This window comes from Sphaerodactylus townsendi, linkage group LG05 (genome assembly GCF_021028975.2).
Source record: "Sphaerodactylus townsendi isolate TG3544 linkage group LG05, MPM_Stown_v2.3, whole genome shotgun sequence".
Taxonomy (NCBI): domain Eukaryota; kingdom Metazoa; phylum Chordata; class Lepidosauria; order Squamata; family Sphaerodactylidae; genus Sphaerodactylus; species Sphaerodactylus townsendi.
In genome coordinates this window covers 135,048,786-135,119,605 of record NC_059429.1, presented here as the reverse complement: position 1 = coordinate 135,119,605, position 70,820 = coordinate 135,048,786, and the positions used below count along the sequence as shown (strand labels likewise).

Here is a 70,820-nt window from a genome sequence, read left to right as displayed (position 1 = left end):
CCACCCCCCCCCCCCCCCACCCCCCCCCCCCCCCACCCCCCCCCCCCCCCACCCCCCCCCCCCCCCACCCCCCCCCCCCCCCACCCCCCCCCCCCCCCACCCCCCCCCCCCCCCACCCCCCCCCCCCCCCACCCCCCCCCCCCCCCACCCCCCCCCCCCCCCACCCCCCCCCCCCCCCACCCCCCCCCCCCCCCACCCCCCCCCCCCCCCACCCCCCCCCCCCCCCACCCCCCCCCCCCCCCACCCCCCCCCCCCCCCACCCCCCCCCCCCCCCACCCCCCCCCCCCCCCACCCCCCCCCCCCCCCACCCCCCCCCCCCCCCACCCCCCCCCCCCCCCACCCCCCCCCCCCCCCACCCCCCCCCCCCCCCACCCCCCCCCCCCCCCACCCCCCCCCCCCCCCACCCCCCCCCCCCCCCACCCCCCCCCCCCCCCACCCCCCCCCCCCCCCACCCCCCCCCCCCCCCACCCCCCCCCCCCCCCACCCCCCCCCCCCCCCACCCCCCCCCCCCCCCACCCCCCCCCCCCCCCACCCCCCCCCCCCCCCACCCCCCCCCCCCCCCACCCCCCCCCCCCCCCACCCCCCCCCCCCCCCACCCCCCCCCCCCCCCACCCCCCCCCCCCCCCACCCCCCCCCCCCCCCACCCCCCCCCCCCCCCACCCCCCCCCCCCCCCACCCCCCCCCCCCCCCACCCCCCCCCCCCCCCACCCCCCCCCCCCCCCACCCCCCCCCCCCCCCACCCCCCCCCCCCCCCACCCCCCCCCCCCCCCACCCCCCCCCCCCCCCACCCCCCCCCCCCCCCACCCCCCCCCCCCCCCACCCCCCCCCCCCCCCACCCCCCCCCCCCCCCACCCCCCCCCCCCCCCACCCCCCCCCCCCCCCACCCCCCCCCCCCCCCACCCCCCCCCCCCCCCACCCCCCCCCCCCCCCACCCCCCCCCCCCCCCACCCCCCCCCCCCCCCACCCCCCCCCCCCCCCACCCCCCCCCCCCCCCACCCCCCCCCCCCCCCACCCCCCCCCCCCCCCACCCCCCCCCCCCCCCACCCCCCCCCCCCCCCACCCCCCCCCCCCCCCACCCCCCCCCCCCCCCACCCCCCCCCCCCCCCACCCCCCCCCCCCCCCACCCCCCCCCCCCCCCACCCCCCCCCCCCCCCACCCCCCCCCCCCCCCACCCCCCCCCCCCCCCACCCCCCCCCCCCCCCACCCCCCCCCCCCCCCACCCCCCCCCCCCCCCACCCCCCCCCCCCCCCACCCCCCCCCCCCCCCACCCCCCCCCCCCCCCACCCCCCCCCCCCCCCACCCCCCCCCCCCCCCACCCCCCCCCCCCCCCACCCCCCCCCCCCCCCACCCCCCCCCCCCCCCACCCCCCCCCCCCCCCACCCCCCCCCCCCCCCACCCCCCCCCCCCCCCACCCCCCCCCCCCCCCACCCCCCCCCCCCCCCACCCCCCCCCCCCCCCACCCCCCCCCCCCCCCACCCCCCCCCCCCCCCACCCCCCCCCCCCCCCACCCCCCCCCCCCCCCACCCCCCCCCCCCCCCACCCCCCCCCCCCCCCACCCCCCCCCCCCCCCACCCCCCCCCCCCCCCACCCCCCCCCCCCCCCACCCCCCCCCCCCCCCACCCCCCCCCCCCCCCACCCCCCCCCCCCCCCACCCCCCCCCCCCCCCACCCCCCCCCCCCCCCACCCCCCCCCCCCCCCACCCCCCCCCCCCCCCACCCCCCCCCCCCCCCACCCCCCCCCCCCCCCACCCCCCCCCCCCCCCACCCCCCCCCCCCCCCACCCCCCCCCCCCCCCACCCCCCCCCCCCCCCACCCCCCCCCCCCCCCACCCCCCCCCCCCCCCACCCCCCCCCCCCCCCACCCCCCCCCCCCCCCACCCCCCCCCCCCCCCACCCCCCCCCCCCCCCACCCCCCCCCCCCCCCACCCCCCCCCCCCCCCACCCCCCCCCCCCCCCACCCCCCCCCCCCCCCACCCCCCCCCCCCCCCACCCCCCCCCCCCCCCACCCCCCCCCCCCCCCACCCCCCCCCCCCCCCACCCCCCCCCCCCCCCACCCCCCCCCCCCCCCACCCCCCCCCCCCCCCACCCCCCCCCCCCCCCACCCCCCCCCCCCCCCACCCCCCCCCCCCCCCACCCCCCCCCCCCCCCACCCCCCCCCCCCCCCACCCCCCCCCCCCCCCACCCCCCCCCCCCCCCACCCCCCCCCCCCCCCACCCCCCCCCCCCCCCACCCCCCCCCCCCCCCACCCCCCCCCCCCCCCACCCCCCCCCCCCCCCACCCCCCCCCCCCCCCACCCCCCCCCCCCCCCACCCCCCCCCCCCCCCACCCCCCCCCCCCCCCACCCCCCCCCCCCCCCACCCCCCCCCCCCCCCACCCCCCCCCCCCCCCACCCCCCCCCCCCCCCACCCCCCCCCCCCCCCACCCCCCCCCCCCCCCACCCCCCCCCCCCCCCACCCCCCCCCCCCCCCACCCCCCCCCCCCCCCACCCCCCCCCCCCCCCACCCCCCCCCCCCCCCACCCCCCCCCCCCCCCACCCCCCCCCCCCCCCACCCCCCCCCCCCCCCACCCCCCCCCCCCCCCACCCCCCCCCCCCCCCACCCCCCCCCCCCCCCACCCCCCCCCCCCCCCACCCCCCCCCCCCCCCACCCCCCCCCCCCCCCACCCCCCCCCCCCCCCACCCCCCCCCCCCCCCACCCCCCCCCCCCCCCACCCCCCCCCCCCCCCACCCCCCCCCCCCCCCACCCCCCCCCCCCCCCACCCCCCCCCCCCCCCACCCCCCCCCCCCCCCACCCCCCCCCCCCCCCACCCCCCCCCCCCCCCACCCCCCCCCCCCCCCACCCCCCCCCCCCCCCACCCCCCCCCCCCCCCACCCCCCCCCCCCCCCACCCCCCCCCCCCCCCACCCCCCCCCCCCCCCACCCCCCCCCCCCCCCACCCCCCCCCCCCCCCACCCCCCCCCCCCCCCACCCCCCCCCCCCCCCACCCCCCCCCCCCCCCACCCCCCCCCCCCCCCACCCCCCCCCCCCCCCACCCCCCCCCCCCCCCACCCCCCCCCCCCCCCACCCCCCCCCCCCCCCACCCCCCCCCCCCCCCACCCCCCCCCCCCCCCACCCCCCCCCCCCCCCACCCCCCCCCCCCCCCACCCCCCCCCCCCCCCACCCCCCCCCCCCCCCACCCCCCCCCCCCCCCACCCCCCCCCCCCCCCACCCCCCCCCCCCCCCACCCCCCCCCCCCCCCACCCCCCCCCCCCCCCACCCCCCCCCCCCCCCACCCCCCCCCCCCCCCACCCCCCCCCCCCCCCACCCCCCCCCCCCCCCACCCCCCCCCCCCCCCACCCCCCCCCCCCCCCACCCCCCCCCCCCCCCACCCCCCCCCCCCCCCACCCCCCCCCCCCCCCACCCCCCCCCCCCCCCACCCCCCCCCCCCCCCACCCCCCCCCCCCCCCACCCCCCCCCCCCCCCACCCCCCCCCCCCCCCACCCCCCCCCCCCCCCACCCCCCCCCCCCCCCACCCCCCCCCCCCCCCACCCCCCCCCCCCCCCACCCCCCCCCCCCCCCACCCCCCCCCCCCCCCACCCCCCCCCCCCCCCACCCCCCCCCCCCCCCACCCCCCCCCCCCCCCACCCCCCCCCCCCCCCACCCCCCCCCCCCCCCACCCCCCCCCCCCCCCACCCCCCCCCCCCCCCACCCCCCCCCCCCCCCACCCCCCCCCCCCCCCACCCCCCCCCCCCCCCACCCCCCCCCCCCCCCACCCCCCCCCCCCCCCACCCCCCCCCCCCCCCACCCCCCCCCCCCCCCACCCCCCCCCCCCCCCACCCCCCCCCCCCCCCACCCCCCCCCCCCCCCACCCCCCCCCCCCCCCACCCCCCCCCCCCCCCACCCCCCCCCCCCCCCACCCCCCCCCCCCCCCACCCCCCCCCCCCCCCACCCCCCCCCCCCCCCACCCCCCCCCCCCCCCACCCCCCCCCCCCCCCACCCCCCCCCCCCCCCACCCCCCCCCCCCCCCACCCCCCCCCCCCCCCACCCCCCCCCCCCCCCACCCCCCCCCCCCCCCACCCCCCCCCCCCCCCACCCCCCCCCCCCCCCACCCCCCCCCCCCCCCACCCCCCCCCCCCCCCACCCCCCCCCCCCCCCACCCCCCCCCCCCCCCACCCCCCCCCCCCCCCACCCCCCCCCCCCCCCACCCCCCCCCCCCCCCACCCCCCCCCCCCCCCACCCCCCCCCCCCCCCACCCCCCCCCCCCCCCACCCCCCCCCCCCCCCACCCCCCCCCCCCCCCACCCCCCCCCCCCCCCACCCCCCCCCCCCCCCACCCCCCCCCCCCCCCACCCCCCCCCCCCCCCACCCCCCCCCCCCCCCACCCCCCCCCCCCCCCACCCCCCCCCCCCCCCACCCCCCCCCCCCCCCACCCCCCCCCCCCCCCACCCCCCCCCCCCCCCACCCCCCCCCCCCCCCACCCCCCCCCCCCCCCACCCCCCCCCCCCCCCACCCCCCCCCCCCCCCACCCCCCCCCCCCCCCACCCCCCCCCCCCCCCACCCCCCCCCCCCCCCACCCCCCCCCCCCCCCACCCCCCCCCCCCCCCACCCCCCCCCCCCCCCACCCCCCCCCCCCCCCACCCCCCCCCCCCCCCACCCCCCCCCCCCCCCACCCCCCCCCCCCCCCACCCCCCCCCCCCCCCACCCCCCCCCCCCCCCACCCCCCCCCCCCCCCACCCCCCCCCCCCCCCACCCCCCCCCCCCCCCACCCCCCCCCCCCCCCACCCCCCCCCCCCCCCACCCCCCCCCCCCCCCACCCCCCCCCCCCCCCACCCCCCCCCCCCCCCACCCCCCCCCCCCCCCACCCCCCCCCCCCCCCACCCCCCCCCCCCCCCACCCCCCCCCCCCCCCACCCCCCCCCCCCCCCACCCCCCCCCCCCCCCACCCCCCCCCCCCCCCACCCCCCCCCCCCCCCACCCCCCCCCCCCCCCACCCCCCCCCCCCCCCACCCCCCCCCCCCCCCACCCCCCCCCCCCCCCACCCCCCCCCCCCCCCACCCCCCCCCCCCCCCACCCCCCCCCCCCCCCACCCCCCCCCCCCCCCACCCCCCCCCCCCCCCACCCCCCCCCCCCCCCACCCCCCCCCCCCCCCACCCCCCCCCCCCCCCACCCCCCCCCCCCCCCACCCCCCCCCCCCCCCACCCCCCCCCCCCCCCACCCCCCCCCCCCCCCACCCCCCCCCCCCCCCACCCCCCCCCCCCCCCACCCCCCCCCCCCCCCACCCCCCCCCCCCCCCACCCCCCCCCCCCCCCACCCCCCCCCCCCCCCACCCCCCCCCCCCCCCACCCCCCCCCCCCCCCACCCCCCCCCCCCCCCACCCCCCCCCCCCCCCACCCCCCCCCCCCCCCACCCCCCCCCCCCCCCACCCCCCCCCCCCCCCACCCCCCCCCCCCCCCACCCCCCCCCCCCCCCACCCCCCCCCCCCCCCACCCCCCCCCCCCCCCACCCCCCCCCCCCCCCACCCCCCCCCCCCCCCACCCCCCCCCCCCCCCACCCCCCCCCCCCCCCACCCCCCCCCCCCCCCACCCCCCCCCCCCCCCACCCCCCCCCCCCCCCACCCCCCCCCCCCCCCACCCCCCCCCCCCCCCACCCCCCCCCCCCCCCACCCCCCCCCCCCCCCACCCCCCCCCCCCCCCACCCCCCCCCCCCCCCACCCCCCCCCCCCCCCACCCCCCCCCCCCCCCACCCCCCCCCCCCCCCACCCCCCCCCCCCCCCACCCCCCCCCCCCCCCACCCCCCCCCCCCCCCACCCCCCCCCCCCCCCACCCCCCCCCCCCCCCACCCCCCCCCCCCCCCACCCCCCCCCCCCCCCACCCCCCCCCCCCCCCACCCCCCCCCCCCCCCACCCCCCCCCCCCCCCACCCCCCCCCCCCCCCACCCCCCCCCCCCCCCACCCCCCCCCCCCCCCACCCCCCCCCCCCCCCACCCCCCCCCCCCCCCACCCCCCCCCCCCCCCACCCCCCCCCCCCCCCACCCCCCCCCCCCCCCACCCCCCCCCCCCCCCACCCCCCCCCCCCCCCACCCCCCCCCCCCCCCACCCCCCCCCCCCCCCACCCCCCCCCCCCCCCACCCCCCCCCCCCCCCACCCCCCCCCCCCCCCACCCCCCCCCCCCCCCACCCCCCCCCCCCCCCACCCCCCCCCCCCCCCACCCCCCCCCCCCCCCACCCCCCCCCCCCCCCACCCCCCCCCCCCCCCACCCCCCCCCCCCCCCACCCCCCCCCCCCCCCACCCCCCCCCCCCCCCACCCCCCCCCCCCCCCACCCCCCCCCCCCCCCACCCCCCCCCCCCCCCACCCCCCCCCCCCCCCACCCCCCCCCCCCCCCACCCCCCCCCCCCCCCACCCCCCCCCCCCCCCACCCCCCCCCCCCCCCACCCCCCCCCCCCCCCACCCCCCCCCCCCCCCACCCCCCCCCCCCCCCACCCCCCCCCCCCCCCACCCCCCCCCCCCCCCACCCCCCCCCCCCCCCACCCCCCCCCCCCCCCACCCCCCCCCCCCCCCACCCCCCCCCCCCCCCACCCCCCCCCCCCCCCACCCCCCCCCCCCCCCACCCCCCCCCCCCCCCACCCCCCCCCCCCCCCACCCCCCCCCCCCCCCACCCCCCCCCCCCCCCACCCCCCCCCCCCCCCACCCCCCCCCCCCCCCACCCCCCCCCCCCCCCACCCCCCCCCCCCCCCACCCCCCCCCCCCCCCACCCCCCCCCCCCCCCACCCCCCCCCCCCCCCACCCCCCCCCCCCCCCACCCCCCCCCCCCCCCACCCCCCCCCCCCCCCACCCCCCCCCCCCCCCACCCCCCCCCCCCCCCACCCCCCCCCCCCCCCACCCCCCCCCCCCCCCACCCCCCCCCCCCCCCACCCCCCCCCCCCCCCACCCCCCCCCCCCCCCACCCCCCCCCCCCCCCACCCCCCCCCCCCCCCACCCCCCCCCCCCCCCACCCCCCCCCCCCCCCACCCCCCCCCCCCCCCACCCCCCCCCCCCCCCACCCCCCCCCCCCCCCACCCCCCCCCCCCCCCACCCCCCCCCCCCCCCACCCCCCCCCCCCCCCACCCCCCCCCCCCCCCACCCCCCCCCCCCCCCACCCCCCCCCCCCCCCACCCCCCCCCCCCCCCACCCCCCCCCCCCCCCACCCCCCCCCCCCCCCACCCCCCCCCCCCCCCACCCCCCCCCCCCCCCACCCCCCCCCCCCCCCACCCCCCCCCCCCCCCACCCCCCCCCCCCCCCACCCCCCCCCCCCCCCACCCCCCCCCCCCCCCACCCCCCCCCCCCCCCACCCCCCCCCCCCCCCACCCCCCCCCCCCCCCACCCCCCCCCCCCCCCACCCCCCCCCCCCCCCACCCCCCCCCCCCCCCACCCCCCCCCCCCCCCACCCCCCCCCCCCCCCACCCCCCCCCCCCCCCACCCCCCCCCCCCCCCACCCCCCCCCCCCCCCACCCCCCCCCCCCCCCACCCCCCCCCCCCCCCACCCCCCCCCCCCCCCACCCCCCCCCCCCCCCACCCCCCCCCCCCCCCACCCCCCCCCCCCCCCACCCCCCCCCCCCCCCACCCCCCCCCCCCCCCACCCCCCCCCCCCCCCACCCCCCCCCCCCCCCACCCCCCCCCCCCCCCACCCCCCCCCCCCCCCACCCCCCCCCCCCCCCACCCCCCCCCCCCCCCACCCCCCCCCCCCCCCACCCCCCCCCCCCCCCACCCCCCCCCCCCCCCACCCCCCCCCCCCCCCACCCCCCCCCCCCCCCACCCCCCCCCCCCCCCACCCCCCCCCCCCCCCACCCCCCCCCCCCCCCACCCCCCCCCCCCCCCACCCCCCCCCCCCCCCACCCCCCCCCCCCCCCACCCCCCCCCCCCCCCACCCCCCCCCCCCCCCACCCCCCCCCCCCCCCACCCCCCCCCCCCCCCACCCCCCCCCCCCCCCACCCCCCCCCCCCCCCACCCCCCCCCCCCCCCACCCCCCCCCCCCCCCACCCCCCCCCCCCCCCACCCCCCCCCCCCCCCACCCCCCCCCCCCCCCACCCCCCCCCCCCCCCACCCCCCCCCCCCCCCACCCCCCCCCCCCCCCACCCCCCCCCCCCCCCACCCCCCCCCCCCCCCACCCCCCCCCCCCCCCACCCCCCCCCCCCCCCACCCCCCCCCCCCCCCACCCCCCCCCCCCCCCACCCCCCCCCCCCCCCACCCCCCCCCCCCCCCACCCCCCCCCCCCCCCACCCCCCCCCCCCCCCACCCCCCCCCCCCCCCACCCCCCCCCCCCCCCACCCCCCCCCCCCCCCACCCCCCCCCCCCCCCACCCCCCCCCCCCCCCACCCCCCCCCCCCCCCACCCCCCCCCCCCCCCACCCCCCCCCCCCCCCACCCCCCCCCCCCCCCACCCCCCCCCCCCCCCACCCCCCCCCCCCCCCACCCCCCCCCCCCCCCACCCCCCCCCCCCCCCACCCCCCCCCCCCCCCACCCCCCCCCCCCCCCACCCCCCCCCCCCCCCACCCCCCCCCCCCCCCACCCCCCCCCCCCCCCACCCCCCCCCCCCCCCACCCCCCCCCCCCCCCACCCCCCCCCCCCCCCACCCCCCCCCCCCCCCACCCCCCCCCCCCCCCACCCCCCCCCCCCCCCACCCCCCCCCCCCCCCACCCCCCCCCCCCCCCACCCCCCCCCCCCCCCACCCCCCCCCCCCCCCACCCCCCCCCCCCCCCACCCCCCCCCCCCCCCACCCCCCCCCCCCCCCACCCCCCCCCCCCCCCACCCCCCCCCCCCCCCACCCCCCCCCCCCCCCACCCCCCCCCCCCCCCACCCCCCCCCCCCCCCACCCCCCCCCCCCCCCACCCCCCCCCCCCCCCACCCCCCCCCCCCCCCACCCCCCCCCCCCCCCACCCCCCCCCCCCCCCACCCCCCCCCCCCCCCACCCCCCCCCCCCCCCACCCCCCCCCCCCCCCACCCCCCCCCCCCCCCACCCCCCCCCCCCCCCACCCCCCCCCCCCCCCACCCCCCCCCCCCCCCACCCCCCCCCCCCCCCACCCCCCCCCCCCCCCACCCCCCCCCCCCCCCACCCCCCCCCCCCCCCACCCCCCCCCCCCCCCACCCCCCCCCCCCCCCACCCCCCCCCCCCCCCACCCCCCCCCCCCCCCACCCCCCCCCCCCCCCACCCCCCCCCCCCCCCACCCCCCCCCCCCCCCACCCCCCCCCCCCCCCACCCCCCCCCCCCCCCACCCCCCCCCCCCCCCACCCCCCCCCCCCCCCACCCCCCCCCCCCCCCACCCCCCCCCCCCCCCACCCCCCCCCCCCCCCACCCCCCCCCCCCCCCACCCCCCCCCCCCCCCACCCCCCCCCCCCCCCACCCCCCCCCCCCCCCACCCCCCCCCCCCCCCACCCCCCCCCCCCCCCACCCCCCCCCCCCCCCACCCCCCCCCCCCCCCACCCCCCCCCCCCCCCACCCCCCCCCCCCCCCACCCCCCCCCCCCCCCACCCCCCCCCCCCCCCACCCCCCCCCCCCCCCACCCCCCCCCCCCCCCACCCCCCCCCCCCCCCACCCCCCCCCCCCCCCACCCCCCCCCCCCCCCACCCCCCCCCCCCCCCACCCCCCCCCCCCCCCACCCCCCCCCCCCCCCACCCCCCCCCCCCCCCACCCCCCCCCCCCCCCACCCCCCCCCCCCCCCACCCCCCCCCCCCCCCACCCCCCCCCCCCCCCACCCCCCCCCCCCCCCACCCCCCCCCCCCCCCACCCCCCCCCCCCCCCACCCCCCCCCCCCCCCACCCCCCCCCCCCCCCACCCCCCCCCCCCCCCACCCCCCCCCCCCCCCACCCCCCCCCCCCCCCACCCCCCCCCCCCCCCACCCCCCCCCCCCCCCACCCCCCCCCCCCCCCACCCCCCCCCCCCCCCACCCCCCCCCCCCCCCACCCCCCCCCCCCCCCACCCCCCCCCCCCCCCACCCCCCCCCCCCCCCACCCCCCCCCCCCCCCACCCCCCCCCCCCCCCACCCCCCCCCCCCCCCACCCCCCCCCCCCCCCACCCCCCCCCCCCCCCACCCCCCCCCCCCCCCACCCCCCCCCCCCCCCACCCCCCCCCCCCCCCACCCCCCCCCCCCCCCACCCCCCCCCCCCCCCACCCCCCCCCCCCCCCACCCCCCCCCCCCCCCACCCCCCCCCCCCCCCACCCCCCCCCCCCCCCACCCCCCCCCCCCCCCACCCCCCCCCCCCCCCACCCCCCCCCCCCCCCACCCCCCCCCCCCCCCACCCCCCCCCCCCCCCACCCCCCCCCCCCCCCACCCCCCCCCCCCCCCACCCCCCCCCCCCCCCACCCCCCCCCCCCCCCACCCCCCCCCCCCCCCACCCCCCCCCCCCCCCACCCCCCCCCCCCCCCACCCCCCCCCCCCCCCACCCCCCCCCCCCCCCACCCCCCCCCCCCCCCACCCCCCCCCCCCCCCACCCCCCCCCCCCCCCACCCCCCCCCCCCCCCACCCCCCCCCCCCCCCACCCCCCCCCCCCCCCACCCCCCCCCCCCCCCACCCCCCCCCCCCCCCACCCCCCCCCCCCCCCACCCCCCCCCCCCCCCACCCCCCCCCCCCCCCACCCCCCCCCCCCCCCACCCCCCCCCCCCCCCACCCCCCCCCCCCCCCACCCCCCCCCCCCCCCACCCCCCCCCCCCCCCACCCCCCCCCCCCCCCACCCCCCCCCCCCCCCACCCCCCCCCCCCCCCACCCCCCCCCCCCCCCACCCCCCCCCCCCCCCACCCCCCCCCCCCCCCACCCCCCCCCCCCCCCACCCCCCCCCCCCCCCACCCCCCCCCCCCCCCACCCCCCCCCCCCCCCACCCCCCCCCCCCCCCACCCCCCCCCCCCCCCACCCCCCCCCCCCCCCACCCCCCCCCCCCCCCACCCCCCCCCCCCCCCACCCCCCCCCCCCCCCACCCCCCCCCCCCCCCACCCCCCCCCCCCCCCACCCCCCCCCCCCCCCACCCCCCCCCCCCCCCACCCCCCCCCCCCCCCACCCCCCCCCCCCCCCACCCCCCCCCCCCCCCACCCCCCCCCCCCCCCACCCCCCCCCCCCCCCACCCCCCCCCCCCCCCACCCCCCCCCCCCCCCACCCCCCCCCCCCCCCACCCCCCCCCCCCCCCACCCCCCCCCCCCCCCACCCCCCCCCCCCCCCACCCCCCCCCCCCCCCACCCCCCCCCCCCCCCACCCCCCCCCCCCCCCACCCCCCCCCCCCCCCACCCCCCCCCCCCCCCACCCCCCCCCCCCCCCACCCCCCCCCCCCCCCACCCCCCCCCCCCCCCACCCCCCCCCCCCCCCACCCCCCCCCCCCCCCACCCCCCCCCCCCCCCACCCCCCCCCCCCCCCACCCCCCCCCCCCCCCACCCCCCCCCCCCCCCACCCCCCCCCCCCCCCACCCCCCCCCCCCCCCACCCCCCCCCCCCCCCACCCCCCCCCCCCCCCACCCCCCCCCCCCCCCACCCCCCCCCCCCCCCACCCCCCCCCCCCCCCACCCCCCCCCCCCCCCACCCCCCCCCCCCCCCACCCCCCCCCCCCCCCACCCCCCCCCCCCCCCACCCCCCCCCCCCCCCACCCCCCCCCCCCCCCACCCCCCCCCCCCCCCACCCCCCCCCCCCCCCACCCCCCCCCCCCCCCACCCCCCCCCCCCCCCACCCCCCCCCCCCCCCACCCCCCCCCCCCCCCACCCCCCCCCCCCCCCACCCCCCCCCCCCCCCACCCCCCCCCCCCCCCACCCCCCCCCCCCCCCACCCCCCCCCCCCCCCACCCCCCCCCCCCCCCACCCCCCCCCCCCCCCACCCCCCCCCCCCCCCACCCCCCCCCCCCCCCACCCCCCCCCCCCCCCACCCCCCCCCCCCCCCACCCCCCCCCCCCCCCACCCCCCCCCCCCCCCACCCCCCCCCCCCCCCACCCCCCCCCCCCCCCACCCCCCCCCCCCCCCACCCCCCCCCCCCCCCACCCCCCCCCCCCCCCACCCCCCCCCCCCCCCACCCCCCCCCCCCCCCACCCCCCCCCCCCCCCACCCCCCCCCCCCCCCACCCCCCCCCCCCCCCACCCCCCCCCCCCCCCACCCCCCCCCCCCCCCACCCCCCCCCCCCCCCACCCCCCCCCCCCCCCACCCCCCCCCCCCCCCACCCCCCCCCCCCCCCACCCCCCCCCCCCCCCACCCCCCCCCCCCCCCACCCCCCCCCCCCCCCACCCCCCCCCCCCCCCACCCCCCCCCCCCCCCACCCCCCCCCCCCCCCACCCCCCCCCCCCCCCACCCCCCCCCCCCCCCACCCCCCCCCCCCCCCACCCCCCCCCCCCCCCACCCCCCCCCCCCCCCACCCCCCCCCCCCCCCACCCCCCCCCCCCCCCACCCCCCCCCCCCCCCACCCCCCCCCCCCCCCACCCCCCCCCCCCCCCACCCCCCCCCCCCCCCACCCCCCCCCCCCCCCACCCCCCCCCCCCCCCACCCCCCCCCCCCCCCACCCCCCCCCCCCCCCACCCCCCCCCCCCCCCACCCCCCCCCCCCCCCACCCCCCCCCCCCCCCACCCCCCCCCCCCCCCACCCCCCCCCCCCCCCACCCCCCCCCCCCCCCACCCCCCCCCCCCCCCACCCCCCCCCCCCCCCACCCCCCCCCCCCCCCACCCCCCCCCCCCCCCACCCCCCCCCCCCCCCACCCCCCCCCCCCCCCACCCCCCCCCCCCCCCACCCCCCCCCCCCCCCACCCCCCCCCCCCCCCACCCCCCCCCCCCCCCACCCCCCCCCCCCCCCACCCCCCCCCCCCCCCACCCCCCCCCCCCCCCACCCCCCCCCCCCCCCACCCCCCCCCCCCCCCACCCCCCCCCCCCCCCACCCCCCCCCCCCCCCACCCCCCCCCCCCCCCACCCCCCCCCCCCCCCACCCCCCCCCCCCCCCACCCCCCCCCCCCCCCACCCCCCCCCCCCCCCACCCCCCCCCCCCCCCACCCCCCCCCCCCCCCACCCCCCCCCCCCCCCACCCCCCCCCCCCCCCACCCCCCCCCCCCCCCACCCCCCCCCCCCCCCACCCCCCCCCCCCCCCACCCCCCCCCCCCCCCACCCCCCCCCCCCCCCACCCCCCCCCCCCCCCACCCCCCCCCCCCCCCACCCCCCCCCCCCCCCACCCCCCCCCCCCCCCACCCCCCCCCCCCCCCACCCCCCCCCCCCCCCACCCCCCCCCCCCCCCACCCCCCCCCCCCCCCACCCCCCCCCCCCCCCACCCCCCCCCCCCCCCACCCCCCCCCCCCCCCACCCCCCCCCCCCCCCACCCCCCCCCCCCCCCACCCCCCCCCCCCCCCACCCCCCCCCCCCCCCACCCCCCCCCCCCCCCACCCCCCCCCCCCCCCACCCCCCCCCCCCCCCACCCCCCCCCCCCCCCACCCCCCCCCCCCCCCACCCCCCCCCCCCCCCACCCCCCCCCCCCCCCACCCCCCCCCCCCCCCACCCCCCCCCCCCCCCACCCCCCCCCCCCCCCACCCCCCCCCCCCCCCACCCCCCCCCCCCCCCACCCCCCCCCCCCCCCACCCCCCCCCCCCCCCACCCCCCCCCCCCCCCACCCCCCCCCCCCCCCACCCCCCCCCCCCCCCACCCCCCCCCCCCCCCACCCCCCCCCCCCCCCACCCCCCCCCCCCCCCACCCCCCCCCCCCCCCACCCCCCCCCCCCCCCACCCCCCCCCCCCCCCACCCCCCCCCCCCCCCACCCCCCCCCCCCCCCACCCCCCCCCCCCCCCACCCCCCCCCCCCCCCACCCCCCCCCCCCCCCACCCCCCCCCCCCCCCACCCCCCCCCCCCCCCACCCCCCCCCCCCCCCACCCCCCCCCCCCCCCACCCCCCCCCCCCCCCACCCCCCCCCCCCCCCACCCCCCCCCCCCCCCACCCCCCCCCCCCCCCACCCCCCCCCCCCCCCACCCCCCCCCCCCCCCACCCCCCCCCCCCCCCACCCCCCCCCCCCCCCACCCCCCCCCCCCCCCACCCCCCCCCCCCCCCACCCCCCCCCCCCCCCACCCCCCCCCCCCCCCACCCCCCCCCCCCCCCACCCCCCCCCCCCCCCACCCCCCCCCCCCCCCACCCCCCCCCCCCCCCACCCCCCCCCCCCCCCACCCCCCCCCCCCCCCACCCCCCCCCCCCCCCACCCCCCCCCCCCCCCACCCCCCCCCCCCCCCACCCCCCCCCCCCCCCACCCCCCCCCCCCCCCACCCCCCCCCCCCCCCACCCCCCCCCCCCCCCACCCCCCCCCCCCCCCACCCCCCCCCCCCCCCACCCCCCCCCCCCCCCACCCCCCCCCCCCCCCACCCCCCCCCCCCCCCACCCCCCCCCCCCCCCACCCCCCCCCCCCCCCACCCCCCCCCCCCCCCACCCCCCCCCCCCCCCACCCCCCCCCCCCCCCACCCCCCCCCCCCCCCACCCCCCCCCCCCCCCACCCCCCCCCCCCCCCACCCCCCCCCCCCCCCACCCCCCCCCCCCCCCACCCCCCCCCCCCCCCACCCCCCCCCCCCCCCACCCCCCCCCCCCCCCACCCCCCCCCCCCCCCACCCCCCCCCCCCCCCACCCCCCCCCCCCCCCACCCCCCCCCCCCCCCACCCCCCCCCCCCCCCACCCCCCCCCCCCCCCACCCCCCCCCCCCCCCACCCCCCCCCCCCCCCACCCCCCCCCCCCCCCACCCCCCCCCCCCCCCACCCCCCCCCCCCCCCACCCCCCCCCCCCCCCACCCCCCCCCCCCCCCACCCCCCCCCCCCCCCACCCCCCCCCCCCCCCACCCCCCCCCCCCCCCACCCCCCCCCCCCCCCACCCCCCCCCCCCCCCACCCCCCCCCCCCCCCACCCCCCCCCCCCCCCACCCCCCCCCCCCCCCACCCCCCCCCCCCCCCACCCCCCCCCCCCCCCACCCCCCCCCCCCCCCACCCCCCCCCCCCCCCACCCCCCCCCCCCCCCACCCCCCCCCCCCCCCACCCCCCCCCCCCCCCACCCCCCCCCCCCCCCACCCCCCCCCCCCCCCACCCCCCCCCCCCCCCACCCCCCCCCCCCCCCACCCCCCCCCCCCCCCACCCCCCCCCCCCCCCACCCCCCCCCCCCCCCACCCCCCCCCCCCCCCACCCCCCCCCCCCCCCACCCCCCCCCCCCCCCACCCCCCCCCCCCCCCACCCCCCCCCCCCCCCACCCCCCCCCCCCCCCACCCCCCCCCCCCCCCACCCCCCCCCCCCCCCACCCCCCCCCCCCCCCACCCCCCCCCCCCCCCACCCCCCCCCCCCCCCACCCCCCCCCCCCCCCACCCCCCCCCCCCCCCACCCCCCCCCCCCCCCACCCCCCCCCCCCCCCACCCCCCCCCCCCCCCACCCCCCCCCCCCCCCACCCCCCCCCCCCCCCACCCCCCCCCCCCCCCACCCCCCCCCCCCCCCACCCCCCCCCCCCCCCACCCCCCCCCCCCCCCACCCCCCCCCCCCCCCACCCCCCCCCCCCCCCACCCCCCCCCCCCCCCACCCCCCCCCCCCCCCACCCCCCCCCCCCCCCACCCCCCCCCCCCCCCACCCCCCCCCCCCCCCACCCCCCCCCCCCCCCACCCCCCCCCCCCCCCACCCCCCCCCCCCCCCACCCCCCCCCCCCCCCACCCCCCCCCCCCCCCACCCCCCCCCCCCCCCACCCCCCCCCCCCCCCACCCCCCCCCCCCCCCACCCCCCCCCCCCCCCACCCCCCCCCCCCCCCACCCCCCCCCCCCCCCACCCCCCCCCCCCCCCACCCCCCCCCCCCCCCACCCCCCCCCCCCCCCACCCCCCCCCCCCCCCACCCCCCCCCCCCCCCACCCCCCCCCCCCCCCACCCCCCCCCCCCCCCACCCCCCCCCCCCCCCACCCCCCCCCCCCCCCACCCCCCCCCCCCCCCACCCCCCCCCCCCCCCACCCCCCCCCCCCCCCACCCCCCCCCCCCCCCACCCCCCCCCCCCCCCACCCCCCCCCCCCCCCACCCCCCCCCCCCCCCACCCCCCCCCCCCCCCACCCCCCCCCCCCCCCACCCCCCCCCCCCCCCACCCCCCCCCCCCCCCACCCCCCCCCCCCCCCACCCCCCCCCCCCCCCACCCCCCCCCCCCCCCACCCCCCCCCCCCCCCACCCCCCCCCCCCCCCACCCCCCCCCCCCCCCACCCCCCCCCCCCCCCACCCCCCCCCCCCCCCACCCCCCCCCCCCCCCACCCCCCCCCCCCCCCACCCCCCCCCCCCCCCACCCCCCCCCCCCCCCACCCCCCCCCCCCCCCACCCCCCCCCCCCCCCACCCCCCCCCCCCCCCACCCCCCCCCCCCCCCACCCCCCCCCCCCCCCACCCCCCCCCCCCCCCACCCCCCCCCCCCCCCACCCCCCCCCCCCCCCACCCCCCCCCCCCCCCACCCCCCCCCCCCCCCACCCCCCCCCCCCCCCACCCCCCCCCCCCCCCACCCCCCCCCCCCCCCACCCCCCCCCCCCCCCACCCCCCCCCCCCCCCACCCCCCCCCCCCCCCACCCCCCCCCCCCCCCACCCCCCCCCCCCCCCACCCCCCCCCCCCCCCACCCCCCCCCCCCCCCACCCCCCCCCCCCCCCACCCCCCCCCCCCCCCACCCCCCCCCCCCCCCACCCCCCCCCCCCCCCACCCCCCCCCCCCCCCACCCCCCCCCCCCCCCACCCCCCCCCCCCCCCACCCCCCCCCCCCCCCACCCCCCCCCCCCCCCACCCCCCCCCCCCCCCACCCCCCCCCCCCCCCACCCCCCCCCCCCCCCACCCCCCCCCCCCCCCACCCCCCCCCCCCCCCACCCCCCCCCCCCCCCACCCCCCCCCCCCCCCACCCCCCCCCCCCCCCACCCCCCCCCCCCCCCACCCCCCCCCCCCCCCACCCCCCCCCCCCCCCACCCCCCCCCCCCCCCACCCCCCCCCCCCCCCACCCCCCCCCCCCCCCACCCCCCCCCCCCCCCACCCCCCCCCCCCCCCACCCCCCCCCCCCCCCACCCCCCCCCCCCCCCACCCCCCCCCCCCCCCACCCCCCCCCCCCCCCACCCCCCCCCCCCCCCACCCCCCCCCCCCCCCACCCCCCCCCCCCCCCACCCCCCCCCCCCCCCACCCCCCCCCCCCCCCACCCCCCCCCCCCCCCACCCCCCCCCCCCCCCACCCCCCCCCCCCCCCACCCCCCCCCCCCCCCACCCCCCCCCCCCCCCACCCCCCCCCCCCCCCACCCCCCCCCCCCCCCACCCCCCCCCCCCCCCACCCCCCCCCCCCCCCACCCCCCCCCCCCCCCACCCCCCCCCCCCCCCACCCCCCCCCCCCCCCACCCCCCCCCCCCCCCACCCCCCCCCCCCCCCACCCCCCCCCCCCCCCACCCCCCCCCCCCCCCACCCCCCCCCCCCCCCACCCCCCCCCCCCCCCACCCCCCCCCCCCCCCACCCCCCCCCCCCCCCACCCCCCCCCCCCCCCACCCCCCCCCCCCCCCACCCCCCCCCCCCCCCACCCCCCCCCCCCCCCACCCCCCCCCCCCCCCACCCCCCCCCCCCCCCACCCCCCCCCCCCCCCACCCCCCCCCCCCCCCACCCCCCCCCCCCCCCACCCCCCCCCCCCCCCACCCCCCCCCCCCCCCACCCCCCCCCCCCCCCACCCCCCCCCCCCCCCACCCCCCCCCCCCCCCACCCCCCCCCCCCCCCACCCCCCCCCCCCCCCACCCCCCCCCCCCCCCACCCCCCCCCCCCCCCACCCCCCCCCCCCCCCACCCCCCCCCCCCCCCACCCCCCCCCCCCCCCACCCCCCCCCCCCCCCACCCCCCCCCCCCCCCACCCCCCCCCCCCCCCACCCCCCCCCCCCCCCACCCCCCCCCCCCCCCACCCCCCCCCCCCCCCACCCCCCCCCCCCCCCACCCCCCCCCCCCCCCACCCCCCCCCCCCCCCACCCCCCCCCCCCCCCACCCCCCCCCCCCCCCACCCCCCCCCCCCCCCACCCCCCCCCCCCCCCACCCCCCCCCCCCCCCACCCCCCCCCCCCCCCACCCCCCCCCCCCCCCACCCCCCCCCCCCCCCACCCCCCCCCCCCCCCACCCCCCCCCCCCCCCACCCCCCCCCCCCCCCACCCCCCCCCCCCCCCACCCCCCCCCCCCCCCACCCCCCCCCCCCCCCACCCCCCCCCCCCCCCACCCCCCCCCCCCCCCACCCCCCCCCCCCCCCACCCCCCCCCCCCCCCACCCCCCCCCCCCCCCACCCCCCCCCCCCCCCACCCCCCCCCCCCCCCACCCCCCCCCCCCCCCACCCCCCCCCCCCCCCACCCCCCCCCCCCCCCACCCCCCCCCCCCCCCACCCCCCCCCCCCCCCACCCCCCCCCCCCCCCACCCCCCCCCCCCCCCACCCCCCCCCCCCCCCACCCCCCCCCCCCCCCACCCCCCCCCCCCCCCACCCCCCCCCCCCCCCACCCCCCCCCCCCCCCACCCCCCCCCCCCCCCACCCCCCCCCCCCCCCACCCCCCCCCCCCCCCACCCCCCCCCCCCCCCACCCCCCCCCCCCCCCACCCCCCCCCCCCAGAGTCTTTGTTTTGTTTCTGATGAGGGGATCATACTGTCGGTGAGACAGTAAGCTAAAGACTATAAGGAGATGTCGGTACCCAATTCTCGAAATGGACTAGCTCTGAGAGAGCCTCCCAGCAACTGGTGCAGTGGGGCGTAAGGTTTAACCTACTTTAAAGTGCCCTTATCACTCACTGACCGCTTCTATGGTGGATTTGACTTAGAGTCTGGCAAAACCCAGTCACAGTCCTCTCCTGGGTGGCCCCTCAAGTCCAGAGGGGAGTTTTCGGAGCATTCAGAGTCTCCACTCTGGCTCAGGTCCGGCTGTCCCTCTGGGTGGCCGCCAAGCTTTTCTGATGACTGCATTTGGTTCCAACCCGCCCACAAGTGCTCCCAGCAGGCCCCCGGAGGGTGTGGAAACTCCGCCTCTGGCTCCACCCTCCCAGCACTCTGAGATGATCTGACGTGCTCCTGGTTTTCAGACTCCTTGGCTAAATCTTTGTTAGTGATCAGCCATAGGCCGTCGACTCAGAATTCCACAGTGCCGGGCCACGATGATCTCGGCTGCGGTGAAATTTGTTCCTTGCGTGGCAAAACAAAGCAAATCACAGAGTGCAAGCCGCATCTTGTGGGAAACACTGTGGGTCCAATGGGAAAATGGGTGGCCAGTAGGAAAGCATCGTCTTTATTGCAATAAAGAGGAACACACAAGGTGTATTCAAAGAATAACTGCGTAAAAAGGCAGTTTATACTCTCTTTCTCTCTTTCTTACAATACTAGAACCAGGGGGCATTCATTGAAAATGCTGGGGGGAAGAATTAGGACTAATAAAAGGAAACACTTCTTCACGCAACGTGTGATTGGTGTTTGGAATATGCTGCCACAGGAGGTGGTGATGGCCACTAACCCGGATAGCTTTAAAAAGGGCTTGGACAGATTTATATAGTTTTTATCTATGTATTACCCATCTTGATCCTCCTTGATCTGCAGATTTCGCAAAATGCCTTAGTAGACAAGGCGCCCAGGAGCAGCAGAAGGCAGAAGGCCATTCCTTCTCACATCCTGCACAATGAGTCTTCCCAGGGAAGGTGAATTCCTCCAGGGCCACTGCGAGTAGCAGAGTGCTGGACTAGATGGACTCTGGTCTGAACCAGCAGGCTAGTTCATGTTCTTATGTTCTTATACACTAACAGTACATATGTGTTGTTCCCTGACTGTTTCTAAGGCTCCCTGATGTGATTTCCTGGAGATATTGACTAAGTAATGCGTATTTATAACTGAGTGGGCACAATTTGTCACAATTCCTGAGAGTTTTTAAACACACTCTCCATTTTTGTGTCGTAGCTCTCTTACAGGCACGCATCCTGCCTACGTGCTCGCAAGCTTGCTGCTTTTCAACTACAAGCTAGCTCCTGTTTTCCAGCAACTAGAGCCAGCGTGGCGTGGTGGTTAAGAGCAGGGGGATTCTAATCTGGAGAACCAGGTTTGATTCCCCAGTCCCCCACCTGAGTGGTGGAGGCGTATCCAGTGAACCAGATGTGTTTCTGCACTCTTGAGTTCCTGTTGGGTGACCTTGGGCTAGTCACAGTTCTCTCCTAACTCTCTCAGCCACACCTGCCTCATGAGGGATCTGTTGTGGAGAGAGGAAGGGAAAGGAGCTTGTCAGCCACCTTGAGTCTTCTTATAGGAGAAAAAGGTGGGGTATGAATCCAAAACTGAAAAAGGTGGGGTATAAATCCAGGCAGCACCAAAGCCCATGGAATGGGCTCCTTTGCGAGGCTGCCTCTCAGGTTAGCAGTCAGGAGGTTCCGATATCTTATATCTCCAGATAGCACCTTGATACCACTGCCAATTCCCATCAGGGGCTGATGGGAATTGTAGTCCATAACATCTGGAGTGCCAAAGGTTCACCACCACGGCCCTAGGGGGAGGGCGGTTTAGAAATCAAACAAACGAAGAAGAAGAAGAAGAAGAAGAAGAAGAAGAAGAAGAAGAAGAAGAAGAAGAAGAAGAAGAAGAAGAAGAAGAAGAAGAAGAAGAAGAAGAGGAGGAGGAGGAGAGAGTTGCTTCTTGGATTTATATCCCCTCTTTCTCTCCTGCAAGAGACCCAAAGGGGCTGATACAATCTCCTTGTTCTTCCCCCGCTGGCTAACAAACACCCTGTGTGGTAGGCGTGGGCTGAGAGAGATCTGCAAAAAGCCGTGACTAGCCCAAGGTCACTCAGCTGGCGGGTGTGGGAGTGCACAGGCTAATCTGAATTCCCCAGATAAGCCTTAATAGCCCAGTGCGTGAGCTGGGAATCAAACCCGGTTCCTCCAGATTAGATACACGAGCTCTTAACCTCCTACGCCACTGCTGCTCCTATTCCAAACAAACAAGTAGGGGTGCCCAGGCCAGGTGGCTGCTTATCTCAACCTTTGGCCTTGGAGTTCTGTCTCTCTACCATGTTCCCCCGAAAATAAGACAAGGTCTTATATTAATTTTTGCTCCAAAAGATGCGTTAGGGCAGGGGTCTGCAGCCTGCAGCTCTACAGATGGGTATTTGATGTTCATATCTCATCAGCCCCTGCCAGTACGGACTAATTGGTCGTGCTGGCAGGGGCTTTCGATAATTTTGTAGTCCATGAACATCTGTATGCCGCAGGTAGCAGACCCCTCCGTTAAGACGTCTGAATTCCTTTCCCCATGATTTTGTGCCCACCCACCCCCACCCCCCCGCCCCCATGACCAGATCAGCTGCACTGGGGAATCTGTAACTAGGGCTTATTTTTGGCATAGGGCTTATATTTTAAGCATCCTCCAAACATCCCGAAAAATCATGCTAGGCCTTATTTTCGGGGGAGGGGTTATTTTGGGGGAAAACGGCGGCCTCTTCGCTGTTGAGAAGTTACGTGGTAAGGTGAGAGGGGGGATGGTTAACGTGGAATATATTGGGGTGCCCAAAGCGACAACTGTAAATCGGCTTTTCATCAAAGGCTAATTTATTCTTCCAATCAAGCTTTTTGAACCAGCCGGTTCCAGAGTGTTGTTTGCAGAGGTGGGATCCAGCAGGTTGGTTCTCACAGGTTCCCGAGAGTAGGTTGCTCATTATTTGTGCCATTTGCAAAGCTGCAGGGCGCTACCAATTGGCTATTTCGCTGTGATTTTTGCCTTAGTTACGCCCCTCCTCTCAGCAGCAGCGCACAGAACTTGAAGCAGTCTAGCAGTAGGTGCACCGGCGTGCATGGCAGCCTGCGCCTGCGTGCATTCGCTTCCCGCCTGGGCGATTCCATGAAGCGGCTGCGTCCCCGCCACAGCCCTGCTCCAGGAAATTTTCCTACCGGGAATGCCCCGGTTGACTTAATGCGTCTCCCTTCAGCCAGCCCCACTGGTGCTACGCCACAGTTTGAATCCCACCACCATGGGAACCTGTTACTAACATTTTTGGATCCCACCACTGGTTGTTTGGTCTCCGATCCAGAGCGTGACCTACCCACAGCGTCTGCCCCCAGTGAGTGCAGCAACCGGGCCTCCGCAACGGATTCAAAGTTGGGGCCTCCAACCATGCAGTAGACGCCCTCCTTGACGAAGGAGGCGTATCCAAGGTGCCCTGCAACCTCCGCTGCCAACGCACGGAGCTTCCCGTCGTAGGCATCGGAAAGGGCAGGGAAACGGGGTCCAAACCTGACGGAGATAAAGATGCTGTGAGCGGCAAGGAAAATCAGCAGGGTAGCTTAGAGAACCAGGCTGGGTCTGGCGAATAATAGGTCGCCCGTTAACGCCTTTTAAAGGGATATCACAAGAACATAGGAATCCAGCCTGCTGGATCTGCATCAGAGTCCATCTTAGTCCAGCTCTCTGCCACTCAGTAGTGAGGGCCCACAAATTTATACTTTGGGAGTTCACCTGCACGATGTGAAAGCAATGGCCTTCTGCGGCTGCTGCTCCTGAGCACTTGGTCTGCTCAGGCATTTGCAATCTCAGATCAAGGAGGATCAAGATTGGTAGCCATAGATTGACTTCTCCTCCATAAATCTGTCCAAGCCCCTTTTAAAGCTATCCAGGTGAGTGGCCATCACCACCTCCTGTGGCAGCATATTCCAAACAATTCAAATCACACACATTATGTGAAGAAGTGTTTCCTTTTATTAGGATTTGTTTGTCCCACTCCTAAGGTGATATCTCTTCAAAATGTCATGGAGAATGAAGCGGTTCTGTGGACTTGAGGGTACCAGCCTGATTTCGAGGCAAGATGCTCCCCTTTAGATGTGGGGACCTCTTCCTTAGCTGGGTGATCATTATCCCTTCAGCACTGAGGATACCCCTCAGGGATAAGTGGGGGGCTTCTCAGAAGTGGACCACCGGCCATTAGAAATGTAGACAGTTGGGTTTGTGAGAGGCGTGATGACCGCATGGTGACTTGCCTGCCTGGTGCGAAGGTTGCGGATGTCACGCTTCATTAGGACTTTTCCAACGTCAGACCTGATTGTGATGTGTCAGGGGCCCCTGCCATTAACTGGGATCCGAATTGTCTTTCACCAATTTGCTCTTCCTTCTTTCATTTTCTTGCTGTCTCCATCCTTGGACTATGTCGTGACATAGAAAGCGTTCTTATCAGCGCTTCTGGCCTTGAAGTGTGAAAGCGCTACCGCTTTCCCAAAGATATTCTGCCGACGTTTGGGAAGGAGGGGGGTGTGTGTTGAGGGGTGAACATATATTGGGGTTATAGAAAGTCAGAACCTCAGTATTGGCTTTCTCTCTACATGGCCACACTGCTGTCTGTCAATAAAAGCTTCTGGTTGAAATCACCGAGCTGGTTATTGGGAACAGATCCAGGGCTTGACAGATACAACCAGAGGTGGGATCCAGTTAAGGTTCCCTACCAGTTCTGTGCGAGTGGGTTACTAACCATTTGTGTTTTAGAGGGTGTCAAATTAATTAATCCGCTTTTCCGTTAGAAATTCCATTAGGTCCAAAAATCATGAAGTCCTGTTGTTTCCTCTGTGGCTGGTTAGCGAAGGTAGAAAACGGGATAATTCTCCTAAGTTGTTACAGGCTGGTTGACAAAACATGTTTTAGAAATGCATGGTAAAAGTGCCTTGTTCAAGGAAAGTGTCCTTCTTTTGATTTCTAGAAACAAAATTAAGTATTTGAAAGTATCGCAAGTATTTGACAGGCAGTCAATGAGAGGAGAGAAGTCGTTGTTTCTGTTGGCAGTAGACGATAGGACTTGCTGGGATAATGAGTTTAAATTATGGACAGAAAGATACCGGCTGGAAATTAGGAACTTTTTTTTTTACTGTAGGAGTTTTTTTACAGTAACAGAGAAATTATTAATGCCCTTGCAGGAATGCCCGGCCACACTTGCCCGATGGTACCCTGCCCTTGAGCCCCACATATTGGCGCTACGCCACTGTTTGAATCCCACCGCCATGGGAACCTGTTACTAAAATGTTTGGATCCCACCACTGGATACAACCGTACAGAGTAAACACGGCCAGGGGCTGATTGGGATATTCATGCAGAGTAGCCCCATGAATATGCTGCCACAGGAGGGGATGATGGCCACTAACCTGGATAGCTTTAAAAAGGGCTTGGACAGATTTATGGAGGAGAAGTCGATCTATGGCTACCTTCTCAATTCCTGATCCTCCTTGATCTGAGATTGCAAAAGGCCTTTTAGCAGACCAGGTGCTCAAGGAGCAGCAGCAGCAGCAGTGAGGCCATTGCTTTGAGATCCTGTAGTGCAGTGAGCTCCCAAAGGTACCTGGGTGGGGCCACTATGAAAAGTGGTAGGCAGTGCTGGACTAGATGGACTCTGGTCTGATCCAGCAGGCTAGTTCTTATGTTCTTATGTGTGGTTACAGCAGCCCCTTGGCTTGGATCCAGACCCTGGTGGTAATGAGGACAGGCACGGGACCCGCTGACACCTCTTCCCGTGCTGCCTCAGACCACGTCAAAGTCGGCGGAGCCTGCGTCTACTACCACGAGCCGCCCGGGACCCTGTGGCTCTCCCACCCACCAGCCATACAACCCCAGGAATAGCTTAATGAGGGTGTGTGTGAGGGGGATGGAGCCCCAGTTACCACTTTAGCAGGCCATGTGGGGGGGGGGGACCACATAGTTGAGCCCCCCCCCCCTGCAACTGCATCCCACCTGAACTCCACATGGAGTTTGAGACCAGGGCGCAGTTCAATGAGAGCAGCAGTGGTGTAGTGGTTAAGAGCAGGGGCACTCTAATCTGGAAGAACCGGGAACGATTCCCCGCTCTGCCACTTGAGCTGTGGAGGCTTATCCCATGAACCAGATTAGCTTGTGTGCTCCAACACACACCAGCTGGGTGACCTTGGGCTAGTCACAGTTCTTCGGAGCTCTCTCAGCCCCACCCACCTCACAGGGTGTTTGTTGTGAGGGGGGGAAGGGAGAGGAGTTTGTAAGTTCCTTTGAGTGTCCTCCCAGGAGAGAAAGGGTGAAATTGCAGTGGGATATAAAATCCATCTCTCCAGCAGTGGCAAGGTAAGAAAGGGTTAAGAACTCGTGTATCTAATCCTGGGAGAAAGGAACCGGGTTTGGATTCCCAGCTCTGCCGCCTGAGCTGTGGAGGCTTCCTGGGGAATTCAGATTAGCCTGTGCACTCCCCACACACGCCAGCTGGGTGACCTTGGGCTAGTCACAAGGCTTCCTCGAAGGAGCTCTCTCAGCCCCCACCCACCTGGGCACAGGTGAGTGTTTGTTGTGAGGGGGGAAGGGCAAGGAGATTGTAAGCCCCTTTGAGCTCTCCTGCAGGAGAGAAAGGGGGGATAAAAATCCAAACTCCTCCCTCCTCCTCCTCCTCTTCTTTGCTTTGTTCCTCCTTTCTCTTCTTCTTTCTCTCTTCTTCTCTCTCTCATTCTTCTCCACTTCTCTTCTCCTTCTTCTTCATTCTTTCTTCTTCTTCTTCAAGCAAATCTTAGTTCACTTCAATGATAAAGAGGTGTGCCACTTTCAGTGTGTGAGGAGTGTGGAGACAAACTTGGTTCAGCCTCATGAATTAGAGGCCAGCTCAGCCGCTCTTAACCACTTGGCTGCACTGGCAGCTCTATGGTCAGCCTCTGAAAGCTGAGTCAAAGTCGCGGACTCCCTGGAGGTGAACCACTGCAGAAAGAGAGTGGGCAAGAAGGAGGGAAAGAAGAGGAGGTTCTGTAGGCCCCAGACTGAAGTGCACTTGTTTAAATCGTTCTGGCTAGGCTCTTCCTTGAACACTGCTGCACACATACCTCTCTTCGTTGGGGCCCAGCAACGGGTTTTGCCCTGCCAAGCCCAGCAAGTTGATGTGGTCCCGGATAATCATGAGGTCCCCGATGCAATACGACTCCCCCAATGCTCCAGCTGCATTGGTCACCAGCAGAATCTGTATGCCCAAGAGTTTAAATACCCGGACCGGGAAGGTGACCTGCAGGAAGAAACAGAAGAAGAAGAGTTTGGATTTACATCCCCCCCTTTCTCACCTGTCAGGAGACTCAAGGTGGCTGACGAGCTCCTTTCCCTTCCTCTCCCCACAAGAGACTCCTGGTGAGGTAGGTGGGGCTGAGAGAGTTCCGAGAGAACTGTGACTGGCCCAAGGTCACCCAGGATGGAATGTAGGAGTGCGGAAACACATCTGGTTCACCAGATAAGCCTCCGCCACTCAAATGGATGAATGGGGAATCAAACCTGGTTCTCCAGATTAGAATCCACCTGCTCTTAACCACTACGCCATGCTGGCAGAGAGCTCGCTGCCACCAGCTGGGCTGAGATATCCTTTCTCTTTTCTCAGGGCTGGGATCAACATACCCAGAGGTTGGGCAGCTGCTGGGGCCGAGGTCTGCTGGTGAAACCCACTACCACCGACACCTTCACCTGTTCGCCCCCTGATGCCTTAACTTGCCCATTTGCTGGCAAACGCGCCACCACCCTCCCTCTCAGATCCCCAGCATCGATGGGGAAGCGAATGCAGGTATTGCGCAGCCGTGGTTCTCCTTGACGGCCACAGCAGCTGCCTGTGCCAACCAGAGCTGCTGGAGGAAAGGCATTACTGTGGCGCAGGAGGCTGTGATTGCAGGTGGCTGCAGAGGTGGGATCCAGCAGGTTCTCACCAGTTCCCGAGAGTGGGTTACTCATTATTTGTGTGTGTCGAGAGGGGGTGACTAATTGGGTCTGAGTTTCCATTAGAAATTCCATTAGGTCCAAAAATAGGGCCAGCGAAAGACTGAAACCGTCTCCAAGGGCATGCCTACAGATAGGGCGTTACGGTAGCCAAGCTGTACCTTACCAGAGCCTGCAACTGCGGCAAGTGTTAGTTCCCTCTCTCAGCCAGAACACTCTTGGAGTAAGCCGGTTGCGGTCTTTGCCTAACCTACTTCACCTGTTGTTGTGAGAATAAAATGGGATGACCACATCGCAGAAGTGGGATCCAGCAGGTTCTCAGCAGCAGTTGCTCCCTTTGGAGCACCCTGGACTGTTACTAATTATTTGTGTTTGCCGAGAGGGGGTTACTTAATTGGGTCCACTGCTTTTCCTTAGAAATTCCATCACTAGGGTCCAAAAATCATTCAAGTCCTGTTGTTTCCTCATGTGGTTGGTTAGGCGAAGGTAAGAAAACGGGAGATCATTCTCCTGTTGGAGCTAGTTTTAAAAACATAGCTGTTTTTAGAAATATGGTAAAGTTCCTTTCTTTAAGGACAGTATCCTTTCTCTTTGATTTCCTAGAAACAAAATCAAGTATTTGGAAAGTGATGAAAGTAAGAACATAAGAACATAAGAACAAACCGGCTGGATCAGACCAAGAGTCCATCTAGTCCACCTCTGCTACTTGCAGTGGCCCAGGTGCCTTGGGGAGCTCACATGTAGGATGTAGGCATGGCCTTCTAGCGACTGTTGCTCCACGTCCACCCTGGTCTGTTAAGGCATTTGCAATCTCAGATCAAAGTATTTGACAGGCATTTGCAATCTCAGGTCAGAAGTATTTGACGAGGCATTTGCAATCTCAGATTAAGTATTTGACAGGCAGCCAATTAGGAGGAGAAGTTGAAGTTGTTTCTGTTGGCAGGAGACGATAGGACTTGCTATAATGAGTTTAAATTACGGACAGAAAGATACCAGCTGGAAATTAGGAACTTTTTTTTACCGTAAGAGTTTTTTACAGTAACAGAGAAATTATTAATGCCCCGCCCCCGGAATGCCCGGCCACGCCCCCGTCGTGCCCCGCCCAGCCTCATTGGCGCTACGCCACTGTTTGCATCCCAACCATCATGGGAACCTGTTACTAAAATTTTTGGATCCCACCATTGGGGCTGTAAAGCTTGCAAGGAGGGGAAGGATTCGCACTCACACTCACCAGGTAAGGTAAAAAGGGAGGCGGGGTGTGTGTGTGTGTGCTGCTTCTCCTGTCGCCTCCAAACTAGGACAACTTCTGATTTTCCCTGGGCTCTGACAGGTCTTTGTAAGGGGTAATTGAGCCCCCAGTGGCCTACCTTCCAAAGAGGGTATCCCTCATACAGGTGAAAGCGCCCCTTCATGCAAACGCACGGCTGACCCTGCAGCTCCCCGAAGGTGAGACATCCTTCATGGCCGGGCACTGAGGAGAGATGGAGCGTCACGTTCATCCACAAACAGTGTGGGACTTTCTTTCCCACTCTATCCTTGTCGATTCTGGGTTGGGAAACCTGGGAGATTTGGGGGTGGACTCTATAGAATCAGAGCTGGAAGACACCACCAGGGCCATCAAGTCCAACCTCCTACCATGCAAGAACACACCATCAAAGCACTCCTGACATATGTTCATCCAGCCTCTGTTTAAAAACCTCCAAAGGAGGAGACTCCACCACTCTCTGAGGCAGTGAATTCCACAGACGAACAGCCCTGACTGTCAGGAAGTTCTTCCTAATGGAATCTCTTTTAGAAGGAATCTCTTTTCCTGCACCTTGAATCCATTGCTCCGTGTTGGCTCTGAGGCAGCAGAAAACAAGCTTGCTCCCTCTTCAACATGACATCCCTTCAAATATCTAAGCATGGTTATCATGTTCCCTCAGAAGAGGAAGAAGAAGAAGAAGAAGAAGAAGAAGAAGAAGAAGAAGAAGAAGTGCTAAAGAAGAAGGAAGAAAGAAGAAGAAGAAGCTACAAGAAGAAGAAGAAGAAGAAGAAGAAGAAGAAGAAGAAGAAGAAGCAAAGGAAGAAAGAAGAAGAGGTGAGGAGGAGGAGGAAGGAGCTTTGGATTTTATATCCCCCCTTTCCCTCCTGCAGGAGACTCAAAGGGGCTGGCAATCTCCTTGCCCTTCCCCCCTGTGAGGTAGGTGGGGCTGAGAGAGCTCCGAGAAGCTGTGAGAGCTCAGCCCAAGGTCATTTATGAAGATAAGCGTCGTCTTAAAGCGATGTCAAAAAATGGACCCGAAAAAAAGTACAAAACTGCCACGTATGCTATAATTGGCTTCAATGTATTACACACTTATACTTCTAAACATACATAAAATACAATATAAACAATGCTTATTTGTATTTCTATTCCGGATAGACTCCCTCGGAAGGAACGCTGTAGTTTTTTTCTTTCAAAGTATGTTACTATTTTGGATACGTATCCAAAATAGTAAGATACTTTGAAAGAAAAAAACTTTGTAAATATTAGAAAAATATTCCCACAACTATTAATTGGGATATGAATATATGAAGAGCAAGACTGTTGTCTTTTATGATACGTTGGACTAAGCCGGGTGCGAACTGATTAAGCACGCAGGAAGCGACTACAGCGTTCCTTCTGAGGGAGTCTATCCGGAATAGAAATACAAATAAGCATTGTTTATATTGTATTTTATGTATGTTTAGAAGTATAAGTGTGTAGCCACATTGAAGCCACTATGGCAGCATCACGTCTTCTTCGTCCGTTGTTACTAACTTCGTCACCAGCTCATGGCGTGTGTGGGAGTGCACAGGCTAATCTGAATTCCCCAGATAAGCCTCCACAGCTCCGGCGGCAGAGCTGGGAATCAAACCCGGTTCCTCCAGATTAGATACACGAGCTCTTAACCTCCTACGCCACTGCTTAACCTTCGCTTCTCCAGACTAAACATCCCCAGCTCCCTAAGCCTCTCTTCGTAGGGCATGGACTGCAGATCTTTGACCATTTCGGTCGCCCTCCTCTGGACACATTCCAGCTTGTCATTATCCTTCTTAAATTGCGGTACCCAGAACTGAACACAGTACCCTAGGTGAGGTCTGACCAATGCAGAGTTAGAGTGGTACAATTACTTCCCTCGATCTCTACACTGTACTCTTATTGATGCATCCCAGAATCGCATTGGCTTTCTTGGCTGCTATATCACACTGCTGACTCACGTTCAGTTTGTGGTCTACTGAGACTCCCAGATCCCTTTCACATGTACTGTTGTCAAGCCAGGTGTCCCCCATCCTATATCTTACCTTTATCTCTGTTGAAATTCATGTTTTTAGTTTTGGCCCAGCTCTCTAATCTGTCCAGGCCATTTTGAGTCCTGCCTACGGAGGATGGGATTCAGAGAGAGATCTCAGGGGGTGTAATTCCGCAGAGTCCACCTACCAAAGCAACCATTTCCTCAAGGACAGTGGTGGCGAACCTAGGGCAGCGGGTTGGACTGGATGGCCCATGGGGTCTCTTCCAACTCTATGATTCTATGACAGTGGTGGCGAACCTTCCCTGTTTCCCCGAATATTAGACATCCCCTGAGAATAAGACGAAGTGGAGGTTTTGCTGAAGTGCTAAATATAAAACATCTCCCGAAAGTAAGACATAGCAAAGTTTTTGTTTGGAAGCATGCCCGACGAACAGAACACAGAAAAATAAGACATCCCCTGAAAATAAGACATAGCACATCTTTGGGAGCAAAAATTAACATACTATCTTGTTTTTGGAGAAACACAGGTATGGCACGGATGCCAGAGGTGGCACTCAGAGCCCTCTCTGTGGGCTGGCCTGGGCCACTAGGCTCAATTATTAGCATTAAACCTAAGACCAAGTTTTGGGGAAGCAGTGTAGGTAACCCTGTTAAGCGCTGTTAAACCCCACTAATTTTCTTGCGAAGAACTAAAGCACAATCCTTTACCTGGCAGTAAGCTCAATTGCTGGCAATGGGGCTTGCTTCTGAGTAAACCCTCCTAGGGTTGTGATTCACCCATTGGAAGAGTTGCACGGTTGCTTCAAAGCAAAGCCACCGACTACCACGAAGCTTACTCCCGAGTAACGCATGCCTCGGAGCCAACCATTTTTTCTAAACTAAAACCTCAGTATTCAGGTTAAATGGCCGTGTTGGCACTCTGTGATAAATAAGTGGGTTTTGGGTTGCAATTTGGGCACTCGGTCTTGAAAAGGTTTGCCGTCACTGCTCTAGGAGAAATGATTTCAGTGATTTGGAGATCGGAAGTAGTTCTGGGGAATCGCCAGAGGCTGTGGGAAGGGCGGAGCAATACCTGTGCTGAGAGGAAAGTTGGGGATATCGATGTATGGGAAAGACTCCTGGTTCATCAAGGTGTCAGCAAAGAGGCCCAGTCCAGACCCACAGATAATGGCGATTCTGGGCCGATGCTTCGTGTGTCCCAGTAGCCAGTCCGCTGTCTCTCTGCAGTGCTCAAAACTGTAAGGAAAGAAGAAGAAGAGTCTGGATTTATATCCCCCTCTTCTCTCAAGGAGATTCAAAGGGGTTTACAATCTCCTTTCCCTCCCCCCCTCCAACAAACACCCTGTGAGGTGGATAGGGCTGAGAGAGTTCAGAAGAACTGTGACTAGCCCAAGGACACCCAGCTGGCATGTGTTGGAGTGCACAAGCTAATCGGATTCATCAGGTAAGCCTCCACAGCTCAAGTGGCAGAGCAGGGAATCATACCCTGTTCTCCAGATTAGAGTGCACCTGCTCTTAACCACTACGCCAGGCTGGCTCTCCAGCAACAAAAATGAATCTGAGCCTGAACTGAAGAGAACCACCTTCTTTTCCTTCTCCCCCCCACCTCCAAAATAAATATATATATATATATATATGTTTTTACACATGTGGGCAACACAGACAAAAAGGAAAAAAATAAAACAAAATCCACCCCCCCTGTAGGGATGCACTGCTGACCCAGCAGCACCGTAAGTAGAGCGCCGGCACACCGGCGCTCCTGCGGCCTTCTGGTCGCACCGCTCCCCCACCCCTCATCCCCCGATGAGTCACAGGTCATGAACTACCTGGCTCACAACCACCGGGTGTCCCGGACAAAGGGACAATGGCCTTGCCCCCAGGTGAGGATTAGGCCCAGACGCCGATGCTCCTCTCCGCACGTAGCAGCCAGGTGAGATCATGCATCACATGATGATCTCTCAGTCCCCACTCTCCGGCCTCCCTGAATTCCCCCTGCTCCGCCTCTTCTACACTAGAATCATAATAAAGGTGCCAGGAACCAGCACTGAGTCGCTGAACACGGACACCATTCCGCTGCTGGCGCTCTCCACCAGATGAAATCACCGCGTCTCGTCTCGTTCTTACGCTGACCTCGCGGCACGACTACACCCCCCTCCCACAATATAATTAAAAAATAATTTCAATACATTAGAAGAAGAAGAGTTTGGATTTATATCCCCCCTTTCTCTCCTGCAGGAGACTCAAAGGGGCTGACAATCTCCTTGCCCTTCCCCCCCCCCTCACAACAAACACCCTGTGAGGTGGGTGGGGCTGAGAGAGCTCTGAGAAGCTGTGACTAGCCCAAGGTCACCCAGCTGGCGTGTGTGGGAGTGCACAGACTAATCTGAATTCCCCAGAGAAGCCTCCACAGCTCAGGCGGCAGAGCTGGAAATCAAACCCGGTTCCTCCAGATTAGATACACGAGCTCTTAACCTCCTACGCCACTGCTGCTCCTACATATATTGTGGCTTCCAGCTACCTCATTATGGATCCAAACTCAAATCTAGTTCTGCGACTATCGTTGATATCAGCGTTTCCTCCACTTTTATTCCTTCTTATTAAACTATTTTAATCCAATCCGCTGTTTTAATTTAAATCTAAAATCCTGCTATTCTTGCTCTATTTCAGTAGGTAGTCTGTAAAGGGTTTCCAATATTTAAGGAGACTGTCCTAATATCAAAAATGTCATTAAAAAAGCACAACAAAGAATGTTCTTTCTGCGCCAACTCAGGAAGCTCAAACTGCCCAAGGAGCTGCTGATACAGTTCTACAGAGGAATCATTGAGTCTGTCATCTGCACCTCTATAACTGTGTGGTTTGGTTCTGCAACCCAACAAGATCGACACAGACTTCAGAGAATAATCAGAACTGCAGAAAAAACAATTGCTGCTAACCTGCCTTCCATTGAGGACCTGTATACTGCACGGGTCAAAAAAAGGGCTGTGAAAATATTTACTGACCCCTCGCATCCTGGACATAAACTGTTTCAACTCTTACCCTCTAAACGTCGCTACAGAGCACTGCACACCAAGACAACTAGACATAAGAACAGTTTTTTCCCGAATGCCATCACTCTGTTAAACAAATAATTCCCTCGATAATGTCAAACTATTTATTATATATTTATTATATAATTACTGCACTACTTTTTTCATCATTCCTATTACCCATCTCCTCCCAATTATGACTGTATGACTATAGCCTGTGCTGACATTTCATTTTATTTTATGATTTTACATTTTATGTTTTTATTACTATTGATTGTTTCCTGATTGCTTACTAGACCTATATGACAATCATTAAGTGCTGTACCTTATGATTCTTGACAAATGTATTTTCTTTTATGTACACTGAGAGCATATGCACCGGAGACAAATTCCTTGTGTGTCCAATCACACTTGGCCAATAAAGATTCTATTCTATTCTATTCTATTCTATTCTATTCTTGTCTCTGATAAACATTGTCCGCCTTGCCATCTCTGCATATCCTGTGACTTTAAAAACCCAGTCTTGTTCTGTTGGAATTGTATTGTCATAGGTCAGTGATGGCGAACCTATGGCACGGATGCCAGAGGTGGCACTCAGAGCCCTCTCTGTGGGCACGTGCAAACAGAGTTCATCATGTGGGGGTGGTAATCACCCTCCTACACACACATCTAGGCTGGCCTGGGCCACTGGGCTTGATTATTAGCATTAAACCTAAAACCTAGTTTTGGGGAAGCAGTGTAGGTAACCCTGTTAAGCACTGTTAAACCCCACTGACTTTCATGCAAAGAACTAAAGCACGATCCTTTACCTGGGAGTAAGCTCTGTTGCTGGCAATGGGGCTTGCTTCTGAGTAAACCCTCCTAGGGTTGTGATTCACCCGTTCGAAGAGTTGCATCGTTGCTTCAAAGAAAAGCCACCGATTACCACCAAGCTTACTCCCGAGTAACGCACGCCTCTGAGCCAACCATTTTTTCTAAACTAAAACCTCAGCATTCAGGTTAAATTGCCGTGTTGGCACTTTGCGATAAATAAGTGGGTTTTGGGTTGCAGTTTGGGCACTCGGTCTCAAAAAGGTTCGCCATCACTGTCATAGGTTAACCGTATCCCGGTATCTTTATCTCCTGGTTGAGGCCTGGTGGCGTAGAGCAATCACCTTAGCTAGGTGTAATGCCCTGCCTTCTTCCTTTAGCCTTGGACGCCACCTTGGAATTCCACATAAAGACAGGAAATGCCCGTGTCGTATGGGCTCTGTGGAAACAGTATCTCAAATGCTGTTGAATTGTCCCTTCTATGAGATAGAGAGGAAGAAGCACATAATTCCTTTCTTGCAAGGGAATGAAGATATTACAGATAACCAGAAGGTTATATATCTTTTAAACAGCCACAGCTACGAGTTGTTGGAAGCTGTGGCTAAATTTTTTTATGCCGTTATTTTAACTCGCCCAAAGTTGTAAAGGCCAAAGTTGAAAGTTACCTTGTGGTATTGATGTTCATGTTGATGTTGAATTATTTATATGCCATTAAAGGAATTCGATTCGATATCAGAAAGGAATTGTATTGTCCCTCCATTTGTGTGCATATAAAATCTGAAGTTCCCAAGCTCTCCTTTTATAAGATTGTTTACCCACATTCAAACCTCTTATTTGATCATCACTTCTAATATTTATGTTTAAAATTTCTAAGGTAACCGTAAAAAGCAATAGTGAACGTGGCCGTTTTTGCCTTGTTCCTTTGAGAATCTGTAAACCCCCTCTTGCCAAAGGTGTGGCTCATGTTTAAAAACACACACAATACAATGAAAAGATTCTGAGGCCACGTTTCATTTTATACTTTGCTGGAATGGCAACGATCCACATTCTAATCCTCTTCCTCTTGGGGTTGATTTGTGCCCTGAAAAGCAACCTTTCCTGACTGCAGCATCAAAAGAAGATCCGACTAATTCTTGCGGTTTTTCCGGGCAGCGTGGCCATAGTCTGGTAGTTTCTGCTCCTAACATGAAACGTTAGGAGCAAAAACTACCAGACCATGGCCGCGCCGCCCAGAAAAACCACAACAGCCATGAAAGCCTTCGACAATACGTTGCAGCTTTGACCAGTGGTGGGATCCAAAAATTTTAGTAACAGGTTCCCATGGTGGTGGGATTCAAACAGTGGCGTAGCACCAATGGGGCTGGGCGGGGCACGACGGGGGCGTGGCCAGGCATTCCGGGGGTGGGGCATTCCTGGGCGGGGCTGTGGCAAGGACGCAGCCGCTGCGCCGGTCCTTGGGCGGGAAACGAATGCACGCAGGCGCACGCAGGCACACCGGTGCACCTCCTGCTAGACTGCTTCAAGTTCTGCGCGCTACTGCTGAGAGGAGGGGCGTAACTAAGGCAAAAATCACGTGGCAAAATCACCAATGAGTAACCCCCTCTCGGCACACACAAATAATGAGTAACCTACTCTCGGGAACCTGTGAGAACCTGCTGGATCCCACCTCTGGCTTTGACTCTTGAAAGCTCATTCTCTGCAAATCTCATTGGTCAGATTGGGTGCTACTGGACTCGAATTGCGTTCTTCTACTGCACATCTGCATGGCTAACTTCTAAAAACTGTCAGAGCCCTGCTGTGCTCACCCAGGGAAGTCTGGGAGACCGTAGCACCAAAGAATCCCTCCTTGTGTTGGAGCTGGCCTTGTTTAGAAGATTGTAAGGACAGTTTTCCCTCCCAGAGTCAGACAGCAGCTGGGCCTTATCAGGGCTTTAACCTTGGAGGAACCACAAGGCCTGCGGACACTTTTGCTTTTGGGAAAACAGTTATAAGGAAGGGGGGCACAGCAGGGGAAATGGTTTGCAAGTGGATTTTGCTATTTCACACAGTAAAATCCAGCTGCAAAGTGGATTGAAAGTGCATTATTCTGCATGTGCGGAAGAGCCCAGAGAGCTGGGTTTGTTTAGTCTGGAGAAGAGATGGTTATGGGTGATGTGATAGCCGTGTTTAAATATTTGGAGGCCCTTTGCTCAGTGGGGGGCATCACTTCAGTGACAATGTGGGGAATGACTGCCCCATTTTCAGAGGTGGGATCCAGCAGGTTCTCGCAGGTTCCCGAGAGTAGGTTACTAATTATTTGTGTGTGCCGAGAGGGGGTTACTAATGGGTGATTTTGCCGCGTGATTTTTGCCTTAGTTACGCCCCTGCTCTCAGCAGTAGCGTGCAGAACTTGAAGCAGTCTAGCAGGAGGGGCACCGGCGTGCGTGGCAGCCTGCGCCTGCGTGCATTCGTTTCCCACCCAAGGACCGGCGCAGCAGCTGCATCCTTGCCACAGCCCCACCCAGGAATGCCCCGCCCCCGGAATGCCCGGCCACGCCCCCGTCGTGCCCCGCCCAGCCCCATTGGCGCTACGCCACAGTTTGAATCCCACCACCATGGGAACCTGTTCCTAAAATTTTTGGATCCCACCACTGCCCATTTTGTTTCTTTTGCGCATGATGTCAATTATCGCATTACCACCAATGCATGCATGTGACCTAGCTCAGTCTGCCCCGATTGGTCACTGCGACTGTGGCTCTCTTCGAAAAACAGTCCCCCCACAATCTTCCGTGAGATTCTGTGATGGGCACTTCCAGCCTCATGCCGTTTATAGTGCGTGGGGGAGAATCTCTCACTTGCGACCATTCCCTTCATCTGGTTTTGCTGCGGAAAAGTTTTGCATTCTGCCCAAAACCAGCATCAATGCAGCTTTAAATGCATGTCAGGCTGCAACAGAAAGCCAGACTGTGAAGTGTGAACAAAGCAGAACATGTTCCTCCAAGAAATGTTCCCATGTTACTAAACACCTGCCCCTTGTGCAGAGAGCTTCAGTCTGAAAAGGAATCATAGAATCATAGAGTTGGAAGAGACCCCAAGGGCCATCCAGTCCCACCCCCTGCCATGCAGGAACACACAATCAAAGCACTCCTGACAGACTCCCATCTAGTCTCTCTTTAAAAAACCTCCAAAGAAGGAGACTCCGCCACACTCTGAGGTAGTGAATTCCACTGTCGAACAGCCCTGACGGTCAGGAAGTTCTTCCTAATGTTTAGGTGGAATCTCTTTTCCTTCACCTTGAATCTACTGCACTTCATCCTAGTCTCTGGAGCAGCAGAAAACAAGCTTGCTCCCTCTTCAACATGACATCCCTTCAGATATCTAAACATGGCTCTCACGTCCTCCCCTTAACCTTCGCTTCTCCAGACTAAACACCCCCAGTTCCTAAGTCTCTCCTTTTAGGGCAGTGGTGGCGAACCTATGGCACGGGTGCCAGAGGTGGCACTCAGAGCCCTTTCTGTGGGCACGCGTGCACAGAGTTCATCATGGGGGGGCGGAAAATCACACACACCCCATACACACATATCTAGGCTGGCCTGGGCATGATCCTTTACCTGGGAGTAAGCTCAGTTGCTGGCAATCGGGCTTGCTTCTGAGTAAACCCTCCTAGGGTTGCAATTCACCCATTCGAAGCGTTGCACGGTTGCTTCACCAAGCTTACTCCCGAGTAACGCGCGCCTTTGCGCCAACTGTTTTTCTAAACTAAAACCTCAGTATTTAGGTTAAATTGCCATGTTGGCACTTTGCAATAAATAACTGGGTTTTGGGTTACAATTTGGGCACTTGGTCTCGAAAAGGTTTGCCATCACTGTCGTAGGGCATGGACTCCAGACCTTTGACCCTCCTCTGGACCCGTTCCAGCTTGTCAATATCCTTCCTGAATTGCGGTGCCCAGAACTGCACCCAATATTCCAGGTGAGGTCTGACCAATGCAGAGCAGAGAGGTACAATTACTTCCCTTGATCGAGACACTATACTCCTCTTGATGCATCTCAGAATTGCATTGACTTTTTGGGCTGCCAGAAGCTTACGAAACACATAAAGCTGCTTTCTGCTGAGTCTGACCATTGGTCCATCGAGATCAGTACTTGCCTACTCAGAGTGGCAGCAGCTCTCCAAAGTTACAGACAGAGATCTTTCCCATCATCTACTCCCTGGTTATGTTTAACTAGAGATGCCGAGTATTGAACCTGGGACTTTCTGCATGCCAATTCAGTGAACATAAGAACATAAGAACATAAGAACTAGCCTGCTGGATCAGACCAGAGTCCATCTAGTCCAGTGATGGCGAACCTTTTCGAGTCCGAGTGCCCAAATTGCAACCCAAAACCCACTTATTTATCGCAAAGTGCCAACATGGCAATTTCACCTGAATACTGAGGTTTTAGTATAGAAAAAACGGTTGGCTCCGAGGCATGTGTTACTCAGGAGTAAGCTTAGAGTAATGCTAAGGCATTTGGTGGTAGTCAGTGGCTTTGCTTTGAAGCAACCCTGCAACTCTTCCAATGGGTGAATCATGACCCTAGGAGGGTTTACTCAGAAGCAAGCCCCATTGCCAGCAACCAAGCTTACTCCCAGGTAAAGGATAGCACTTTAGTCCTTCCCATGAAAATCAGTGGGGTTTAACAGCATTGAACAGGATTACCTACACTGCGTCCCCAAAACTAGGTCTTAGGTTTAATGCTAATAACCTCTGGCACCCGTGCCATAGGTTCGCCACCACTGATTTCTAGTCCAGCACTCTGCTACTCACAGTGGCCCACCAGGTGCCTTTGGGAGCTCACCTGCAGGATGTGAAAGCAATGGCCTTCTGCTGCTGCTGCTGCTCCCGAGCACCTGGTCTGCTAAGGCATTTGCAACCTCAGATCAAGGAGGATCAAGATTGGGAGCCAGAGATCAACATAAGAACATAAGAACTAGCCTGCTGGATCAGACCAGAGTCCATCTAGTCCAGCACTCTGCTACTCGCAGTGCTCTGTTAATAAGTCACAGCTCGTCTCTCCAGCTGACCAGCTAAACATACATGCTGTCCTGGGAATACCTGGGGCACAAATGCTTGTGAAATAACCCCAGGCACCGTCCCGTACTGGCGCTTGCATGTCAAGACTGCACCAAGCGTCAGTAACACCCTTTGCCCAAGTACATTTTCCGAACTGATGTTGGGGAGAGATTGTTGCTGTAAACTGACTCAGGAGCCAGGGTTTTAATCTTGTTTTGAGCTGGAAAGGAGAGAGAGAAACTCCAGCAAGGCTCGTAAATCCCAAGTGTAGAAGGCAGTGGGCAGTTTTAGTAACACACAGGCACACACACACACACACACAGAGTGATATTTTTGTATTTGTATTTCGATTTATACCCCGTCTGTCCCTGTAGGGCTCAGGGCGGCAACACAGCATGACGATATACATTGAAACATGGTAAATGCCAATAAAATGCGTAAGAGCTGTGAAATAGAAAACAAAATACAGACGGCGACTTGAACACATCAGGCCTAGCAATCAGCCAATAACAGCAGCAGCAGCGCTACTTCAATACATGTCAATACATTTCCACATATATCAACACACAATACATATCAACACACAGGATATCGAAGAGATAGAAAAAGTGCGGAGAAGGGCAACGAGGATGATTGAAGGATTGGAGCACCTTCCTTATGAGGAGAGGCTGCAGCGTTTGGGACTCTTTAGTTTGGAGAGGAGACGTCTGAGGGGGGATATGATTGAAGTCTATACAATTATGCCTGGGGTAGAAAATGTTGACAGAGAGAAATTTTTCTCTCTTTCTCACAATACTAGAACCAGGGGGCATCCATTGAAAATGCTGGGGGGAAGAATTAGGACTAATAAAAGGAAACACTTCTTCACGCAACGTGTGATTGGTGTTTGGAATAGGCTGCCACAGGAGGTGGTGATGGCCACTCACCTGGATAGCTTTAAAAGGGGCTTGGACAGATTGATGGAGGAGAAGTCGATCTATGGCTACCCATCTTGATCCTCCTTGATCTCAGATTGCAAATGCCTTAGCAGACCAGGTGCTCAGGAGCAACAGCAGCAGAAGGCCATTGCTTTCATATTCCTGCAGGTGAGCTCCCAAAGGCACCTGGTGGGCCACTGCGAGTAGCAGAGTGCTAGACTAGATGGACTCTGGTCTGATCCAGCAGGCTAGTTCTTATGTTCTTATGTTCTCATATGCTGGGAGACCTTACCTGAAGTTTTCCATGGCTTGTATTCTGGATCTAGGAAAAGCAGTTGAAACTCTGGGCAGGTTTCTGCACACCGTATACCGTGCCAAGTCTCCGTCCCACTCCTTGCCTTCTTTCTTTCTATATAAAGAGGACTCCGTTTCCAGGGGGAGAGGGGGGGGGCGTATCACAGGCTGTTCAGCCAGTGAAATTTGTGGGGGAGGCAGACAGACAAGAAGCTCCTTTTCTCACACTTCCCCTTCCAGCCCAAACACTCTCTCTTCCCTTACTATGTCCTTGGGCCGCAGCCAAGACGTCGCATGGGCCCAGGGCGCCCCGGAGATCCTGTGATCGACTCATGATGATCGTGCTTCCAGCAAAGGAATTCATAATCTTGCACCCTTCCAGTCAGCGTTGGAAAGGAGCCCCCTCCCCGTTCAACCAGGCCAAAGGCTCCTGTACTGTAGGGAAGCAGGGCAAGGAAGCACGACAGGTTGCCAACTCTGGGGTGGGAAATTCCTGGAGATTTGGGGATGGAGCCTGGAGAAGACAGGGACCTCATTGGGGTCCAAGGCCACAGATCCGTCCCGCCAAAGCAGCTATTTGAGGACATAGACCAGTGGTGGCGAACCTATGGCACGGGTGCCAGAGGTGGCACTCAGAGCCCTCTCTGTGGGCACGAGCAAACAGAGTCGTCGCCCCCTCCCCCCCATCTAGGCTAGCCTGGGCTGCTGGGCTCGATTATTAGCATTAAACCTAAGACCTAGTTTTGGGGAAGCAGTGTTAAGAGCTGTTAACCCTACTGATTTTCATGCGAAGAACTAAAGCGCAATCCTTTTCCTGGGAGTAAGCTCGGTTGCTGGCAATGGGGCTTGCTTCTGAGTAAACCCTCCTAGGGTCGTGATTCACCTGTTGGAAGAATTGCACGGTTGCTTCAAAGCAAAGCCACTGACTACCACCAAGTTTACCCCTGAGTAACACACACCTCGGAGCCAGCTATTTTTTCTAAACTAAAGCCTCAGTATTCAGGTTAAATTGCCGGGTTGGCACTTTGCGATAAATAAGTGGGTTTTGGGTTGCAATTTGGGCACCCGGTCTCGAAAAGGTTCGCCATCACTGACATTGACAAACTCTCCACTTACCTGAAAGACTTACCACTCTCCAGATATGAAAAAAACCTGGAAGAACTTCAACTTATACTTGGAGAAAAGATGGAAAAATTAGTTAAAACTAATCTGTTCTTGTTCCTCTTTGCCACTATGGAACCGCTAAAAATCAGACTGTCTATACAACGCGCGGAATAGACAAACCCTATAGATCAGTGATGGCGAACCTTTTCAAGGCCGAGTGCCCACAGTGCAACCCAAAACCCACTTATTTAACCGACTCTCGGGAACCTGTGAGAACCTGCTGGATCCCACCTCTGGCCATAAACAATTTTATTTAGCAAACAGATTGTCTGTGAATGCGAACGGTAGGCCTTCCCCTTCACTAGTGACACACAGCTCGGCTACACATGTCCAAGAACGAAGGAGTGGAGCTAATGGAAAAGACTGCTTCCCAGGCGAACTTGACACATACATGCAACCCATGTGCTTCTCATTTTAAAACAGATTTCCTTCTTTCCTTGTAAACTCCTCATGCTTTTTCATTTAGCCAAGGCAGAAACAGTTATTGGGGAACGGACAATCATGTGCCTATCAGACGCCTCTTGTGATTCTACTTTTCTCTGCTGGAGACGATGGTTATCACATGGGTGTCTACACTCGAGAGGAGAAGGTGCAGCATGGAGGAAGGTCATGCATACAATCAGTGGTGGGATCCAAAAATTTTAGTAACAGGTTCCCATGGTGGTGGGATTCAAACAGTGGCGTAGCGCCAATGGGGCTGGGCGTGGCACGACGGGGGGCGTGGCCGGGCATTCCGGGGGCGGGGCATTCATAATTTCTCTGTTACTGTAAAAAACTTTTACTGTAAAAAAAAAAAGTTCCTAATTTCCAGCTGGGATCTTTCTGTCCGTAATTTAAACTCATTATTGCAAGTCCTATCGTCTGCTGCCAACAGAAACAACGACTTCTCCTCTGATTGACTGCCTGTCAAATACTTAATACTTTCAAATACTTAATTTTGCTTCCAGAAATCAAAAGAAGGAGACTTTCCTTCAACAAGGAACTTTACCATATTACTAAAACATGTTTTTAAAACAGCCCAGCAGGGAGAATTATCCCCTTTTCTACCTTCGCTGACCAGCCACAGAGGAAACAACAGGACTTTATGATTTTTGGACCTAATGGAATTTCTAACGGAAAAACGGACCCAATGAGTAACCCCCTCTCGGCACACACAAATAATTAGTCACCCACTCTCGGGAACTGGTGAGAACCTGCTGGATCCCACCCCTGCATACAATGTCAGGCATTGTCAGTTAGGAAGAGATCCCTCCGTGGATAGTTACATGCCTCTCCATGCTGCTGTGAATCCAGTCCACGTCACACACAACACCCCAGCTGTATTTGAAGGTCTTGTCCTTTGGAAGAATCTGATCACAGCGAGTGGAAATCCCATTGCCTCTGAGCAAAAACAGAGTTGTGTGCAGCTGTAACAATAGCTTTGACATCACTAACCTTTGAGCTTTTATTTATTTATTTATTTATTTATTTATTTATTTATTTATTTATTTATTTATTTATTTATTTATTTATCAAATTTATAAACCGCCCACCCCCGAAGGGCTCTGGGCGGTGTACACTAGGCCAAACACAGTATTACATACAATGGCCAAAACAACAATACACAGAATAAAATAAATTAGAGCAGGTTAAAACAATTTACAAAATTCATAAAACTAGCAGCATCAGTACAGTATATATAACAATAAGATTATAAAAATGGGTGGCGCCCGAACCCAAGGCCGAGCGGCAGTAGCAGTGTAAATTAGATGTTATATTGGGCGTGCCGATGATGAGGCGCCTGTGGTCTCCTTCGCCGCACGTGCATATTCCCTTCGGATTTGATTCTTGGTTATGCACGTGTTTTCCCCACTTCGGCAGTCACCCTGCCCTCAGGTCAGAGAATCCCAGCAGTTTCCAAAAGTTGTTGAAGAGTGACTTTTCCCCTCACTTTGCAGGGAAAGTGAACGAGGTCAGCATGCAATGAGCTTCCTTTGTGGTTTCTCCTTGCCTTTCCCTGTCCACACCACAGCAGTTCCTGCCACTCTTTGGACCACCATTTTAATATGATCAGAAGGGCTCTCCCACCATCCCTAATTTTTTATGGTGAAGGTCCGTTGCAGGAGCAATGGGGCTCGGAAAGGCCCCTTGCTCGCCCTCCCAGGGCAAGTCTCAGCCACCGCCTTCCCTTCCCTCACCTCCCCCACCCCCCGGCCAGCCGTGTTCCTCTGCAGCAGCCAGGTAAGTGGGTGGCAGGGGCGAGCAGTGGCGGTGGGGGGAACCGTTAATTAAATTAATAGAATAGGTGATGGCCACTCACCTGGATAGCTTTCAAAGGGGCTTGGACAGATTTATGGAGGAGAAGTCGATTTATGGCTACCAATCTTGATCCTCTTTGATCTGAGATTGCAAATGCCTTAACAGTCCAGGTGCTCGGGAGCAACAGCCGCAGAAGGCCCTTGCTTTCACCTCCTGCATGTGAGCTCCCAAAGGCACCTGGTGGGCCACTGCGAGTAGCAGAGAGCTGGACTAGATGGACTCTGGTCTGATCCAGCTGGCTTGTTCTTATGTTCTTATGTTCTAATCCCACCACTGGATCTGCACCCAATTCAGCTTTGGGAGAGCTGAAACAGAGCTGAGCTGCGAAATCGCACCTCAGGTCTGCACCAAATTCTCTGAGAGAGACTTCTCTCCTGCAGCCCGATGAAGTATTACCGGGTGGCTCTTTTGCCTGCAGAACAAACGGAGGACTCCTTTGAGTTACCGATTTTATTTCAAACGACGCACAGCTCTTTCTGTTAGGCGAGAGCTTAAATGATAAGAAAAGGCGCAAATTAGTCCTGTAAATCCAGAATAAACACATACGATAAAAAAATCGGATCTCCTGACATTTTGCAGACTTGACGAAATATGTACTCATTAGAGTTCTCAAGGCAAGTCGGGTTTTAAGCTGAGTGGCAGAAAGCCAGGCCAAATGGGGAGCCCGGCTGACCTCATATAAGGTCTTCTCTGACTGAAAGCCAACAGCGGAAAGCCTGATTAGTTCACCCCCTCCCCACCCTTTTATACTGTCAAGTCATAGCTGTCTTACAATGATGCACTTTCAATCCACTTTCAATCCACTTTGCAGCTGGACTTTACTGTGTGGAATAGCAAAATCCACTTTCAAACAGTTTTGAAAGTGGATTGAAAGTATTATTCTGCATGTGTGGAAGGGGCCCAAGGGATTTCAAGGCAACATACTTTTTTTTAGGCTAAGCAAGCCTTTATTGGCATAGACAACAGTACAACAATAATAAAAAACGGATTAAAAAGCATATACAATACAGGAAATAAACATTTGCTAGGAAATCAAAGTTAGAAATCTACTTACGCTTAGGGTAATTTCCAGGAGAAAGTCTGCCACTATCATACAGAGAGAAGGATCAGGATTGTTCCACAAGTAGTGTAATCTAATTAAATCAGGGAGATGGGGTAAATGTAAAGGAGTAAGACTGACATACTTGGATCTGATTTCCTTGAATCTGAGACAGTGTAGTAATTGGTGGGCCAGAGATTCAACTGAGCCATCATTACACGGGCACAATCTTTTAGCCTTTTCTTGCTTATTGAATCTGCCATGTAACAAGGCAGAAGGCATAACATTAAAACTCCCATGCGAGCATTTATGGCTCTCCTTTGAGCAGGGGGTTTATTACAGCAATAAGCAGGTATGTGTGCCAATGAATGGGAGAGAAAAATACAGGGGGGAGCACGTTTTCTTGGCTGCGGTGATTGTAGGTAGAGAACTCTCTATCCAATAGTTGACTTTTTAATTTTCTATAAGCTTCTGAATAGGACAAAGGGCAAAGTGAATCCACTGACAGTCCAATAGAGGCCATTTTTTCTTCAATTATGGAAAACCAGGGGTTGGAATGGGTGTAAGAGAGCAGACGGTGGACCAGGGAATTACAGTCCGAGAGAAAATGAATTCGCAGCCAGAATCTAAAAGCCCTAAAAGGCAACAGACATTCGGAGAGGATTTGCCACTGCCTGTCTCTGTAGCAAATCTGGATTCTCTTGACGGTCTCCCTATATCTTAAGTCCATCCCCTTATCTTTATGATCTGGATATTCAGTCACTTAGGAGAGCTTTTACACTCTCGAGATGTGATGCCCTTCCATCTGCAGTACACTGAACATTGATAGGCTCTGTGCATGTGTGATGGCGGCAGGGGCGTAATGCCCATTGGGCAAGGTGGGCAGCTGCCCAGGGCACCCCCTTGTGGGGGGCATCAAAACGCAGGGTTCGTTTTTGGGTATTTTTAGTGGTTTTCCATTTTTGGCCTGCAGGGGGCGCACTTTTTAGGCTAGCGGCACCACTATTTCAGCTGCATCATCAGAGATCCAAGCCCCTAAATGATACCCCCCCCCTTAGGGCGTCAGTGAGCTTTGGTTCAGGGAGTCCAAAGTTATGGACTCCCAAAGGGGGGTGCCCCCATCCCCCATTGTTTCCAATGGGAGCTAATAGGAGACGGGGGCTACAGTTTTGAGGGTCCATAACTTTGGCCCCCCTGCACCAAACTGCACCAAACCTGGGGGGTATCATTAGGGCAGTCTCCTGATGAGACCATGAACGTTTTGAGACTGTGCCTTCAGAAATGTCCCCGCCTGCAACCCCCATTGACAGCAATGCAGAAAATTCAATGCAGAACAAAGATTCTTGGGCAAATTTCTGGGATGTTCCTGCAAGGGGTGCATTTTTTGATGTATCAGGACCAAAATTTCAGAATATCATCTGGAAACTGTCCTGATGGGACCCCCCAAGTTTGGTGCAGTTTGGTTCAGGGGGTCGAAAGTTATGGACCCTCAAAGGGGTAGCCCCCATCTCCTTAGCAAATAATGTCACAGGCTCATTCCGCACATGCAGAATAATGCACTTTCAAACTGCTTTCAGTGCTCTTTGAAGCTGTGCGGAATGGCAACATCCACTTGCAAACAGTTGTGAAAGTGGTTTGAAAACGCATTATTTTGCGTGTGCAGAAGGGGCCACAGATTTTTCTACAATGTCCTCTGCATAAGGTGAGGAGGACAAAGATGTTTAGCTCTCTCCCAACACCAACTTCATCTGGTTCAGAGAAAAGCTGTATGAAAAAGCTTCTAGAAGATGACAGTCCGAACATCACAAGAGTGGGGGCAAAGTTCAGCAAAGTATATTGTTAAAAGACGTAGATGTGAACAGGGTAATTTAAACACAAGTACGTGGCAGGCCATTTAGATTATCCATTTTATATTTTGGTTTTATACATCACTTATGCGATCAGTGTTTAGACCTGATTTTATCTTATGGCAGTGGTGGCGAACCTATGGCACGGGTGCCAGAGGTGGCACTCAGAGCCCTCTCTGTGGGCACTTGTGCACAGAGTTCATCATGTGGGAGGGGGGTAGAAAATCACACACACCCCACACACACACATCTAGGCTGGCCTGGACATGAATCATTTACCTGGGAGTAAGCTTGGTTGCTGGCAATGGGGCTTACTTCTGAGTAAACCCTCCTAGGATCATGATTCCCCTATTTGAAGCGTTGCACGTTTGCTTCACCAAGCTTACTCCTGAGTAACGTGCGCCTCAGAGCCAACCGTTTATTTCTAAACTAAAACCTCAGTATTCAGGTTAAATGGCCGTGTGGGCACTTTGCGATAAATAAGTGGGTTGTGGGTTGCAATCTGGGCACTCGGTCTCGAAAAGGTTCGCCATCACTGACTTATGGTTTTAACATTCTGCATTTGGTAAAAAAATGTGCAGCTTTAATAATGTTCCTAAATTTTATTTGGAAATTGGATATTGTGGTTTTATACTTAATAACTTCTGGTCTCCGACTGCAATAAGGCTGATTGATTGACTGATGGTCTCCCATGCAAGCACTAACTCTGATTACCTTTCAGGAACTGACAAAATGTGGGCAATCCAGGTCACAGCAATTAGATGTCTTATGTGACATTTTTGAAGGAGAAGAAGAGATGGTTTTTACACCCCTCTTTTCTAAGGGGTTTTTTACAATCACAAGTCCTTCCTCTCCCCACAACAGACCCCTTGCAAGGTAGGTGGGGCCGAGAGAGTTCTGAGAGAACTGTGACGAGTCCAAGGTCACCCAGCAGGCTTCATGTGGAGGAGCGGGGAATCAAACCTGGTTTACCCGCTTAAAGTCTGCCGCTCTTAACCAGTATAGTAACAGCCAGTGGCGTACCAGGGGTAAATGGTGCCCGGAGACAAATTGTCTCCAGGACGCCCACCCACCACCCCAGCTCCGCCCCCTGATGCCCCCAGGCTCCACCCCCCACTCCTCGACCCACCCATGTCACCATGGACATGGACATGGGCAAGGTCTAGGGTGCTTGGAGTCAGCAGGAAGTCCTGCTGCCTCGTCATTTTTGCGTGCCTCGGACGGGGTCGAGGCGTGCGAAAATGACAAGACAGCAGGACTTCCTGGTCACATGGGGGGCCGATTTTGCGCCCCCCACGTGACCAGAAGAGTGGTGCCCGGGGGAAAAGGGGTACCCCTTATCCCTGGGCAGATACGCCACTGGTAACAGCTAGGATCAAACCTTTCTAATTTAATAGAGGATTGTCCTCTCAAGAAACAAACTGATCCCTTAAAGAATGATGAATATGAGAAACAGGTAGGCCAGCTATCCGTCGATAACCCTCGTTAAATTCTCAAAGCAAGGTGACGAGGCTAGAAACAGCATTTGTTCAAAGGGCAAGAGCAATCCATGCGCTATTTCTTCCGCTTCGCTAATGAACTGTCAGGTTGAAAGGCGGTCCCGAACTTTGGGTACTTTTCCCAATCAGCCGTTGAACCCTACCGAGGTTATGAAACGATACGAGAAATTAATACAGACGTTAACATACATACCTATGATTGCACGGCACCAGGTATTGAAAGCAGGCTGTCCCCTTCTACAGCTTATTATCTGTGGTGTATTAAAGTTTTGATTGTAGGCCTCTTGGGGCAGAGGCAGAGGTGGGATCCAGCAGGTTCTCACCAGTTCCCGAGAGTGGGTTACTAATTATTTGTGTGTGCCGAGAGGGGGTCACTAATTGGGTCCGGTTTTCCGTTAGAAATTCCATTAGGTCCAAAAATCATAAAGTCCTGTTGTTTCCTATGTGGCTTGTTAGCAAAGGTATAAAACGGGATAATTCTCCCTGTTGTTGGGCTGTTTTAAAAACATGTCTTAGAAATATGGTAAAGTTCCTTGTTTAAGGAAAATATCCTCCTTTTGATTTCTAGAAACAAAATCAAGTATTTGAAAGTATTAAGTATTTGACAGGCAGTCAATTAGAGGAGAAGTATTTATTCAGATTTATTCAGAGAAGTATTTATTCAGATGCATTCACCTATTGACCTTGCTATCTTCATTGTTACTCCCAGGCTACAGACTTCTTTGTGACTCACATACCAGGCTACTCTATTCAGAGGGCCTCACCTTTTGACCTCACAGTATATATACTCCACTTGCTTTCCATTCCTACTATCAGATCCTCTGAAGATGCCAGCCACAGATGCAGGCGAAACGTCAGGAGAGAATGCTGCTAGAACAAGGCCATACAGCCCGGAAACCACACAGCACCCCAGTGATTCCGGCCGTGAAAGCCTTCGACAATACAGAGGAGAAGTAGTTGTTTCTGTTGGCAGTAGACGATAGGACTTGCTATAATGAGTCTAAATTATGGACAGAAAGATACCAGCTGGAAATTAGGAACTTTTTTTTACAGTAAGAGTTTTTTACAGTAACAGAGAAATTATTAATGCCCTGCCCCCGGAATGCCCGGCCACGCCCCCATCGTGCCTCACCCCGCCCCATTGGTGCTACGCCACTGTTTGAATCCCACCACCATGGGAACCTGTTACTAAAATATTTGGATCCCACCACTGCCCAGGGCCCATCAGGAAGTCTACCATTGCCTGTGGGCGGGTGATGCCATCCTGGAGCTGCCTCTTGGCTCACCCCACACCCTTTCTTTCCTCCACAGACTCCATTTCACAAGCCCATGGGTTCAGCTCGGCTGCAGGCTGCAGCGCTCAAGGAGTTAACTTAAAGTGACAGGTGCAGCCGGAGCCCAGGCGGATCCTTTGCCTGCTCTTCCAAAGGGCTGCAGGGATGTCAAGAGGGATGTAACGGAGCATGGAGCGGCTGCCACTGCGGCGGCGTCTCCTTGGTTCGCTGGCCAAACCTGAGCCTGCCGTTGGGTGGCTGGTGTTACAGTGTGGCTGACCTAATGCACTCAGGTGTCCACATTTCAGCTCCTGCCACATCAGGCAGAGGGTGGGGGCTGACTCCAGGCCTACATGAAGGTTCTTGGAGCTTTCCTGTGCAGCAGTACAACCTTGGAAGGTCTGCGTCTGGATCCTACCCGTGCCACAGAGGCTGGCAAGGTGACCTTGTGCCAGTTATGGCGTAGTGGTTAAGAACAGGTGGGCTCTAATTTAGGGAACCGGGTTTGATCCCTCACTTCTGCACATCAGCGGAGGACTCTTATTTGGGATATAGATATACAATATAGAAATATGTATAAAACGTTGATTAGAGCAATACATGCAGTGATAGCGTTTGGATGGAAAGATAAGAAAAAATGGACGATTCAGAAATGGTTGGAATATATATGGGAATAAGTGACAGTAGACATTTTTTGAAATATTATCAAAGAATAAAACATGGCAAGAAAAAAGGAATGAAATAATGAAGATATGGACAAGTTATGAGAATTGGATGAAGGAGACGGGAGTCAGAGAAGACATATGGATAAGAAGACAACAACAAATGAACTTACTGCTGTTTGGTTAAAGAAAAGTAAAACATAACATTAGGGGAGGGCGGGAGGGGAAAAAAGGGGGAAATGTATTGTTTGGAAATTATATCAGAAAGATGTAAATAGAATGATTACTTCAAACTATACAATAAAAATATTTTTAAAAAGCATAAATTCTCTATTTTTAAAAAGGGAGAAGCCAAAATAAAAAAGTGTGAATTCTCCCACCAATCTTCCAAATGTGGTGTAGTAGTTAAGAGCGGTGGACTCTAATCTGGAGAACCGGGTTTGATTCCCTACTCCTCTGCCTGACTGGTGGACTCTTATCTGTCAAACCAGATTTGTTTCCCCACTCCTGCACATGAAACCTGCTAGGTGGCCTTGGGCTAGTTCTCTCTGGACTATCTCAGCCCCACCTGCCTCACAAGGTGTCTGTTGTGGGGAGAGGAAGGGAGAGGAGCTTGTAAGCCTCCTTGAGACTCCTTACAGGAGAGAAAGGTGGGGTATAAATCCAAACTCTTCTTCTTCTCTTCTTCTACGGCTAAGCAGTTGGCTAGAACTGAAGTAGTAGTTAGCAAGGCTGAAGTGTCCTAATTTCAAAAGCTGGGGGTGGGGGGAGGTGATATAGAATGTCTGAAACCTTTTTTTAACACTTTTCTATTTTTTGTAATCCTAGCTCTATCGCATTGCTTATGAGATCTCTCATGGTATTCAATTATGTTGCTGTCTACCATGTAGGTACCTTGAGCCTCGAGCACAAAATTGGTACGTAAATAACAAAGCGCAAATAAATAAATAGCAAAGAAAATAAATAATGATGGGCTTACCCCCCCACTCTACTCATTCGCCCCCACCACCATCAACGAACATTTTCTGGCTATGGGTCTGTATATACGGTGTGCGTGCAAGAAAATATTCTAAGCCAGTGATGGCGAACCTTTTCGAGACCGAGTGCCCAAATTGCAACCCAAAACCCACTTATTTATCGCAAAGCGCCAACGCGGCAATTTAACCCGAATACTGAGGTTTCCGTTTAGAAAAAGCAGTTGGCTCCGTGCAACTCTTCCAATGGGTGAATCACGACCCTAGGAGGGTTTACTCAGAAGCAAGCCCCATTGCCAGCAACCAAGCTTACTCCCAGGTAAAGGATTGCGCTTTAGTTCTTTGCATGAGAATCAGTGGGGTTTAACAGCGCTTAACAGGGTTACCTACACTGCTTCCCCAAAACTAGGTCTTAGTTTTAATGCTAATAATCGAGCCCAACGGCCCAGGCCAGCCTAGATGTGTGTGTGTGGGGGGGGGACTCTGTTTGTGCGTGCCCACAGAGAGGGCTCTGAGTGCCACCTCTGGCACCCGTGCCATAGGTTCGCCACGACTGTTCTAAGCCGTGTCTTCATTTTGGAAAGGCATCCCAAATTTGTTTCACAGCGGCCAGAAGACTCCTGACACACTTATTGTCAATGAAAAATACTTACAGGTTGTCAGGACCAAAGCTTGAATGGTATTCTCTGTTCAAATGTATTTTGTTTGATGCTGGTTAATTGATAGGCACACCAATTGATATATAGAAGGGGGTTTTCCTTTCCTTCCTGTATCTCTCTCCTTGATGTTTACTGCTTCACACCGATTGTGCATGGGGTAGAAAATGTTGACAGAGAGAAATTTTTCTCTCTTTCTCACAATACTAGAACCAGGGGGCATCCGTTGAAAATGCTGGGGGGGGGGGGGGGGAAGAATTAGGACTAATAAAAGGAAACACTTCTTCACGCAACGTGTGACTGGTGTTTGGAATACGCTGCCACAGGAGGTGGTGATGGCCACTCACCTGGATCGCTTTCAAAGGGGCTTGGACAGATTTATGGAGGAGAAGTCGATCTCTGGCTACCAATCTTGATCCTCCTTGATCTGAGATTGCAAATGCCTTAGCAAACCAGGGGCTCGGAAGGCCATTGCTTTCACCTCCTGCAGGTGAGCTCCCAAAGGCACCTGGCTGGCCACTGTGAGTAGCAGAGAGCTGGACTAAATGGACTCTGGTCTGATCCAGCTGGCTTGTTCTTATGTTCTTATGATTGTAGATAACTAGGCGAGACCGTGGGAAGCCTCTGCCTCGGACAACAGGATGTCCACTGAATCGCAGGGGGAAGGCCGAGCAGGTGGCCTATCTTTCTCTCTGGCGACCTTGAGACGCCTAGGCCTTTCCACATGTATTGTCGAAGGTTTTCACAGCCGGAATCACTGGGGTGTTGTGGGGTTTCCGGGCTGCATGGCCGTGTTCCAGTAGCATTTTCTCCTGACGTGTTGCCTGCCTCTGCGGCTGGCATCTTCAGAGAGATCCTCAGATCCAGGCGAAACGTCAGGGGAAAATGCTACTGGAACACGGCCATACAGCCTGGGAATCCCACAACACCCCAAGACTTTTCACACTTTTGCTGGAAAAGCGGGAAGGGGGTTTGGGTGGAGATAGAACAACCTCGGAATGCCAGATTCCCCCAGGACCGGCTTTCTCAAGCTAGGGACTTGTTGCCTTTGTGGTGCAGTGGTTAAGAGCAGGTGCACTCTAATCTGGAGAACCGGGTTTGGTTCCCCGCTCTGCCACTTGAGTTGCGGAGGCTTATCTGGGGAACGAGATGAGCTTGTGCACTCCATCACACGCCAGCTGGGTGACCTTGGGCTAGTCACAGTTCGTCGGAGCTCTCTCAGCCCCGCCCACCTCACAGGGTGTTTGTTGTGGGGGAGGGAAGGGAAAGGAGATTGTAAGCTCTTAACCACTACACCACGCTGGGTCTAGCAGTCCTCCTTCCCCGATATTTGCTACTCCTCTGTTCAGCTGTGCAGCACTATTTGCTCTTGAAATTATCCCCTTTGCTTGCTTGTAAGGGGGCATAGCCGCAGAGAAATGCCAATTAGCACAGTAATTAAAAGAAGGTGGCGTAGATCGGCATAGCCGTAAGCAACCTTCGCCTGAAAAAGCTCAGGGGGCTTTCTGCACTATGAAAAGATACCGCGACCCCATTTAGAAGAAGAAGAAGAAGGAGGAGGAGGAGGAGGAGGAGGAGGAGGAGGAGGAGTTTGGATTTATATCCCCCCGTTTCTCTCCTGCAGGAGACTCAAAGGGGCTGACAATCTCCTTGCCCTTCCCCCCTCACAACAAACACCCTGTGAGGTGGGTGGGGCTGAGAGAGCTCTGAGAAGCTGTGACTAGCCCAAGGTCACCCAGCTGGCATGTGTGGGAGTGCACATGCTAATCTGAATTCCCCAGATAAGCCTCTGCAGCTCAGGCTGCAGAGCGGGGAATCAAACCCGGTTCCTCCAGATTAGATACATGAGCTCTTAACCTGCTACGCCACTGCTGCTCTAAACTGGGGGACCAGGTTCAAGTTTCCTACTCCTCCTCCACATGAAGCCTGCTGGGTGACCTTGGGCCAATCCCAGTTCTCTCAGAACTCTCTCCACCCCACCTACTTTACAAGATGCCTGTTGGGTGGAGAGACGGCCACCGTAAGCTGCTTTGAGACTACTTAAAGATAATAGTGGGATGTAAAAACCAACTTCTTAATTGATTAATTAATTGGCTAATTATCCAGAGTGCCTTGAGGTAGCGCAGAGGACGTGGATACGCTCCTTGAGACTTTTGAGACTCGTTGAAGGTGGAGAAAAATGGGATGTAAAAACCGACTCCTTATTAATTGGTTGACTGATTGACTAATGATCCAGAATGCTTTGCAATAGGGCAGAGCAGCGGCAGTGGCGCAGTGGTTAAGAGCAGGGGTACTCTAATCTGGAGGAACCGGGTTTGATTCCCCGCTCTGCTGCTTGAGCTGTGGAGGCTTATCTGGTGGACCTTGGGCTAGTCATAGTTCTTCTGAGCCCCACCCACCTCACAGGGTGTTTGTTGTGAGGAGGGGGAAAGGAGATTGTTAGCCCCTTTGAGTCTCCTTACAGGAGAGAAAGGGGGGGGATATGAATCCAACTCTTCTTCTTCTTCTTCTTCTTCTTCTTCTTCTTCTTCTTCTTCTTCTTCTTCTTCTTCTTCTTCTTCTTCTTCTTCTTCACAGGACTCGGAAACACTTCTTGAGAGCCAGTGTGATGGCGTGGTTAGGAGCAGTGGACTCTAATCTGCACAGTCATGTTCGATTCCCTGCTCCTCCACATGAGCGACAGACTCTTATCTGGTGAACTTGATTTGTTTCCCTTTTCCTACACATGAAGCCTGCTGGGTGACTTTGGGCCAGTCACAGTTCTTTCAGGACTCTCTCAGCCCCACCTGCCTCACAAGGTATCTGCTGCAGAGACAGGAAAGGAAAGGACTTCCTGCTCCCCAAGCCCCACCCCCTGGCCTCAGTGCTTATAAACGAAGGTCTCCAAGGACGGGATTGCAGTCTCTCCTGGCTGGGAGCCCAGCTGGCAGGGAGAGTCTGGGGGGGGCACCCTAGACCAGTGGTGCCGAACCTTTGGCACTCCAGATGTTATGGACTACAATTCCCATCAGCCCCTGCCAGCATGGCCAATTGGCAGGGGCTGATGGGAATTGTAGTCCATAACATCTGGAGTGCCAAAGGTTCGCCACCACGGCCCTAGACCTTGCCCATGTCCGTGGTGACATGGGTGGGATTGAGGGCAGTCGGGGTGGAGCCTGGGGCATCAGGGGCGGAGCTAGGGTAGTGGGGACAGAGCCTGGGGCGGGGCATCCTGGAGACAATTTGTCTCCAGGCGTCATTCACCCCTGGTACACTTCTGCCTGCCTGCTTCGTGACGCTACAGGTGTTGACTGATTTAACAGCTCTCATTTCTCCCCAAGGAACCAAAGTTTAATAACAGAATTCTCTGCAACTTGGCCGATGTACGTTCCCCCGGATTCTTTGGGAGAACCTATGGTAGCGAAAACAAATATGAAACATATGCCCCTCCTCCCAAAGGAAATGAAGGGATCGAGATTTTTCTGGTCAGCAGCAAACTGAAACATAAGCATATTATTCTGTAGACCACCCTGAAACAATTGGGGGGGGGGATTTGGAGACAGGAGAGACCTGGTGGAGGGGGCTGGTATAAAGCCATGTAAGTCCACCCTTCTATAGCAGCCATTTTCTCTTGGGAAACTGATCTCTGTAGGCCAGTGATGGCGAACCTTTTCGAGACCGAGTGCCCAAATTGCAACCCAAAACCCGCTTATTTATCGCAAAGTGCCCACACGGCAATTTAACCTGAATACTGAGGTTTCAGTTTAGAAAAAACAGTTGGCTCCGAGGCATGCGTTACTCGGGAGTAAGCTTAGTGGTAGTCGGTGGCTTGGCTTTGAAGCAACCGCGCAACTCTTCCAACGGGTGAATCACGACCCCAGGAGGGTTTACTCAGAAGCAAGCCCCATTTGCCAACAACCGAGCTTACTCCCCGGTAAAGGATCGTGCTTTAGTTCTTGGCATGAAAATCAGTGGGGTTTAACAGCGCTTCACAGGGTTACCTACACTGCTTCCCCAAAACTAGGTCTAAGGTTTAATGCTAATAATCGAGCCCAGCGGCCCAGGCCAGCCTAGATGTGTGTGTGGGGGGGGCACTCTGTTTGCGTGTGCCCACAGAGAGGGCTCTGAGTGCCACCTCTGGCACCCGTGCCATAGGTTCGCCACCACTGCTGTAGGCGGAAGATCAGTTGTAATTCCAGATCTTCGTGATCCACAACTGCCTTGCAAACTTATCTTACCGGACAAACTGGTGGGTCACCAGAGGAGGGCGGCCAAAATGGTTAAAAGTCTGGATTCCACGCCCTACTAAGAGCGGCAGCTGAGTATGTTTAGTCTGGAGAAGGAAAGGTTACGGGGTGTGTGTGTGTGTGTGTGTTTGATATCCGTGTTAAATATCTGAAGGGACATCATGTTGAAGAGGAAGCAAGCTTGTTTTCTGCTGCTCCAAAGACTAGGACATGGAGTAATGGATTCAAGATGCAGGAAAAGAGATTCTTAAGCATTAGGAAGAACTTCCTGACAGTCAGGGCTGTTGGACAGTGGAATGCACAGCCTTGGAGTGTGGTGGAGTCTCCTTCTCTGGAGGTTTTGAAAGAGAGGCTGGATGGCCATCTGTCAGGAGTGCTTTAATTGTGCGTTCCTGCATTGCAGGGGGTTGGACTGGATGGCCCTTGGGGTCTCTTCCAACTCTATGATTCTATGACTCCCACATTTACATATGAGATAAGTTTTGTTCGCATGACCTACGTGGTGTTTGTTAAAGTTTGTTGTGGGCAGTTTTATATCTGTTGTAGTAATAGAAGAAGAAGAAGAGGAAGAAGAAGAGGAAGAAGAAGAAGAAGAAGAAGAAGAAGAGGAAGAAGAAGAAGAAGAAGAAGAAGAAGAAGAAGAAGAAGAAGAAGAAGAAGAAGAAGAAGAAGAAGAAGAAGAAGAGGAGGAGGAGGAGGAGGAAGAGGAGTTTGGATTTATATCCCCCCTTTCTCTCCTGCAGGAGACTCAAAGGGGCTGACAATCTCCTTGCCCTTCCCCCCTCACAACAAACACCCTGTGAGGTAGGTGGGGCTGAGAGAGCTCCGAGAAGCTGTGGCTAGCCCAAGGTCACCCAGCTGGCGTGTGTGGGAGTGTACAGGCTAATCTGAATTCCCCAGATAAGCCTCCACAGCTCAGGCGGCAGAGCTGGGAATCAAACCCAGTTCCTCCAGATTAGATATATGAGCTCTTAACCTCCTACGCCACTGCTGCTCCTTGTTCTACAGGGGCAGGTCATTTGCTGCTTGCATCTATTTTTGCCCACTCTGGGAACTGTTTATATCCCCCCTCCCCGGTGTTTTTTTTGAACTTGTGCAGTGATCTATGTACTTTAGAAGAACAACGTTGGCTTGACTACATGGCACTTTCACAGTCCCAGAAATTTATTTAAGAACAGATCACAAGAATGATTGCTAGATTAGGTGGGTTCATCATGGGCAGACAAACGTAGCCCACAACAAAAGTAGTAGTAAGTCTCAATTAAAAAATCTTTTGGAACTGGAGGTAGTGGGCAGAGACTCCATGGAATTGGAAGTGGCGGGGGGGGGGGGAGCTGCTCCAGATGCTGCAGTTGTATTGTATTGCATATTTAATTTATATGCCGCCTTCCCCCGAAAGGCTCAGGGTGGTCTAAAGAATAATAATAATAACGGCATCAATAATCATAACATCATACAATAAGCATCAAAAACGAAACATCAGTCAACATAAAACCAATAAGCATAGCATCATAAAACATCATAAACCTAGCATCATAGGCATAACATTATAAACAATAATAAACATAATGTTATGAGCCATTGCATTAAACCTCAATAAACATAGCATTAAACAACAACTCCAATAATTATAACATCAAAACTATAAGGCAACATGATCAGTATAAACAGACAATAATAAACATGGATGGGGCTACACGATAACCTAGACACTACAGTCTACAGCTGCTATAACAACATAATAATAATAAGAAGGTTTGGATTTATATCCCCTCTTTCTCTCCTGCAGGAGACTCAAAGGGGCTTATAATCTCCTTGCCCTTCCCCCCTCACAACAAACACGCTGTGAGGTACCGTGTTTCCCCAAATATAAGACAGTGTCTTATATTAATTTTTGCTCCCAAAGATGCGCTATGTCTTATTTTCAGGGGATGTCTTATTTTTCTGTGTTCTGTTCGTCGGGCATGCTTCCAAACAAAAAAAACTTTGCTACGTCTTACTTTCGGGGGATGCCTTATATCTCGCACTTCAGCAAAACCTCTACTATGTCTTATTTTGAGGGGATGTCTTATATTCGGGGAAACAGGGTAGGTGGGGCTGAGAGAGCTCCGAGAAGCTGTGACTAGCCCAAGGTCACCCAGCTGGCATGTGTGGGAGTGCACAGGCTAATCTGAATTCCCCAGAGAAGCCCTCCCACAGCCCTGTCAGGGCTGGCAGAGAGGAGGAATCAAACCCGGTTCCTCCAGATTAGGGATAACCACGAAGCTCTTTAACCTCCTACGCCATTAAAAGCATAACTCCTACAACATAAATCCATATCTACAATCAGTGCAAAGTGGAGCAGCCGTGAATCGCATTACAAACATGGGACACATCCGAATTAATTGAGACACATCTGTTTCATTTGGCTATTTATGCCCTGCTTTTCCCCCAATAGGGCCCCAAAGCGACTCACAGCACCATTCTCCTCTCCTCCATTTTATCTTCACAACAACCCTGTGAGGTAGGTTAGGTTCACAGAGAATGACCAATCCAAGGTCGCCCAGCAAGATTCCATGACGAAGGCCCCTTCCGCGCATGTGTAACCCCCATGCTCAGAATGGGTTGACCCAGTAAGGGGTGGAGACTCAAAGCAACAAGAGGCTGCAGACCTCATGTAGTTGGAGGAGACAAGGCTACCAGACTCGGACCTTGGTTGTATAAGCCCTTAACACCTTGTTAAGGGTTTCTTTTTGTGGTTGTCATGGGGGAGAGTTCTCCTGGAAACCTTCATCATGTTGAATCCTGTTCACCCAGCCCTTGGAGTCTTCAGGAGCCAACCCACTTGCAAAGAAGAATTGGACTTGGCAATATCAGTAGACTGTAAATATAAGGACTTGAAAATGCAACCTGAACAGGACCTTGAAATGTGATGTTAAATGTTGATGTTATATGTTAAGAAAGTAAACCATTTTGTTTTTAGAAATTGTTGTTGCAAACTCATTCCAGGTTCTGCCCCACAGAACCCACAGTTAGAGGTTACACATGCAGAAGAATAATGCACTTTCAATCCACCTTCACAATTGTTTGCAAGTGGATTTTGCTATTCTGCACAGTAAAGTGCATTGATAGTGGATTGAAAGTGCGTTATTCCGCACGTGCGGAAGGGGCTCTCTCCATCGCCAAACCCGTTTTTAACAGCTGGCTTGAATGCATTTGATTTCAGGTCTGGGTCTCACACGGTTTTGTATTGGATGCAGCGATACCTCTCGAGTTTTTCCCTCCGGGGAAGCTGTCTTGAGTGAGAGCACGGGGCTGGGTTTTAAATCTTGTCTCAAAATTGTCCCACAGCATCGGTAGCAAAATGAACCATCGAACCCAGGGGACGCTCTGAGGCATTAATCTAAAGAAACACAGGCGCATGTGTAACCCCTCTGTTCAGAATGGGTTGACCCAGAAAGGGGTGGAGACTCAAAGCAGCAGAAGGCTGCACAAACTGATGAAGTTTATTATTATTATTATTATTATTATTATTATTATTATTATTATTATTATTATTATTATTATTATTATTATTATTATTATTATTATTATTATGATGCCATTATTATTATTATATATTATATCGCGATAACAACACACACCTTTGCACAAGTGTCTAGAATTCATCTCTGAATATCGGAGTCCCTTCCCAAGGACCTAGGATATTAGAGGTATTTGCGTAGAATATGTGCAGTTCCTAGAAGGGCTGCTTTTTGCAGCGTGTGGACTGATGTTCTGTCCAAGTTTAGGCTTTCCAGATGTTTTTCAAGATTTCTTGGGATTCCTCCTAGAGCACCGACGATTAGCGGGATTACTGTTGTTCTTTTTTGCCACAATCGTTCAGCTTCAATTATCATCATCATCATCATCATGATCATCATGATCATCATGATCATCATCATCATCATCATCATCATCATCATCATCATCATCATCATCATCATCATCATCATTATTATTTATTGGATTTTATATACCGCCCTATCCCAGAAGGGCTCAGGGCGGTGAACAGTATAAAATCATATATAAAACATCCAATTTAAAACATACAATTATGTTCTAAAATAGTAACCCACGAAACCCATATACAACCCTCCCCAGAAAAAAAAAGGAATGGGCCCCAATGATGTTAGGGGCCCCTGTAGGCGGGGGGAGGGGGCGGAAGCTCTGAGGCTACCAGGCTGGGACCTTGATTTAATTCTTCATAAGCTCTTAACACCTTGTTTCAGGGCTTGCTGTGTATGTAGCTGATGGGAGTTCGTTTGAGGACCTTCATCATCTCGGATCCCATCTCACTCAAGCCTCTGAAGCTCTTCATAAATAGTTTCTTTCAACCACCAGCAGGAAGAATCGGACTTGGCATTTATCAGTAGATTGTAAATAGAAGGACTTGAAACGCAACCTAAAAGGACTGCAAATTGCTAATGTTAAATGTTAATGTTAAAAGTGTTATTAGTTAAGGAAGTAAACCATTTTGTTTTCAATTTAGTTTCTTTGCAACTCCTTCCAAGTACTGCCCCACAGAACCCACAGATAGAGGTTACACATGCGTCTGCCCAGAGAGTCTCCTGCCGCAACCCTGAAAGGGAGCACTGCAGGCCTGCAAGGATGCTCGAACCGCCGCCTGCTCCCCTCCACCCTTCCAATGGCAGCATCCCGCCCTGCTTCTCCCAGGCCAGTGTTGTTGCTACGGCAACTGCCTCCGCAGGCTCAGACACTCGGATAACCCATCACTCACTCCGGCGGCCAATCAGCGCGGCCTCCCCCAGCAGGCATCCCTGCCGTGGCCCACCAACCAATGAGCGACTCACCTGCCCCAGGAAGCTCCCAGTCGCTCAGGCAACATCACCCGGACACCTCGTCGTCGCCTGGTCCCTTTTTGCTCGCCCTGCAGCAAGTGGACTCCAGCTGGAAACAAGGGGCCGCAGGGAGCGCCTTTTCCCAAACCAGGAGTGATTAATGCAAACACATCTGTCTGCCGCCCAAAGAGAGCCGGCACCCCACGCCCGCCAGAAATCATCCTAGTAACAAGACGAACGAGGAAGGAACGAAAGCGTTGCCCTTGTCTCCGGGGTTTCGCCCCGGCAGACTCGGCCTCCTGTCCCTGAGCCGGGTTGCCAGATCTGGGTTGGGGAGTTCCTGGAGGGACTTTTGGCCCCTTCCGCACCTGCAGGATAATGCATTTTCAGTCCACTTTCAATGCACTTTGCAGCTGGATTTTACTGTGCAAAAGAGCAAAACCCGCTTGCGAACAGTTGTGAAAAGTGGATTGAAAGGGCATTATTCTGCAGGTGCCGAAGGGGCCCTTGGAGATAGAATTGATCTGAATTAAATTATATGAAGCGGTTTTATTATATTTGTTGTTGTTTTATGTGGGTGTGAATTGTTTTATGTGAATGTACACCGCCCTGAGTGAGTCCTCCGGGAGCAAGGTGGTTTAGAAGTGGAAATAAGTAAGTAAGTAAGTAAGTAAGTAAATAAATAAATAAATAAATAAATAAATAAATAAATAAATAAATAATGCCTTGTAAGTCCACCCTCTAAAGCAGCCATTCTCTCCAGGGAAACGGATCTCTAGTATAGTCTGAAGATCGGTTATAATTCCAGGTCTTCAGGCTCCCCAACTACCTGGCAAACTTCTCCTACTTGACAAACGGGGTGGGGGGGTGGGGTCACCACTGAAATGGTAAAAAGTCTGGATTCCATGCCCTGTGGCAGTGGTGGCGAACCTATGGCACGGGTGCCAGAGGTGGCACTCAGAGCCCTCTCTGTGGGCACGTGCAAAGAGTGCCCCCCCCCCACATCTAGGCTGGCCTGGGCTGCTGGGCTCAATTATTAGCATTAAACCTAAGACCAGTGTAGGTAACCCTGTTAAGCACTGTTAAACCCCACTGATTTCCATGCAAAGAACAAAAGCACAATCCTTTACCTGGGAGTAAGCTCGGTTGCTGGCAATGGGGCTTGCTTCTGAGTAAACCCTCCTAGGGTCGTGATTCACCCATTGGAAGAGTTGCACAGTTGCTTCAAAGCAAAGCCACCAACTACCACCAAGCTTACTCCTGAGTAACGCATGCCTCGGAGCCAACTGTTTCTTCTAAACTAAAACCTCAGTATTCAGGTTAAATTGCCGGGTTGGCACTTTGCGATAAATAAGCGGGTTTGGGGTTGCAATTTGGGCACTCGGTCTCGAAAAGGTTCGCCATCACTGCCCTATGGGGAACAGGGAGCTGGGCATGTTTAGTCTGGAGAAGAGAAGGTTAAGGGGGTGGCATGGTAGCCACGCTTCGACATTTGAAAGGATATGTCGAAGAGGGAGCAAGCTTTTTTTCAGCCGCTCCAGAGACTAAGAGCCCGCGTGATGTAGTGGTTAAAAGCAGGGGGACTCTCATCTGGAGAACTGGGTTTAATTCCCCACTCCTCCGCATGAGCGGCGGACTCTTATCTGGTGAGTTGGAATTGTTTCTCTGCTCCTGCACACGAGGCCTGCCGGGTGACCTTGGGCCAGCCACAGTTCTCTCGGAACTCTCTCAGTCCCGCCAATCTCACGAGGTGTCTGTTGTGAGGAAAATAAGGGAAAAGGAGTTTGGAAACCTCCTTGAGACTCCAGCTCATTCCGAACATGCAGAATAATGCACTTTAAAACTGCTTTCAGTGCTCTTTGAAGCTGTGCGAAATAGCAAAATCCACTTGCAAACAGTTGTGAAAGTGGTTTGAAAACGCATTATTTTGCGTGTGCGGAAGGGGCCTCCCTTACAGAAAGGAAGGTGGGGTGTAAATCCAAAATCTTCTTTTAGGACATAGAGTAATGGATTCACACTATCAGAAAAGAGATCCCACCTAAACATTAGGAAGAACTTCCTGATAGGCAGTTGGACATTGGAACTCAGTGCCTCAAAGGGTGGTGGAGTCTCCTTCTTAGGAGGTTTTTTCAACAGAGGCTGGATGGCCATCTGTCTGGAGTGCTTTGATTGTGATTTCCTGCAGGGCACAAGGCTGGACTGGATGGCCTTTGGGGTCTCTTCCAACTCTAGGATTTTAAGGTCTCCCGGGCTCACCTGGAGGCACCATAGAAACCATTCTGCACCAATAGTTTTTGGTTTCCAAAACCAAGTTTCCAAATCTTTCATATACAACGGCTCAAAATCAACAACAGTAGATTCTTTTTCTTCTGTTTGTTCCATGTTCCAATTAAATATATAGGAGTTCGTTTGTTCATCATCACTCTTCAACCCCAATACATGTCAACAGAAATCACTCACTCTGTTTGTGTCCCTTCTTTCCTTTTTCAACAATTTCATACCGTTTTCAAAATCAATATGCAAAGAATTCCTGGGCAGAGAATTCTTTTGTGTGCGGTTGACCTCCATTAATTAATAGCGTGGTTATTTCTTCCAAACCCCCCTATGAAAAATCAAATGAATAACAGAATAAATAAATGAAGCTTTACTGTGTAGCGCCGGCTACACTGCTATTTAATATGGTGGACTCATCCAGAGGTTGGCCGCCAGCGTGGTAGTGGTTAAGAGCAGGTGCACTTTAATCTGAAGAACCAGGTTTGATTCCCTGCTCTGCCACTTGAGCTGTGGAGGCTTATCTGGGGAACCAGATTAGCTGGTGCGCTCCAACACATGCCAGATGGGTGACCTTGGGCTAGTCACAGTTCTTCAGAGCTCTCTCAGCCCCACCTACCTTACAGGGTGTTTGTTGTGGGGGGGGGGGGAAGGGAAAGGAGATTGTAAGCCCCTTTGAATCTTCCTTCCTTCCTTCCTTCCTTCCTTCCTTCCTTCCTTCCTTCCTTCCTTCCTTCCTTCCTTCCTTCCTTCCTTCCTTCCTTCCTTCCTTCCTTCCTTCCTTCCTTTCCCTTTCCCTTTCCCTTTCCCTTTCCCCTTCCCTTTCCCCTTCCTCTCCTCCTCCTCCTCCTCCTTCTCCTCCTCCTCCTCCTCCTTCTTCAGGAACGGGGTTATTGCTGAAGAACTGGACCTCCAAGCCTCATCAGTTGCCCACCGCAAGAACGTCCCTCCCCGGCAAACACGTGCCCCATCTCCAAGAAGGGCCAACGCTCCGCCAGCCCTTAGCAGATCACCACGCCGGCAGCCGCCTTTCCTCCCCTGCGTGATCAAGTCAAGCGTTTTAACACACCAAAGGGGACTGTGATAAATATTCATTGTTGGTGCCACCGGCTGCTCAGTTAGAAGATGTGAGGAGGCTGCTAAATGGTATGCATCCAAAACAGACACAGGCACAAACCCTCCTTGGACTAGTGTTGCCATCCTCCAGCTGGGGCCTGGAGAGCTCCCAGAATGACAGCCAGAGGCGAAGCAAGTGGGAACTGTGCCCGGGGCATGCGCCCCCCGTGCACCCCTGCCGCGGTGCCCCCGCCCCACCCTGGAACGCCCCTGCCACAGTCCAGCCACACCTCTGCCGCTGCTCCGCCTGGGGCGTCATGCCCCCCCGGCCCCGTTTATGCTACGCCACTGATTACAGCCCCCAGATGACAGAGCAGCAGTGGTGTAGGAGGTTAAGAGCTCGTGTATCTAATCTGGAGGAACCGGGTTTGATTCCCAGCTCTGCCGCCTGAGCTGCGGAGGCTTATCTGGGGAATTCAGATTAGCCTGTGCCCTCCCACACACGCCAGCTGGGTGACCTTGGGCTAGTCACAGCTTCTCGGAGCTCTCTCAGCCCCACCTACCTCACAGGGTGTTTGTTGTGAGGGGGGAAGGGCAAGGAGATTGTCAGCCCCTTTGAGTCTCCTGCAGGAGAGAAAGGGGGGATATAAATCCAAACTCTTCTTCTTCTTCAAGGAGATTGTAAGCCCCTTTGAGTGTCCTTACAGGTGAGAAAGGGGGGATATAAATCCAAACTCTTCTTCAAGTGACCGTTACAGGCACCGGGGCAGGTCACCAAGCTCTTGAGAGATCCCTGGAAATTTCCCAGAACTGCAACTGATCTCGATACGACAGAGATCAGCTCCCAAGGAGAAAATCGTTGCTCCGGAAGATGGACTCCTTGGCTCCCCATCGCAGGCGAGTTCTCCCCCCGGACTCTGCCCTCCACCCAGAATCTCCAGGAATCTCCCAAACCAGACCTGGCAACCATGCGTGGATGAACTGCTAGCATAGGCTTTCCCTGGGCAATTCCACACACAAGTAAAATAGGTTCGACCCAGCTTGGAGGGCGGGATCATCCTGTGCCTCTTCGCCGCTCCATTCCGATTGGCTACTGTTCTACAGCCGTGTTCCGTCTATCCCCACACACGTTATTAAAAAAAACTGCCACAGGAATGAAGGGACGAAGGTGGCGTTTTTTTGATTGGCCAGCTGTACGCATGCCCGAAACACTCAGCTGTGATTGGCTGAATGGGGGACTCCTGGCACCAGAGATTCCGCACTTTACTGGAATCGAGCTGAGTTCGAGCGTGGTTCCCTGAAAAAGCAGTAGTTCCCAACTGGAGTCGGAAATTTGACCATTACACGGGGCGAAGCTGGTACAAAACCACGTCGATCTCAGTGGTTGTGCGGAGCACTTAGGTCGAACGCAGCTCGAACTTAGGTCGATAACGCAAGTGCGGAATCGACCCCTGACTTCTGTAACAATCCACAGGGCAAAAGGGGCTCAGCTGCGATCCACAGATGAATTTTGTGGCTGACCTCTGCCGGAAACAGAGAACAGCAGGGTGATCTTTGCAGGCAGTGAACAGAGGTTAAAGGGACTGGGTGTGCTCAGCCCGCCGAAAACTGCATGGCCACTCTTCCAGATGTTTTAATGGCTATCCCAGGGATGAGGGCAAAGGTTAGATAGACACGACTTAAGTTACGCCAGAGAGATTCTGGTTGAACGGGGAAAACTCGTAAAAGTCAGAGTGGCTCAGAAATGGAACCAGTAAAAGGTCTGGAGTCCATGCCCTACAAAGGGACACTTAGGGAGCTGGGGATGTTTAGTCTGGAGAAGCGAAGGTTAAGAGGTGACATGATAACCATGTTAAGATATTTGAAGGGATGCCATGTGGGTGAGGGAGCAAGCTTGTTTTCTGCTGCTCCAGAGACTAGGACCAGGAGTCATGGGTTCAAGGGGAAGGAAAAGAGATTCCACCTAAACATTATGAAAAACTTCCTGACTGTCAGGGCTGTCTGACCGTGGAATGCACAACCTCACAGTGTGGTGGAGTCTCCTTCTTTGGAGGTTTTTAAAGAGAGGCTGGATGGCCATCTGTCAGGAGTGCTTAGGAGCAGCAGTGGCGTAGTGGCTAAGAGCAGTGGCTAAGAGCAGGTGCACTCTGATCTGGAGGAACCGGGTTTGATTCCCAGCTCTGCCGCCTGAGCTGTGGAGGCTTATCTGAGGAATTCAGATTAGCCTGTACGCTCCCACACATGCCAGCTGGGTGACCTTGGGCTAGTCACAGTTCTTCGGAGCTCTCTCAGCCCCACCTACCTCACAGGGTGTTTGTTGTGAAGGGGGAAGGGCAAGGAGATTGTCAGCCCCTTTGAGTCTCCTGCAGGAGAGAAAGGGGGGATATAAATCCAAACTCTTCTTCTTCGACTTTGTGTTCCTGAATTGCAGAGGGTTGGACTGGATGGCCCTTGGGGGTCTCTTCCAATTCTATGATTCTATGATTCTTTTATTCTATGATATTGTCTTCACAGAACAGACGACTTTTGATCACTGACTTTTGTCATGTTGCGATCTAAATTATGAATAGCTGTTTTTCTTGTGCTCCTCCTGAGCTTTTTAAAGGTGCGTTTTTAAATTGTCTTATTTTAGGTTTCTGCTGACTAGTGTCAGGGCTGTTCGACAGTGGAACGCACTACCTCGGTGTGTGATGGAGCCTCCTTCTTTGGAGGTTTTTAAACAGAGGCTGGATGAACATATGTCGGGAGTGCTTTGATTGCGTGTTCCTGCGTGGCACGGGGTTGGACTAGATGGCCCTTGGGGTCTCTTCCAAATCTAGGATTCTATGATTCTATGCTCTTTTCCACATAAAGGTCAAACTATAATTTTAAATTCATCTGTGATACACTGGACGGTCTTTGTTGCAGAATGCTCCACTTGGATCGTAGCGCCTACCGAACACAACTAAGCAGGAACTAGGACCCAAGCAGAGCATTCTAAAACAAAGACAGTCCAGCGTATAGTAGATGAATTCACCATTATAGTTTGATCTTTGCATGGAAATGAGTACACCAGAAGGCTTGCAGGCTGTCCGCTGCAGCTCATCGAGCATGGGCAGTTTCAGAGGGAAGTTGTGTTGGTCTGCAGTGAAAGAGTTGGATTCAAATCCAAGAACTTCTCAGAGGCCAATATGATTTCTAAAGTAGGAGCTTGGACTCTTGCAAGCTCACGCCCAAAATCTTGTTGGCCTCTGAAGTGCTACTGGGCTCAAACCAAGCACAGATAGGGCAGGGGCCTGTCAGGGACAGTCGAGTTTGAGATTTTGACACTGTGCAGGAAATAAGACAAGCTCACGGGAAGTGGGCCAGGTAAAGCCTTTGCCCTGTTAGAGATTGGTTGGGCTGGTTATCTTGTAAAAATGTTGCTTGGGCGGCAGCAGCAGCAGCAGAAGAAGAAGAAGAGGAGGAGGAGGAGGAGGAGTTTGGATTTATATCCCCCCTTTCTCTCCTGCAGGAGACTCAAAGGGGCTGACAATCTCCTTGCCCTTCCTCCCCTCACAACAAACACCCTGTGAGGTAGGTGGGGCTGAGAGAGCTCGGAGAAGCTGTGACTAGCCCAAGGTCACCCAGCTGGCGTGTGTGGGAGTGCACAGGCTAATCTGAATCCCCCAGATAAGCCTCCACAGCTCAGGTGGCAGAGCTGGGAATCAAACCCGGTTCCTCCAGATTAGATACACGAGCTCTTAACCTCCTACCCCACTGCTGCACAGCACAAGGATTTTCATTGTGTGACTGAAGTTGAGCAGCGGCAGTCATTTTATGTCTGGCTCCGCCTCCTGCTGCAGGCATTTTGTGTCTGGCTCCGCCTCCTGCTGCAGGCATTTTGTGTCTGGCTCCGCCTCCTGCTGCAGGCATTTTATGTCTGGCTCCGCCTCCTGCTGCAGGCATTTTATGTCTGGCTCCGCCTCCTGCTGCAGGCTTTTTGTGTCTGGCTCTGCCTCCTGCAGCAGCCATTTTGTGTCTGGCTCCGCCTCCTGCTGCAGGCATTTTGTGTCGGGCTCCGCCTCCTGCAGCAGCCATTTTGTGTCTGGCTCCGCCTCCTGCAGCAGCCATTTTGTGTCTGGCTCCGCCACCTGCAACAGCCATTTTGTGTCTGGCTCCGCCTCCTGCGGCGGCCATTTTGTGGCAGCAATTTCGTTGCCGTGCCCACCATGCCAAGACAGAATCCCAAGGTTGGGGACCCCAGAACTAGATGACCTCTGACCCTCTTTCTCAAAAATCTGTGATTTCAAAATGCGGGGTGCAAATGGGAAAACAAAACGACTGGAGTCCGGAGAGAAAGAAACACAACACCAAGGCGGGAGTTCCAGACCAAAAACACACTTTTATTCCAAAGCTACGACCACCATTTTTACCATTTCCCGAGCTAGTCACATAACCACACGGATGGATCACGTGCCATTACTTCCCCGTTCCCCCCCTCTACAAGCCTATTTCTTTCCAAGACGACAGTCACAACTAACACAACATTTACCAAGAAGGAAACCCAGAGCGCTTCTAGCACCATTTGGCAGGCGGACGTCATTCTATATCCTTCGTTGCTGCTGCTGCGGCCTTCGGCGCCTGCAGAGATCACTGTAAAGCGTTTGGGAGAGGTTTAGGAGAAAAGGGGTGGGGGGCTCGCCCCCGGAACCCCTGCTGGCCACAATCTGTGGAGTTTGTACCTGAGAAAGACCTTTTTTTTTTTACATTATATCTCATTTTTAATTTTTCAACAAACTGCACACCCACGCACGCACGCACACGGAAGCAAATTACAGGCAGCGAGACGGAGAGGGAGGGGGGGATTCACAGCAGAAAGTAATTGGGGTGGGGGGTTGAAAGCTCCAGACATCTCTAATGCACCAACATCGCACACTTTTATTCCAGGTGAATTGAGCACTGAGCGCCGCTTCGGTTTTTTTGTTTCTTTTCTCCCTTGATAAACACAACCCCCTCAAAAAAATATAAACCGCTCAGGGAGAAAAGTCAGGACGGGTCGGAAGCATTCTGAATATTGTGCTTGAAAGTCAGAAGGAAGGGAGCCGGCGCCCCGAACAGGCGGCCCCGGCTCCGTGGTTCTGGGTCAGACCGTGGGAGGTTTGATCCTGCCCGGCTCTGGGTCCTGAGGAAAGTTTTTGCCTGATAGTTTGTAAACTTTGAATAGCACTTGAGGCCAGAGAGGTCCCCCGTGAGTAAGGGGAAGGAGAGAGAGAGGAAGAGAGAGAGAGAAGAGAAGTGGCCCGTGAAGGCAAGGCGGAAATTCTCCAGTCCCAAACAGGAACCGGAGTCAGAAAGACAGAAAACTGGCATAGATTTGAGAAGAGCTGGCATTGCTGGCGGTTTTGTTGTGCGTGGTTGGGCACCGGTCACTGAGGGTCGGTCCTGGGCAACTGTGTCCACTTGAAATGGGCTCCGGACCAGTGGCGGGATCCAAAAATTTTAGTAACAGGTTCCCATGGCAGTGGGATTCAAACTGTGGCGTAGCGCATGTGGGAGCTAGGCCCGAGTGCAGCGACGGGGGGGTGGCCGGGCACTCTGAGAAGCGGGGGGCTGTGTAACAGGACGCAGCCGCTCATGTGATCACTTAGGCGGGAAAGGCTTGAATGCAGGCGCAGGCTGCCACGCACGCCAGTGCACCTCCTACTAGACTGCTTCAAGTTCTGCGCGCTACTGCTGAGAGGAGGGGCATTAACTAAGGCAAAAATCACGTGGCAAAATCACCCATTAGTCACCCCCTCTCGGCACACACAAATAATGAGTAACCTACTCTCGGGAACCTGTGAGAACCAGCTGGATCCCACCTCTGCTCCGAACCCTTCCTGCTTTCTGGGCTGGGGTCCCATATACCCGTGGGATTCCCCTTCTAGGTTTTTGTACGGAGCAGGGCCCTGGAATCCTGCGACAAAGTAACTACAAAAGGCAAGAGGGCCTCGGACCATGCACAGAGCGATTCCTCTGCCCAAAGCCGATAAACATTGTCTGCTGCTACATTTTTAACGTTGCGGTGGGGCAGAACTTCCGGGGACAATCGGGGACATTCCAGTAGGGAGTTAGCCCTGGGGCTTTTTATGGGAAGAGGGCGACGCTTCAGCAGTTGGCTACCCTAGCTCTGGAAAGACAGGCGTAGGGGCCAGAAGAGGCCACAACCCCGCCCACTTCTCGTGAGAAAAGGCAGGAAGAAAAGGAGTCCATATTGCCCACTTAGAGGAGCTGGAATCAGCCAAAGGAGCCAGAAAAGGTGAGACGCAAAGGTGGCCAGTGGGGGATGCGTGAACGGGTTGGGGGGGAGTCTTTGGAATTCGATGGCCCCCCTGCATTTCCAGCATCCTCTTTCAATGCTGCCAGGCAACCTGGAACCCACCTCCCACGCTTGCATGTCACTTCATCAGCACCCCAGAGAATATCACCACCCCGGGATGGGATTTGGGCCAAATCTTGAAAAAGGGCTTGGACAGATTGATGGAGGAGAAGTCGATCTATGGCTCCCAATCTTGATCCTCCTTGATCTCAGATTGCAAACGCCTTAGCGCAGGCTGACCAGACGTCCCGCTTTTGGCGGGACAGTCCCGCCTTTGAACAATATGTCCCGCGTCCCGCGGGTTAATTCAATTGTCTTGATTTTTGGGAGGCTGGCGCACTGCCTTCTGGAGCGCAAGGCAGTGCGGCAGCCTCCCACGTGCGCAGCCGCAGGAGCACGGCCTTCTGGGGCTTGCCGTTTCCCGCCCTGTCACAGGGCGGGAAACGGCAATGCCCCAGAAGGCACGCGCGGCCGCCTACCCCAGTCCCGGTTCACAAAGGTGACCATCTGGTCACCTTACCTTAGCAGACCAGGTGCTCAGGAGCAGCAGCAGCAGAAGGCCATTGCTTTCACCTCCTGCAGGTGAGCTCCCAAAGGCACCTGGTGGGCCACTGCGAGTAGCAGAGAGCTGGACTAGATGGACTCTGGGCTGATCCAGCAGGCTAGTTCTTATGTTCTTATCCCAACTGCTCAGGCGGGGGTCTCTGGATCAGGACAGCGACACCCACCCAAACACCTTTGAGCCGTTCTTGAGCCACGCGGGAGCACCTGCCGCTGAG

At 60.3% G+C, this 70,820-nt stretch overlaps 1 protein-coding gene across 1 annotated transcript; it reads right to left on the bottom strand.

The window, feature by feature from the left end:
* Window positions 1-18,698: 18,698 nt before the first annotated feature.
* On the bottom strand, window positions 18,699-40,035 carry LOC125433439 (purine nucleoside phosphorylase-like). Its single transcript, XM_048497947.1, is given in 7 exon segments — window positions 18,699-19,022; window positions 19,024-19,076; window positions 21,967-22,157; window positions 25,730-25,905; window positions 27,965-28,068; window positions 30,927-31,090; window positions 39,935-40,035. Coding segments are annotated over 7 exon segments (1,026 nt in total). The 5' UTR covers window positions 39,949-40,035.
* Between the last annotated feature and the right edge of the window lie 30,785 nt (window positions 40,036-70,820).